Source organism: Myodes glareolus, chromosome 12, assembly GCF_982192425.1.
Source record: "Myodes glareolus chromosome 12, mMyoGla1.1, whole genome shotgun sequence".
Taxonomy (NCBI): domain Eukaryota; kingdom Metazoa; phylum Chordata; class Mammalia; order Rodentia; family Cricetidae; genus Myodes; species Myodes glareolus.
This window is the reverse complement of record NC_142037.1, coordinates 29,161,154-29,221,502: the sequence shown is the minus strand read 5'-3', so window position 1 is coordinate 29,221,502 and position 60,349 is coordinate 29,161,154. Positions and strand designations below refer to the sequence as shown.

The following is a 60,349-nucleotide window of genomic DNA, read 5'->3' as shown; positions in this document are numbered from 1 at the left end:
GGCCAGTTTGGGCTACTCAGCAAATTCCAGGGTAGTCTTGGCTACACAGTGAGACCCTATATCAAAATAATAAGAGATGGGAGCTGGAGGGATGGCTTAGCAGTGAAGAACAGATACTTCTCTTCCAGAGCACCTGAGTTCGGTTCCCAGGACCCACATTAGGTAACTCACATGTGTCTGTAACTCTAGGTTCAGGGGGATCCAGTGCCTCCAGACACCTCAGGTATCTGCAATTGCAATCACACCCTACACACACACACACACACACACACACACACACACACACACACACATTAAAAATTGTAAAAATAAGTTATAGGAACTAGAGAAATCTGTCAGTAAGAAGTTTGCTCTATACACATGAAGACCTGAATTCAGATTTCTCAGCATGCACAGAATATGCCAGGCACTGTGGCAAATAACTATGATCCCAGAGCTTGGGATGTAACAACAGAACTTGTTTGGCAGGCTGGCCACCCTATCTGAACTGGTGACCTTCCTGCTCAGTGAGAGACCCTGTCTCAGAAAATAAGGTAGAAAGTGACTGAGGAAAATACCAGTAATGACTGCCAGCACCCACACACAAATGCACACATGTGCATGTTCACCTGAATGCACAGGAACATGTACACACATATATACCATACACAGGAGGGAGAGAGGCATGAAGAGTGTGTTAGAAACATTAAAAGTCTGGGGACATATTCTTGGTCATCTACTCTTGCACCCCTAGAAGGGTCCTGCAGGAGAGTCAGCAGACATAAGTCTGGACAGAGACTAAGGTAGACACTGAGATATGGCTGGTTCTTAGTGAGGTTATCCTAAAAGTGGTCAGAGTAGGTCCTTCAGGAGGGGACTTACAGGTGTATGTTATCAACACTTGGAACCATGAACAAACAAATGAAGGGAAGAATGCCTGCTCTGGGGACTTGGGGAGAGCTAGCTATACAACAGGAAAGGGAGAGCCCAGGCAGATACACGAACTGAGCACAGCAAGGCGAGACTCTTCTGGGCCCTGAGTTTAACAATATGGTCTCTTTCCCTAGGGATTTAGTCAAGGGGAAAGAAGACAAAAAGGCTAAACCAAGGTGAGAGTGATGAGCGCTTGAAGTCTGGGGTGCTGGGCTAAACAGAGATGCGGTAACTCTTCTGGTGGTCAGGCGTAGAGAGAAAGTTCTGCGGATGGAGCACAAACAGTTTAAAAAGCCTGAGGTTATACAGGAGAGAAACAGGACAAGATAGAGTGCCAGGGATCCTCCTGCCTTCCTATTTCCTCTGCCCCTGCCACACTCAGCCCTGGCGCCTATGAAGCTATCACCATGGGTGTTAGGAAGACATATGTCCACGTGGCTGAGAGCATGAGCTCAGTGTTCTGAGTTCATATCCTTGCTCTGCCGCCTACTGGCACCTAGAATAGTGCCAAGCATACGGTGGAACATAAATGAGGGAGTGAGTCAAAGGCAGAGTACTGGCTGTGAAACCCAGCAAACAGATCATGCGGAGCTGCAGTGTCCTCCCTGTAAAACGGAGACAATGGGGACTCACAGAACTGCTGAGAGGATGGACAACAATGTGAAGTCCTTATATCAACTGGTGCCTCAATGGACTGGAGATGCGCCCCTGCCCCAGAGGGAGAGAACCAGACAGTAGCATTCCCCCGACCCACGACAACATCATTTCTCAGCACGGCATGAGAACCACTTTCTTCCAACCATCTGGAGCAGAGGCTGAGCATGTAAAGGCATCCAAGGAGACAACTTGGCCTCACTGAAAGCCAACTTAAAGGATCTTTAGAGAGAGACCTGTAGGACCCCTACTTGCTACTGGTTCCTCAAGGGGAAGCCAATTCAACCAAAATGTCAACACGTGATGAGAGCCGAAGACATCATGGGGAGGCTTCATAGTGGAGGGGAACACTTTGCAGCTGAATATATGACTCCATGGCACAGGAAGACCTAAAGTCCTTTGATGGGGCGATAAACAGACTTCTGACACTGGGCACCAGCATTCCTCTTGGAGTCAAACTGTTTCGCATGAGTCTCTTGGTGCTAGAGAGTTATACTGGAGAAGCCTTGCATCGGTAACACTTAATATGAATAAGGGATAAAGTAGAGGGTAGAGGAAGAGAAATGGATGGTAAGGTTGGGCAAGAAAGGAATGGGAAGGTGAGATGTGAGCTTTATCCTGGTGATGCATTCCTCGCCCTCCCTGCTAATGTGTTCATAGCCCTCACTGTCGCCTCCTTGCTTGGACTCTCACTGGGGTGGATCACCAAGCCTGCTCTCTCAGCTCAGCGATGTTGGTCAAATCCACATCACCTTTCCGCCACTGTTGCTCTATTTTAGCAACCCACCACCGGGTGCTCCCTGACGAGTGTCTGTCTATATTTCTCCCCCCAAAGTCACGAACCAGCCTACAGAACATCACCAAAATGAACACTCCCATGAAGCATGTTAGTGAGAAGCAGCAGACTGCAAGGACAAGAAGAATGTAGAGGCTGCAAAGCGAAGCTTCCCGGCGTCCAGTCTGAGTCACCCTGCGATGAGCTGTCTGTGAGCCGGGCAAGTGCCTTAATCTCTCTTTGCCTTGCATGTTTCTCCTGTGAAATGGGAGTGATGATAAGAATGCCCAGAACAGGTGCAAAGTATGTGTGTGGAGCACCCCTGGAATTAGGGATAAAAATCATAATTGTATTGACAGATCTATGGTAGTCAAAGTCTTGAGCATACAGCCTGTGAAGAGGGTTCTTTTTTCTGGAAATGTTGCTGGAAGAGCTACATTATCACATCGGGAAAAGGAAACCATGATCCCCACCTCACAGCGAACAAGGCTGTCACACCAGATGGACTGAATTCCTCGTATAAAAAGCAATACAACAAAGACGGCAGAGAAAAAAACAGTATAGTTTATGACCTATACTAAACAGAGAAAAGTATTTTTTCAAATATTAAAACAACAGCATCCACAAAACAATTGTGCAGCATGTACAAGAAATTGACACATTTTAGATACATTGCATTCAATATAATCAATGTTGGACATAATATGCTAAAATTAAGACTGTCTACTCATCAAACGGCATTATTAAAAAAATAAAAATTGGGGGAGGTGAAGATGGCTCAGCAATTAGGAGCGCTGGCTGCTTTTGTAGAGGACCCAGGTTCAGTTCCTAGCACCCATGATGTGGTTCACAACCATCCGTGATTCCAGTTCCAAGGGATCCACCACCCTCTTCTGTCCTCCACAGACATCCGATACACACATGGCGCACAGACATACATGCAGGCAAGCAATCATAGGCATAAAATAAGCAAATCTAAAAATTTTGAAAGAATCCTGTATGACCCGTAGAATGAGAGAAGTGATTTGGAAAATGAATATCCCAGAAGTCTTTCATCAAGATTACATGAATAATTCCTACAAGCCTATGCTTCCAAAAGACATTTGTTCAATAGGGAAACAAACAGGAGACTGTGTCGTCTCCTTAAAAGGACATTCCACAGAAAACAAGCCTGTGGGAAGGTGATGAAATCCCTTGGTCAGCAGGGAAATGCAAGTGAAAGCCAAAATAGGGTTTAGCTTCATGCCAATCATGGTGGCTAAAATTATAAAGGAAATATTAAGAACTGAGACCTAGAAATCTCATATACGGGTGTAAAAATGCATGTGTCCGTGACACTGTGCTACACTATTCTCCAGTACTTCCACGCTGCATGTGTAGCCCACATTCAAAATAGACACATAGTCACCAAAAGCTGTAAGAATGTCTGTAGCTGCGCCGTCCGCAAGAGCCAGAAGAGGCTACATGGGGAAACGTACTTCCAGGAGCTGCTAGAGCAATGGTTCTCAACCCGTGGGTCACGACTCCTTCGGGGGTTGCAGATCAGATGTCCTGCATGTCAGCTATTTACATTTCGATTCCTAACAGTAGCAAAACTATGGTTACGACGTGCAATGAGCTAATTTTATGGTTGGGGTCACCACAACATGAGGAACTGTGTCCAAGTGTCGCAGCGTTATGAAGGCAGAGAACCGCTGTACCATGGAGCAATGAAAATGAGCGGATATAACCATGCATAGCAACGTGGATAATTTTCATGTGCATAGTGCTGCAGGACAAGAGGCTGGGCTTGCCCGAGTACATGCTTAGTGATTATGTTCTTGCCAAGCAAGGAGGACAGCAGGTCTGAGAGTCACTGGGAGCACACGTCAGGGAGGAGAGTGAGCCTGGGACAAGGAGACCGGCTTCACTGAGGGAGGGACTGAGGTGGTGCCAACATAAGCAATGCTTCAGCCACATCTCAAGGAGAGGCTGGGACTTTGCCACACAGAGAAGAAAGAGTGATGCTTGTGGTTGAGGAGTGAACAACGGGTTGAAAGGCCCTGAGGTTGCTAAGAAGCTTGGAGAAGGTGTTGTTGTTGTGATGGTCCAGGCGGGAGAGAGGAAGGGCAGAGAGAGCCAAGCAGTGGGAAGGGCAGGCGGGCACAGGTATGAGCCGGGAATAATTTAGGAACGGGATCTGAAATAGCCCAGATGAAGGGAGGGCATTACACAGACACTATGCAGATAAAATTTGCTTTTGCAATCTCCCCCCCTCCCCCCTGGGAGCAAAAAAAAAAAAAAAAAAGATGTAGAAAGTGAAAAGAAGAAGGAGAGAGAGAAAAAGAAAGACGAGGAGTGGAGCGTGGGTTTCAAACATGGCACATATGTTAATGTTACTTGGGTACTGAAACCAGTCTACACCTCCATCCTTCAGGTGAAAATTCATTTCCAACTGAAGAGAACAATTTAAAAACATGGGTGCGAAACAATGAGCACATGAATCTGTTGTCTAAAGGGCCCCAACAGAATGTTTGCCTCGGCGAGCAGCCTTCGGGGGAGCTCAGCCAGCAGATCCCAGCTCCAGCAAAGAGCTGTACTGTTTTAACTACGTGATTTGCAATGAGGGGGAAAAATTCCTTGCTTATCTAATGCATGCTTCTGAAGCTGCCTGGCTGGCAGGTGCTTAAGAGTATAGAACAGATGTCCGTCTGATGCACCAAAAGTCCTGCATGTGCTCTGAAAGCACATATGCACTCATTCTCTGCTAGAACGGTGGAGAAAATTCCCAGGAAAACAACGGAGGCTTCGCACTTTTGCCTTGCTGACGTCTCTCTTCAAGTTGTGAAGCCTGTGTTGGTGACTGCCCAGGGACTTGTGCTCACCAGCACTGGGGGCTTGCTAACAAAATCTACTTTGTCTCCTCCAAGGAAGACGAGGGTCGAGGGTCTCTCTCTCTCTCTCTCTCTCTCTCTTTCTCCCTCCCTCCCTCCCTCCTTCCTTTTCTCTCTCTCCCTCCCTCCTTCCTTTTCTCTCTCTCCCTCCCTCCTTCTCTCTCTCTCTCCCTCCCTCCTTCTCTCTCTCTCTCTGTCTCTCCCCATGTGGTGTATGGACAGGTGAGTGTGGGTTCCCTCACCTACACCCTCCATTGCAGTGTATGGATGTTTGGGTGTAGGTGTCCTCACCCATAATAGCAGGTTTGGAGGTCAAAGGCTAAAATCACTGTCTCATCTCATTTATCTCTACACCTTAATTTTTTTTTTTTATCAAGATCTCTCACTGAACCCCAAGCTCACCATTTTGGCTAGATTAGTCATCTACCAAACCCCAGGACCTTTCTGCTCTTTCTACACAGGAGAACATGATGGAAACAGAGGAGGCACATGGACATCCCACAGTTGGGTCAGTGGGACTGGCCGTTTTATCCTTCTCCCCATACCTCACCCCAGCCAGTTTCTGGATAACTTTTAAAAACCCTGAGACAGGATGTTTCATGGTGTCACATCACTGGAAGCCTGTTCCTGCAATACAAGATGCTGGCTTCCTTCTCTTACTCTCCCTGTCTATGAACCTTCAAGAAAACTTTCTAAGCACACCCTCCTGCTGCTCTGAGTTTCATCATTTGAATCTGTGAGGTAAGAACCCAGAGGCTACTGACTCCGGAAGGTGTTAAGTGCATCTGAGGAAGGTGTTAAGTGCATCCTAACTCCTAACTCCTGAGTTAAGTTCCAACAGAGACAAAAGAGAACACTTGCATTGAATTCAAAGGCATTCCACTCTTCAGATTCCTTTCATTTGTATATAGTTTGTTTCCAAAATCTATGTATCAGAGGTCTGCACCCTGTGTTAGAGTGTTGGGAGGTGGTAAAACCTTCAAAAGGCAGTTAAACCTTAGCGCTTCACTCCCGGAGAGAGTTAGGAGTAGGTTAGTTACCAGGAGAACTGGTTGTTACAGGGCAAACCTGGCACCCTCTCTCTCTTCGTTCCTCTGTGTGAAGGTGACTTCTCCTTGTGAACATTTTCCTCCTGGCTCCTCTGCTCTCCTGCATTATGGGGGTGGGAGCAAGACAGAAGAAAAGAAAGACTGTCTCATGAATGACCCAGCCTCCAGTGTTTGGTTATAACAACAGAAAATGGTCTAAGGCATGCCTGAAGACACAGTATCACTCTGGACTCGTGGTATGTAATGTAGGAAAGAAGAATTTGCTTCATGGAACTTTTGTCCCCATCAGAGAGGTATCCCCAAGATTGGCCCAGCAGCACTGATGGTCTACCGGAGGCCTTCCGTCTGGGTTGCAGAGAGGGTTCTTGGTGACACTGGTTGAACAACATCTGTGGCTGTCTCAGTCCTACTGTTCTCCACTGAGCTCTTTGGAGATCGTATGAGTGCTTCTGTAGCTTGGACAGGCGTTCCTGCTCAGGATTTCCCTTCCATTATTAATCCCCACATTCGTGGAATTGGGGTAGAGAGCTTTCTGTTCTTCTACTTTCTCATTGACTTGTCTGTAGGCAGGTTCTCCCCAAACCACCCAGGCTGATCTTGAGCTCCCAACCTGCTTCCTCAGCTTCCCGGTGCTGGGATCACAGACCTGTGCCACCACCCCCGACTCAGAGACGGCACCAGTCCCTTCTTACCTGGGGCTGAGGGCCAAGATGACTTGAGACACAGAGGCAGATCCAGGAAAAATGGAACACATAATTATGCAGATACAGATTTTGTATCTTAGGTGAGATTCCTGGTTGTTTAAATCGTGTCTCAGTAAAATGTCTCAAGTTGGGTTTCTAGCACCTCTTGCGATCATCTTATGAGATATAAAAGCACACAGAAAGAAGGTTCTAACATCTAAGATTAGCTTAGATTGTGTCCCCATCTGCTTTGGTCCTGTAATTGTGTGAGAAGGGACGGCCCTTGGAATCTGTCTGAAGTGTGAAAACACGTCACGATGGCTCTACTTTGGAGACCTATAGTCTGCCAGTTTGGCTGTTTGCTATTGTTATGTGGCCTGATCCTAGAAAGTCCAATCCTGGGGCTCTGCTTTGGGGGGTTAAATAAGGAGAGGCTGGGCTGGGAAGAGCTGGACGTGGTGTTTTTCCAAGGCTGCCCTGCGGTGGTGAGACTGGCTTGGAACCCTCTAGTGCTACAGTTTAGTATGTTTCATCTTCTCCAGATTGCAGGATAAAATTTAACCCCATTTAGAGCTAGGAAAAGGGGGGAACCAAATAAAACCTTTAAAGAGATGAGTGGGTGGGCCACACTCACCCCAGAGTGGCTTTTAATGCTGTAAAATCATAAACTTCCGATGATTTTGAGGGGTTTTCATGTTTGCTTGTTTTTTGTGACTGTTGGCTAATTTGGGGGCTTGGACTTTGTAGATGACAACATTGTGTTGTAATGTCAAAGGTCAGACATATCTGGGCCCATTCAGATTAATGGATATCTCAAAGTAAAGCCACTTAGACCCGTCTCTGGAGCAGCCTTTGGGTCTAACCACGTGGTGATCTGCCCCACCCCAGGACTCTGGTCTGTCACTGGGTGGAACTCCTCCTCTGTGAAGCATAACCCTAAGCTAAAGTACCCCCACCCCCTTTTTATCTGTAACTGTTCCAGGCTGAGGCATTGGGTTTATTAACAACAGAAAACAGAAGGAGATGATTACCTCTGTCTCAGAGTCTGGTTCAGCATCGCCCAGGAGCTTGCTGGAAGCTCCAAGTCTGATTTTCCAGAGGCCACAGGGGGTCTCCCACCCATGGAGGCTCAAGAAGCACCCCCATCAGGGTGTCTACAGGCACTGGAAAAATCCTGGAGACAAAATGACGATCTCGCTGTCGGGTTGAGCTTCATGGAAAAGGTGGGGGTCTTAGAAGATGTGGAAGTATAGAGAGAAAAACCTCTGCCCTTCACAAAGAAGCTGAGGAGGCCAGAGCAACTCAGGGGGGCACGAGAGAGGAATAACCATATTCTGCATCCCCCATTTTCCTGAGAGATGGAACACACATTTGCTTTTCGATGTGTTGTTGCTTTCACATGTGGGTGTCTGCCTGGGCAGTCACTGAAGGATGCTTTGGTTCACACTACTCAGTTCCCACTCAACCAAGGAAACAAGCTACCTGCTTCCTGAGAAAGTCTGGAGGTACCCATTGGTTGGGCTGGATTCAGGCATGAATGCAATCCTTTTGCTACCCTGGACTGTGTGGCTCTGGAAAGGTCAGGGGGAAGCAGTGGGCATTTATTTGCCTCTTCCGTGGAACATCAGTGACTTTTGTCTCACCAGCTGTTATGTGTCCCTCTGGAACAGACATTTGCAAGCTCTCTCATTTTGCTAGTCTAGAATGAAAACCACCGAGGAGTACTTTTAAAATACCTCCATGAACAGAAATGACAGTTCTGGGAGAATAAGGCAAATGGATTTCCTAGAGTTCATGGTCAGCTTGGGCTGCAGGGTGAATTCCAAGACAATCTGGACTACAAAGTAGGACCTTGTTTCAAAACAACAGCAACAACGACAACCGATCACTCTAATGCCTGACTTGTGATTTAATGGAAAATTGAAATGATAGTAGACTGTAATAAAATCATATGCATTTGAATATATAAACACGTGAGAAGTCTGCTCACCGTGGCTTCTGCTTCCAGTGAGTTAGCACTTTGGCAGCTGGGGACCTGCTGACCCTGGAGGAACACCCTTCACTGACTCAGTCAATTTCTGGACATAGTAAGCCAGTTACCGAGAAACCAAACTAACTTTTCATTTGCAAACCACCCACACTCCAACCACCCCTATGCCACTGTGCATCTGTCCTGACCATCCAAGACCAGGGACCATTCAACTGGTGGCAGTCCCCAAGCCCCAGAGCCTGTTGACAGGATCCACACTAGCAGAATCTGAACAAGCATATCGCCTTCCCAATTTCTCCCCATAGAAACCATAGTGACGGCTCTGGCCCCAATTTCCTTCCCTCCCTGTGTCTCATGAGCTACTCCAGTGACATTATGCCAAGCCTCCTCCTGTAGATTGCAATAACAAAGACTCTTTCAAGGGCAGTCATTGATCTGGTAGCCTCACTATAATCTCCAATTCTCTAATATGTTTTTACATGTTCATTTATTTATTTATACAATTTTTGTTCATGTGTGTGTGTGTGTGTGTGTGTGTGTGTGTGTGTACATGGAGGCAGGAAGGTGACTGACATCAGGTGTCCCCTCAATTGCTTGCCTTCTTATATCTTTGAGACAGGGTCTCTTTCTGGTTAGCCAGAAAAACCCAGGGATCTTCTTATCTCTACCTTTCCAGTGCTGGCATTAGAGGTGTCCTTCACTGTGTCCACTCTCTGAAATACAGCTTTTATGTGGGTTCTGGGGATCGAACTCAGGTCCTTATACTTGTGTGTTGACCACTTTACTTACTGAGCACTCTTCTGAGCTTTAAGTATAGTTTGCTTTTAATTTGTAGTTTGTTTTTAGACAGGGTCTCACGATATAGTCCTAGCTGGCCTGGAACTCACTATGGTAACCAGGTTAGCCTTGAACTCAGAGATTTGCCTGCCTTTGTTTCTGAAGTTCTTGGGTTAAAGGCATGCACCTCTGCCCATGGTCATGTAGTAGATATGTTTTTAAACAGCCAGAATTAAATCATAGACTATAAGGAGATAGTTATTGAGCCCATTTATAATCAATAACACTGAACAAGAAAAAACTGTGATAACTATTCCTATTTGTCAACTTGGCTACATCTAGAATTAAAAACTCCAAAATGGCTGGACATATCAGTAAGGAAGTTTTGCTTAATTGAATCATTCGAAGTGGGAAGACCACTTCTAATTCAAATCTTTGAGGTGGGAAGACATATCTTTAATCTGGAGCAATGGTTCTCAATCTTCCTGATTCTGTGACCTTTTAATACAGTTCCTCATGTTGTGGTGACCCCCAAGCCATAAAATTATTTTTGTTGCTACTTCATAACTATAATTTTACTACTGCTATGAATCATAATGTGGACATTTTTGGAGATAAAGGTTTGCCATGGGATCAAGACCCACAGGTCGAGAAACACCGATCTACATCTTTTGTGGGAAAACCTACCTCTAATTTAACCACTCCTTCTGCTGGTAACCTATGTAAAAGACATGAAAGAAGGAAGTTTTTGCTTGTTGCCTGCTTGCCCTTGCCTTGCTAACTCACTTATTTCTTTGTGCCTTAGAGCCTATGTCTTCGGAAATACCAAAGACCAGCTAAGACATTCAGCCTTGTGGGTTGAGCAACTACTGGATTCTTGGACCTTCCATTCATATCTATAAATTCTGTTTTTCTAGATACCCCTGTCTAAAGCAGAGATCAACACGAAAGAGGCAGAGAGACAGCTGGGCAAAGGGATGAAACCTAGTGTTTACTAAAAGAACCCAATGATTTACATAACAGGGAAAAGAGGAAACTCCTTGAATCTGAGGAGAGGTAAGATACCAATGTGACATATAGATTGGAGAGGAAATAAACAAGCTGGGTGTTCTTGCAGGTCATCCAGGCCTGAAGTCAGCGTGATGTCAAAACAGTTGCTGGTTGTGGCACAGGAAACCACCGAAGCAGCATCTCTGAGACCAGAATCCCATCACAGCTGGCCTCAGAGCGTCCTGCGGGATGTTGGAAAGCCTTCAGCACCTGGGTCAGTCCCCGTGTGTGTGACCTGTTCTGGTGTCCTCCTGCTCTCACGTCTACCAACATGTCCTCTGAAGAGTGTCAAATGTCCCTGTAAATACAACACTAACCCAGATAATCTGGCTCTGAACATCTGGGCCGCACTGATGAAGAATCTTACCAGTGTTCTTCAAACGGACTACTATGGCTGGTCCTGAAGATCACTGCTGTGTCCTGGCTGCTGTGTCCTGGCTGCTGTGTCCTGGCTGGGATGTGTTAGATACACACAAAAATACAAGTGTAAGGTGTCCCTGCTGAGAGTGGTTTCCTATAGTGGTCTGGGTGAGAAATGTCCCCGATAGTCTAGGGTATTTCAATACTTGGTCCCCATTTTTTTGTCATGTTTGGGAGGTTTGAGTAGTACAGCCTTCCCGGAGGAAGTTCAATACTGCGCAGGCATTGATATTAAAAGCCTTATGCCATTTCTAGTTAGTCCCCTCTGTTTCCTGCTTGTAATGTAATGAGAGCTTGTATGAGCTCTCATTTTCCTGTGCCAGCCACAGTCCTGCTGCTTCTGCTGCTGACCGCCATGATTCCTAACCACAGTGGGTTCCTTTTTTTAAATTTCAATTTACCTATTTAAATGTGTATGGGTGTTTTTCCTACATGTATGTCTGGTGCCCTTGGAGGCCAGAAGAGAGTGTTGGATCCCTTAGGACTGCAGTTATAGAGAGTTTTAAGCTACCAGGTGGGTGCTTGGAATTGAACTTGGGCTTTGTGGAAGAGCCACAAGTGCTCGTGACACCTGAGCTAGCGCTATGATGCCTTACCCATGGTTTAAATGGGAAATATGAGAAAGTATATTATAGCAAAGAATCTGTATTTGAATATGTAACTTATTGGACAGTACGTTAATTATGTCTTCTACTTTCCATAGTGTGAACTTTGACAATTGGGGACCTACTGTCTCTGGAAGGACTGCCCTTCATAGGGTCGGTTATCTTCTAGAGACAGTAAGCCAGCGGGGGAAGAGTCCCTCAAACCCCTAGGGTCTGACCTGGTGAATGGAAGGGGGGAACCCAAGGGGACGAGAACGTCTCTCAATCTTTGTCACTTGCCAGCTGTGTAGCTATGGTCTATTTACTCTCTGTGCTAGTTCTGTGATCTGTAACTTTGGAATCCGACGTCTAGCTATCAGGTGTTTATAAAGAAGAGAAAATGGCACACAAAGGTCTTATTTAGTTCAATGCCTGGTATTTAGTAAATAATGTATTAAATCATTAGTAATTTAGACCATTATCTGAGCTGTGTATGTTCAAACTTCCCACCAGAAGGCGCCAAACACCAGCCTGGGACGTGAACTTTCTAGAAATCACAGTTTGTAAAACACAAGCTCAAAATCCTAAAGCACACTTTTGTGCATGGAGGACCTGGCTGACTTCCACTTCCGGCTTCTTCATCCTTATCCTACACCACAACAAACAAACAAGCCAACTTCAAGGCTGATCATTTCAATTAAAGTAATCCTGGAATTGGGGAGAAGGCTTGGTGTTTTAAGAGTGCACACTGCTCTTTCAGGGTGCCAGAGTTCTGTTCCCAGAAGCTCTCAATCACCTGTAACCCCAACTCTAGGGTATCCTATGCTGACTTCTGCCCTTCATGGGCATCTGAACACAGACAACAGCACACACAGACATACATGCATGCAAATGAAAAATAAATTTTAAGATACTAACAAGATTCTTACTGGTGTGCAGCCTGCATGCATTTGTGTTGTTGGCCATTGCTTTAAAGCAGAGGAGAGAGAGAGAGAGGGCAGAGCTACAGGGTCCTCCCCTTCCACAGCAGGCAGCCAAGAGTGCCAAACATGGTATTCAGCTGATGGAGGCCGCTTTCCTCTAACATTTGACACGTGTGAGCTCTTTTACATAATGGCAGCAAACGTGTGCTCATGAAAAGTCTTCTGATCTTGAAAGTTCCACATGATATCTGCATTTTAGACTTGCGCTTAGCAGATCTATACACTTCCATGGCACGTTTTTATCTGTTAATAATTGTGTTCTCTCTCTGAAAATCAGTTTCAAGAACTCCTGGTTGCTGAGAAGGTTCCGACTCCATGAACTCAGGGCTGCCTGTTTTCTGTCTAGCCCACATTCAGGAATATTTTACACTTGGGGTTTGCTCCCTCAGCAAACTGATTCTAACTTTTGTATTTAAATAGTAGATTTGAAATAAGCGGTGATAACATGCTGAAGGTAAAGATGAAGAGAGTTTGGTGAGATGGCTGGGACATGAAGAGAACTTAGTGCTTATTTCTGCTTACGAATGTTGTGATATTCTATATAGGAAACCATAAAGACCCAACAAGGGCAACAACAAAAGCAGTGTGTTAGAACCAATAAGTCACCAAAGTTACGGGATCTAAGATCAACACCCCAAACTTCAGATTATTGCATTGGATGATATGCAAAGAAAATGAATCAAGCGTCATTCAGAACAGAATCACAAAGAATAAAGTAAGAGAGAAGCTAACCAATGAGACATAAACTTGCTCCCTGGAAGCTAAGGTGTATTCTTGAAAGAAATACAGAAGATGTGCATGGGTGAGACAATGCCTATTTCTATGGGGCTGAAGCCTGTTGGTAAGATGTCAACACTGCTCATGGAAACCTAAAGATTAAATTAGATCTCTACGAAAAATCTAATAACGTATGTTTCAGAAATTTAAAAAAAAAGTCCACCCCCAAATCCATAGAGAACCTCAGGGACCCAAATAGACAATCGTATAACCAAGTTGAAGATTTCACTTTGCCTGATATCAACAGTCACTGCAAAGACAGTTATCAAAACAATGTGGATACAGAGAGGCTGGGGTTCCCAGAAAGAAATATCTCTGCGTTGGTCGGTGATTTCACAAATGTCCCAAGACCATTGGGACATTTGGGGGGAAAAAAAAAGAAGAAAAAGACTTTGTCTTCAGTCAATGGTGTAGGGCAATAGGATATCTACATGTGAAGAATGAAACTGGACACATCCACACCCACAATTTAATTCAGAGCGACTTAAGGACCTAAATATATTATCTAAGACTAGAGAACTCTTACAAGAAAACATCATGCACATGGCAAAGAAATGATTTATTATCACACAAAAACCAGCCAACAAACAAGCAGACAGACCAAAAGTTAGATGGTGTAAAAATGCAAAAATGATATTCACCAACAGAGTACAGTAGCAATCCACAGGGAGAAAATATTTTCTGTATATCTTACAAGGGGTTAATATCCAGGATGGATAAATAATTGCAACCCAGGAATATTCATCAGACATTTCTATCTGAGCTCTTAGGACCTAGAGGCAGAGAACTGCAAATTTGGGAACAGTCTGGGCCACATAGAGAAACCGTTCTCCCTTTTTTTTTTTGGTTTTGTTTGGTTTTGAGACAGAGTCTCACTGTGTAGTCCTAGCGGTCCTGAAACTCACTCTGTATACCAGGCTAGCCCTGATCACTGAGATCTGCCAGCCTCTGCCTCTGGAGTACTGGAATTAAAGGTGTGAGCCACAACACATAACAAGACCTTCTTTCAAGAAAAACCAAAAGCAAGCTTGTACAAAGCCCTGGCTTTAATACCTAGCATTACATAATGTTGGACCTGTGATTCCAGCATGTGGAACTTGGAGACAGGAGACTGAATTCAGGGCCATTCTTGGCTACCCAAGCCAGCCTAGGCTGCAACTAGTTCAAAGCCAGTTTGTGGTACCATAGCAAGACCTTGTCTCACAAACCAAGAATTGGTGATACAGGCCAGTGATAAAGTGCTTGCTTACCATGTAAAACCATGGGTTTATATGTGTGGGTTTAAACACCACACACACACACACACACACACACACAGAGAGAGAGAGAGAGAGAGAGAGAGAGAGAGAGAGAGAGAGAGAGGGAGAGGGAGAGGGAGAGGGAGAGGGACAGGGAGAGGGAGGGAGAGTTAAGATCACACAAAAGTATATAATGTTATACTTTCATACTAAGTAAGATTTTCAAAAGTCTTTTTATTTGAGATTCTCCTTCTCCAAGGAGAAAATGATCAGATATTTTAGTGTATAGAAGACTCAGTTCCATAGGTATTTAAATATCAGTGCAGAGGCTGAGAGTATAGCTGGGCCATGCTTAATATGCACAAGGCTCTGGGTTTGTTCCCCACCATCCCAACACAAATTAAAATTCCCAGACAGATATCATGCGATTACAATTCACAATTTGGCTCATTCAGACAAATTCTCCCTTTTATTTCTCTCAGCTGGGGAGTTTTTCGTAAAGCGGTGCCGACCACTTAGCGAATTCTGTTTTGGCATATATCTCTTAAGTCTTTTCTGTACTTGTGGTGTCTTTGGAGTTCTTTGTCTTATTCATTAATGTTCATTGTAACTTCGAGAAACCATCAAATCAGGAGCTGCGCTGAATTTGAAAGACTTTCCGGCTGTGTTTGCTAATTCCCTGGGGAGACGAGATGGCCTGTCTGTTCTCTGAGCCTTTCTGGACCATTGCCTCAGCTCTGCCGGGGCTGTAATTAGTCTTCACATCTGCTATTACACGGGTTGGCTTGTGGTTAGAGGTTTCACAAATTAACACAAACTTTTTTTTTAAGTTGAAGGGTTCTTAATTAGTTTAAAAATAGCTCTTGACACTCCTCATGACCAGCGGTTTATGGATTACACAATGTGTTCTCTTCTAAGGGTGGGCTTCAGATGGGACTGCGAGCTTGCCAAGAGGCCACCTGCAGGACAGCGACTTGAGAAAGGGCATGGTTGGGTCCATATCTTTCTCTGTCTCTATTGGTAACTGTGTGTGGGGTGGGGGTGGGGGTTCCATCCTCACAGCTTGGGGTGGGGGTAGGAGTGGTGAAGTGGGGGCGGGGGTGGTTGTAGGTGAAGCAGAAGGTCCACATGCGGTGTAAAGCAATCAGAGGACACAGTGTGTTGATGGAACTAGAAAAGATCAGGGAAGTAACCCAGACCCAGAAAGACAAATATTTTATGCTCTCATTTCTAAGCGGACATTAGCTGTTAAGTAAAGGACAATCATGCTGCAATTCACAGGCTCAGAGAGGCCAAGGAACAAGGAGGGCTCAAGCTGTAATGTCCTCTCGGCAAAAGGTTCACTGTGAAGAGGAACCTTTTCACAGAGTAAATTGATAGCCTTTTTTCACCATTAAAAGATCCTAGGGTTTGATTGCAGTTAACTGAGATGCTCTGCCAGCAACTCTTGGCAAAGCAAGGTCTCTCAGAAACACACATCTGGCTTTGAATACTTTGAATCAGGACTCAGATAGCCATGGTTGAAGGGTGCTGTCTGTCATTAATACTACAAACGCAAGGCCCAGTCTGCCCAAAGACCGTTAAGCAAGGTACTGCTCACTGCATACTCCAGGGTATCAAGTTGAAAAATCCACATCGGAAGAGCCTCAAACTCATAATCCAACTAATTGAAAGATTCAATTATAAATTGTCTTCTTCTGTGCAAATTCCACATAACTTGTAATATTAAATGTTTATTTTGTCTGTTCAACAAACAAACAAACAAACTAGATTAAGAGCCTTCCAGGACAGGCTCCAAAGCTACAGAGAAATCCTGTCTCAAAAAAAAAAAAAGGAGTATCATTTTGATTGTATTAAATGTGCCCATAAAGGCCACACAAAACAAGCTTAGGTAGACCACATATTAATTCCATATTTCCTGTTGTCTTAAGCATTCTTTCTGTGTACATGAACATTCATAAGTCTTGGGTTTCTTCAGTGAGAATGTTTCCATCAGACCAGAACAGGAGATGGGTGCTATCAGTTGGCGCACTATTTGCTGAATTTGCACGGAGACCTGGGTTTGATCTCCAGAAACTGAGTGTGTTGGCATTATAGTAATACTGGCATAAAAGAGCTGAAAAACAGCCCAGTACCTTCTATTTTTTGAAGTAGTTTGTGAATAATTGGCATTGATCCTTTCTAAAAAATGTTTGTTATAATTAAGAAGAATCTACCTGGCCAGTAATAAGTAAGCAAGTAGTAATTAAGAATTACTAATTTAATCTCTTGTTGCGGGTCTAACCAAACTGTCTTGGGCCATCTTTGATAATTTAAGTCTTTCTAAGAATTTGGTCTTGCCATCTAACTCGCCTAATTTACCAGCAGAGAGCTAGAATGAGACATTGTAGGAGTTGGGGGGAGCAGAGGTGAGTCCTTCAGGTACATATGTGAGGTGAGTAGGTGATATTCGTGACAAGTTGATTCTTTCTCTATTCTTCATCGACTGCTACAGAAAACAGATATTCAATGACACCCTTGATTTAGAATATGGGAAACATTGCTTGGGACCATGGTGATAAGAAATTGTTCCACTTGCGGTAGGAGAGAAAAATGGGATTCAAGTTCAAAAACAGTCTGACTAAGTAGGAATTTATAGCCAAAGGAAAGAATGGGGACCAGAGGATGAGAAAGAAAAGGGAACATTAGATGTGATAGGATTCTAGATGAACCAACCAATAGATTCTTCCTGAGGATGGGTGGTGCTGTCCAATATGACCAGAGGATGGTAGAGGGTGAGGAACTCAATCAGATCTCAGGAGAAGGCTGATACCCATGGTGGATGGAAGACTGTGTCAAATTTACTTAGCTAGTATCTTAGTTGAGGTTCCTATCGCTGTGACAAAACACCATAACCCAAAGCAACTTGGGAAGAAAAGGGTTTATTTCACCATACAGATTACAAGTTCACCGCTAAGGGAAGCCAGGGCCAGGAACCTGGACGCAGGAACTGGAGCAGAAGCTATGGAGGGGTGCTGCTTACTGGTTTGCTTCCCATGATTTGCTCAGCCTGTTTTCTTATGACACCCAGGACCGCCAGCCCAGGGGTGGCACCACCCACAGTGGCTATTGCCAAGTCCAGCCATTCATGAAAGGTTGGGCAGTTGTGCCTTCCTAGATCAAGACCCCATCAAAATGGATCTACCAGCCTGCTCCAGACCATGTGTGATGTGGAGTCGAACTTTCCATGTTTGCTATTGAATAACTAACCAACAAATGCCACAACTTGCATCGGTGCTTCTGGTCTCACTATGTAACACAGGCTGACCTTGAACTCACAGCCTTCTGGGTGCTAGGCTGCATGCTAATTTTGATGCATCTGTTTCCTTTAAACTTTTAAAATACAAATTCTGGAAAACTTTCTTATTACATAAGAGTTGAAAAAGGAGTATAATAAACATTTTAAGCCCTTCACCCAAACTAAACAATTGCCAATAATTTGTTTGCTCTCTCCTTTACTGTGTAATTGTTTATGCATACATGCATACATTATATGTATTTGCAAATACATTTTTAAAAAACTAGAAGTAAACAACAGACCCTGAGATGGCTCATCTTTTAACTTTTCCAGCATGCACCTCTGGAGAAAAGGGACAGTATTTTGAGTAATCACATTAAACTTAATCTAAGAAAATCAAGATTAACTCAGTAATATCAGTTGGTATGCAATCCGTGGTTATACTTCCCCAAAACGTCTCTTCTATGACTCTATCTATCTGCCTGTCTGTCTGTCTGTCTGTTTATCCATCATCTATCTATCTACAAGGTCTTTTATAGCCCACACTGGCCTCTCAAATGCTCCTCCTGCTGCTACCTCTCAAGTACTGGGATTATAGATATGTAATGTGTCTTCATTAGGGTTTCTATTGCTATGATAAAAAAACACCGTGACCAGTAACACCTTAAGGAGGAAAGGGTTTATTGAACTTATACTTTTGCATCACAGTCCATCATGGAAGGAAATCAGTGCAGAGAATCAAGGCAGGAATCTGGAGGCAGGAACTGAATCTGGAGGCAAAAGTTATGTAGGAATGCTGCTTCCTGGCTTGCTCAGTTTGCTTCCTTTTGGAGGTGGTTGGGGTTTTGAGACAAGGTTTCTCTGTTTAACAACCATGGCTGTCCTGGAACTAGCTCTTGTAGACCAGGCTGGCCTTGAACTCACAGAAATCTGCCTGTCTCTGCCTGTCTCTGTGCTGGGATTAAAGTCATGCACCACCATCACCTGGTTTCAGTTTGCTTTCTTTTATACCCCAGGAGCACCCATCCAGAGTTGGCACTGCCTACAGTGGGCTGCCCCTTCTACATCGATCATCAATCATGAAAATACCCCTACATGCTTGCCTACATGCCAATCTTATGAAAGCATTTTTCTCCATGGAAGTTCCCTTTGCTCAGATGATTCTAGCCTATGTTAGGTAGACCAGAAAAGAAAAAACAAAACAAAAATCAGGATATGCCACCACATCCGGATCTTTTTATAGCATTTAAAATCAGGTTATATGCATTTAATTCACTTACTTTTAGATGGTGTCTTTCTGTGTTGCCTGGACTAGCCTCGAGAAATATCCCTGCCTCAGTTTCCCAGGTTCTGGCACTACAGATGGGAACCATAACAAAGGCTTATGACCTTCACTTCTACTTTTGTTTAACAAGGTACTGAGTGTTCAGAGAGTCTAAGCTGATTGTTGGAGAAAACTCCACTTCATGGATGTACCCAAAGGAGTCCTCACACTTAGATTCTGATTCAACACTACCCGGGTGAAAAGGTTCTGCCAGTGTGTCACATCAAGAGTCCAGAAATTCTGGGCATCATCCTGTTATCTCTTGGTTGTAGGGAGGATCATCAGATATCCCCACTTGAAGTTTCCTTTCCCTTTAGAATGTCTTAGTCATCCATGGATGATCTTCATAGACACATCAGAAAAAGAAGAGGGCAGAGAAAGCAAAGGACGATGAAGGGTTAGAAAAGCAAGTGAAGGAGAGCTGGCTGTAAGGTGTGTCACATACGTTGAGCCTTACTTAAACAGTGTGGGGGAAATAAGGCAGGTGGAGTATGGAGGTTTGTGCCAGAGCCAAGAACAGACCAATGTGGCTTCACTAAGGACTGAACACTGACCCTGATTCAAGTTCAATGGGAATATATGACCCCAACACTAATCGTGGAATTAGCATTGTTGACATTCCCACCTAGTCAATTTTCTTACTTTTTAATTAGGCTTATATTTTAGATGTGTCTCTTTATTTTAATTATAGCCAATTATATGTAATTACATATTCTTAGCTCATTTCATCATGGCCACAAGCAGAAAAACACTTCGCTAACATGGTGTTTCAACTCTCCTGATGTTTCCCTCCCTCTCCTATTCAAATACCAATGTGTCTGAGGAAGTGGCATTTATCCACACTTACAACATGTTTCCCACTTGTAACAGGACCCTGCAGTACATGTTCTTACTCTCTGCTCCTTTGGACAGGTGGTATATGTCATCATGACACCGGGTAGACTTTTGTGACTGTATAAAGCAGTGGACGGCCGTGGGGGGATATTAAGTGGTGTCTGAATTATGTCATAAAGGGCACAGGTTGTCCAGTTTGCTTGGGAAATGCTCACTTTTAATACCTTTATCTTCCCTGAGTTCAGTCCAACTATCCAGAGGCCGCCACCAGCAGAATGACAGAGATACCAACCAGCTTCCAAGAAGGGCACCGGCAAGGGAGGGGAGGGAAGAAAAGAGGAGGAGGAGAGGAAGAGGGAAGATAGGAGAGGAAAAGAGCCTTGAGGAAGGGAAGGGGGGTAAGAAAAGGAATGGAAGTCCTGAGTCAGTCTGCCAACCCCATCAACTCCATTCGCTAACTGATGCGAAATGTGGTTTAGACCATCACGTTTTCAGTATTTTTTGAGGCATATTCTCATGATGATGGCCACATTGGCCTTGACTTCAGCAGCTGCCCGACCTCGGCCTCCTTAGTGCTGAGATTAGAGATGTATGCCACCACACTCACCTCGGGATGATGTGTCATCCAGCAGCACCAGTGACCCCATTCCTCCCGCTTCATTTCTTTCTTCTCAGGCTCCAGCATCCTGTTGGGTTTGGTTCCCAAAACCAAGTAGCTTAGTATCTGGGACACAGGAACCAGACACAGGAATATGGCTAGGAGAATGTGACATAAGAAACACAGGCCCATCCGTCCTCTCATGGCCCCCAGAATTTTCTTCTGTTGCTGGGGGCAGTGAGCCCTCAAGGCTTAGTTAGGCCAGGCTGTCTCCTGATATATTCACTCAGTGTATCAACAGATAAAGGGCTGTGCAAAATAAATATAACTAGACATCAATGGAATGGTAAAGGCTTGGGCTTGGCCTCAAGTGCTCTGGGTACCACATTGCTGGGATTTGCTTTGGGAAGGCCAGCACCATCCTTCAAGCTTCACTAGCTGGAAACAATGCCTTCTTTCTCCAGGCCAGTGAGAGTTGTGTGTGAGAGTACATTTGAAGACGCGCACTCTGCAACCCAGAGAGTGACTGCAGGAGCTTATGAGAGTCACTGTCATTAAGTGACCCATCTGCTCTAGCTTGCTCACCAGCGAGGGGTAGTGGAACAACACCACCTTTCCCTCTCCACTTCAAAGCACTGCCAATATTATCTGCAGTGACATCGAAAGTCACTCAGAGTGGGAGAAGAGAGCAGGGTGGGCCAGGATAAGTGCTTCTTCTGCTCAGTTAGGTCTTCTGCTGCTGTAAAAGACACCATGGCTGCAGTCACTCTTAGGAAGGAAAACATTTAGTTAAGATGGTGGCTTACAGTTTTAGAGGTTTAGTCCATTACCATCATGACAGGGAGCATGGCGTCTGAGAGTATGGCAATGCGCAGGCAGGCATGGCCCTGGAGAATTCTTGATCCAAAATCAACAGGAAATGAACAGAGTCAATGGGAGTGGCTTGAACTTATATGAGACCTCAAAGTCCACCTCCACAGTGACAGCTTTTTCCAACAAGGTCGTACCTCCTTCAACAAAGCCGCACCTCCTAATAGTATCAACTCCCTTTGTGGGCCATTTTCTTTTAACTTACTATAATAAGTAACAATAGGAACTCTATTTAACAATTCCATCTTGACTGCCTGATACAGGCACTAGGCTGGGTACTGCACATACTGTGATCCAGAAATAGTCCTCTCACTCCGAGAACTTACTGTCCTATGGGAAGCTATGGACACGTGGCAGTTCTCTTTCCATGAGTTTTGGTAAGATAGCAAAATCAGGGAGTAGCTAGAGGGAGCCCAGCACCTATAGGGTGGCAATAGAGAATGCAGATCGTTGAATCTTCATTTGATTATTTGTGTCTGGATTTTGAATTTGGACAGCTAATTGGAAAGCTATTAAGAGCCAAATACCAGTTTCCTCATTTGAAAAGATGAAAACAGCCAGTTACAGTCCTGTGGCTACTAGGGCTTCCATGAAGAATTGTCAAGAAGCAGAAGGCCTAAACAGCAAAAATTATTTTTTTTTCACAATTTTAGAGGCCAGAAGTCCAAGATTGGGAATCTACAGAATTATTTTTCTCTGAAATCTCTCTTTAGCTTATAGATGACCATTTGATTCTTGTCTTTACACAGTGATCCTGCTGTGTGACTCTTTGTCCCAGTCTTTTCTTATTAGGTTTTGTGCTGGCTCAAGGTATGTCAGCTTGATAAACTAGAGAGGAGAGAGCCTCAGCTGAGAAAATGCCTCTATAAGAGCAGGTCAGTCTGTAGGTGTTTTCTTAATTAGCAATTGACATACAGCCCATTCGGGTGAGGCCACCCCTGGACTGGTATTCCTGGGTTGTATAACAAAGCAAGCTGAGCAAACCAGTAAGTGGCACTCCTCTATGGTCTCTGCATCAGTTCTGGCCTCCAGGTCTGTGCTCTGTGTGAGTTCCTGCCCTCATTGCTTTTGATGATGAACTGCTATAGGGAACTGAGTGAAATAAACCCTTTCTTCCCCAAGTTACTTTTGATTGTGGTGTTTAATCACAGCAATAGTAACCCTAACTAAAACATGTATCATGCATGCACTATGCCAGAAACATAGACAATGCATTTGTATCTCTGTCAGAATTCACTGACTAGCAACAAACTCATAAGGTATAAGTGGGTTCAATGAAAGCAATTTGTCATACAATCCCATCTACCTTGGTGCAAATGCAAGGTAAATCGGATCTTAATTATTAATATTAGCTCTCATCTCATCTAGCTCATGGGAAATATATTTATTTATCTATATGCATATATAGGCTACAGAATAAATATAAGTTTAAGAGGGGACAGCAGAGTTCCAGACGTGGGCCGAAGAAGATTATTCATAAGACAATGAACCAGAGCAGTGCCCGGAGGGAGCTGCTGCTGGAGCTGCTGCAGTCAGGGTTTGAGTGTGAAGCTACAGGGTTCAGCCATAAAGTAAAAGACAAACAAGCCAGGGGCTGCAAACAGGTTAGGTCCTGATGAGTAACCATGTGGATGGCTAGGCAGTGGAGTAGACCGCATCAATAGCACGGGATGCAGCAGAACCAAAGCTTCAGAGACAGCCATGGAGCCCACTACTTGCTGATCTTTGACCCACACCAAGTATCTGACGACAGGTCACTGGTGTGGGGTCATTAGTGTGGAGTCATTATATCAGAGCGCTATGTCTCCATTACCTTATGGGATCCAGATGAGGGAGTTTTATACCCTTTCCTTGGTCTGGTGTATCTGCTAAGTTCTTGGGCCTTGATTCTGCAGTATAATTTAAAAAAGTTTATGTGCCCTTAAAGTCCCAATTTATCCCCAATAAACTTATAATATGTCTTCCTTTTTATTCCCAGGAACAGGTCATTTGCCAGTCTGTGCTGATGGGTGGAGCCCAGCAGATGTGCAGTTGCTGAGCCCACTCAGCTGCTGCAGTCAGCCTTCTCCTCCAAATGAAATCCAAAGTAAAGTGTAAAATAAAGTCATCTAGTACAAAGGACAGCATGGAAAAACAGTGGAAACCCCAATGTAGAGTACCTTAGAGTAGGGGATAACCTGATATCAATGTAGGGACAGGAGTCATGTTTTAATTGATTACTTCTGAAAGATCATTGTATCCAACTGTAATCATATTTCGAGGTATAGAAGTTATAGCAGCAGCACATGAGTGGGGAGGTATAAAATTCAGTCCTTCACACCAGCCTTGTGAGGTAGTAATACATGTAAAACATCATATAAAGCATGATGTTGGGAACACAGTGACGTTCAATAATGTGAAGCATTACTATCCCATGGTGCTGTAGAGTTCACAAATGTGGCACCCTTAGTCACAGGAGGAATTGGGAGACAGTGACATTTAAGACAGGATCTGAAGGGTGACAGGAACCAATAGGTCAAAAGGTAAAGAGGAAAAGATGGACTGAAAAGGTGGTTCAGTGTTTAAGAACACTTTCTGTTCTTGCAGAGGACCTGAGCTCTGTACCCACATGGTAGTTTACACTGTGACTCCAGTTGCAGGAAATTCAGTGTCCTCTTCTGGATTCCCCAGGAATTACGCATACATAGTGCACAAGCATGTTTTCAGGCAAAACTCCAGTACACATAAATAGATGACAAGATATTGGGAGAAAGATGAGGATATACTTGGCAGAAAGAATACAGAGAGTCATTAAGACACTCCCAAGTTATCCAGGGAGCTTGGTGACTTGCAAATTTTGATTCAGTAGCTTTGGGTCATCTAGTAAAGTTTCCAGGAAATGTTACTGTTGCTGGTTCCTGTTTTTAACATTTAGTACCAAGGTTCTAGCTAGTGCCAAAACCTCAGGGGGAAACTCCAAGCTTTTTAAAAGCATAAAAATTGAAGGTCAGTAAGGAATGAGGACTTCTTCAAAGGTAATGAATAGGAGAGAGGAGATACGATATTCTGATGGATGCCTAAAGAGCTATCCCAGAGGAACATGGGTTAAGTACAGAAAGAGATTAATAATAAAAGTCTCCAGGCTATAAAAATCCAGGCCCTGATTGATTGACTGCTGGATTCTATCAGAACTTTAAAAAGCCAATGCCAATGTTTTTCAAACTGTCCCATGAAAAATAAAAGTGAAGAACAGCACCAGACTCATTTTACAAAACCAGCATTAGCTGGGCAGTGGTGGTGCACACCTTTAATCCCAGTGCTTGGGAGGCAGAGGCAGGCAGATCTTGGTGAGTGTGAGACTAGCCTGTCTATTAAACGAGTTTCCAGGACAGCCAAGACTGTTAAATGGAGAAACCCCATCTAGAAAAACCACAAAAGAATCCACCATCAACAACAAGATCCAGTATTACCCTGATATCAAAACTGGTCAAAGACACACACAAAAAGCAAATTATACACCAACCTCCTTGATGAACCTGGATATAAAAATTTTCAGTAAATTACTGGTTAACTAAATCAACCTCATATAAAAGAAATCATCCATCGTGATCAAGTTGGCTTCATTCTAGGCATGTAAGGGTGGTTCAACACAATGAAATTAATAAATAAAACTCATAAGCAGATTCAGGGACAAAGGTCAATGGTAATATCAATAGGTCTCTGAAAAGGTCTCTGACAAAGTCCATCGTTCCTTCGAGATAAAAACTCTGAGGAAACTAGGACTAGAAGAAATATACTTCAAAAAATAAAGGCTACAAAGCTAACATTATAATAAAGATCAAGCATTTCTCCTAAAATAAATAAGCAATGATTAATTTCTCCACATTTACTCAACACAGTGCTTGAAGTCTTAGCTAGAGCAACAAGAGAAAGAAACCAATGGAATATAAATAGGATATAGCTAGCAAAATGAACCCTATTTACAGATATGATCCTATGTGTAAGACATCCTATAGAATCCACCAGAAAATCCTTAGAACTGATATATGCTTTCAGCTAAATAGCAGCAAGAGAAATCAAAGTACAAATCCCAGTTGCCCTCCTACATACCTGTGGTGAACTTGCCAAGAAAGGAACCAGGAAAACAATCTCATACACAACAGCTTCATAAAAATACATGTAGCCAAAGGAAAAAAAAGTCTCTGTTTCTATATTTCTTCTATATTGGAAATATAGAAGAATCTGAAGAAGAGCCCAGAAGGGGGAAAGATCTCCTACACTCATGGATGTCTTCATGGAGAAAAATGAAATCAGGAAAAGGTGGGGGGAAGTTTGAAGATGATAAGTATTGGCAGGTCTTACTGGAATGGACTTTAATAACAAGGAAGTAATCAGAAGAACTGATGAATGGTATTGTATGGATCTAAAAAGCTTCTTTGCAGCAAAGGAACAGCAGCAGCACAGTGAAGGGACAGCTTGCTGAAGGCAGAGAAATCTTTGCCGGTATATATCTGGTAGAGGACTAATATCTAGATTACAAAACTCAAGAGACAAACTACCAAGCGCCCAAGCAATCCAGCTAATAAATGGACTAATAAAATGACGAAGAACAAATGGTCAATAAACATATGCAGATGTGTTCAACATCCTCAGCCATCAGGGAAATGCAAATTAAATAAACATCGAGATTGCAACTCATTGCAGTCAGAATGGCTATTATTAAGAAAACAACAAATGCAGTCTTGGGCAACAGCTCAGTCAATAAAGTGCTCGCCATGAAAGTATGAGGACCTGAGTTTGATCCCCTAGAACACATATAAGAATGCTGGCTGTGGAGGAGGTAAGAAAGCTTAGCCAATAAAGGTACTTGCCACCAAGCTTGACCATCTGAGTTAGGACCCCAGAACCCATCCAAATAAAAGTACAAACTCCTACAAGCTGGCCCCTGATCTCTACATGCATGGTCCACACACACACACACACACTAAAACCATCCTGGGTACAGCACCACATACTTGTAATTCCAGTGTTAGGGATGTGGAGACAGGAGAATCTTGGGGCTTGTTGACTAGCCAATTGAGCCGAGTCAATGATCTCCAAGGTGAGCCAGACACCCTGTCTCAAAAAAAGGTGGAGATTGATTGAGAAAACCACCCATTGTTGACCACTGGACTCTACATGCACATATACAAACATGCACCTTCATGAACACACACACACACACACACACACACACACACACACACACACACACATGTTCTCTCAACAAATGCTTTTGAGGATGGAGAAGAAGAGCTCTCATATTTATAGTGGGGATATAAATTAGTCCAAGCACAATGAAAAACAGTATGGGGGAGCTCCTCAAAATGTGAACAGTAAGATCACCAGTAGGTTCAATAGCTAAGGATGCTTGTTAACAAAGCCTGATTACTTGAATTCAATCCCCAGAACCCTCAGTGTGAAAGGAGGAATTCTATTGGTGGGTTCTTTTTAAGTTAAGTTTACTTTAGATGTCTTGTGGGTCATGACACATGCATGGAGGTTAGAAGACAACCCATACAACTTATAGGAAGTAGTTTCCTCCTTTCCAATCCTGGATATTATCCAAAGAGCGTTCAATCAATATAACACAGACATGTTATAAGAGGTCCTTGCACATCAATGTTTATTGTAACACTGTTTACAATAGCTGAAATAGGAATCAGCCATTCCTGTATGGATAAAGAAAAATATGACAAACATAATGCAGCTTTATTCAGATGTACAGAAGATATTCATGTTTTCAGGAGACTGGATGGACTTTTGATTACGTTAGAAATAAATCATACTCAGAAACACAAATATCATGTTTTCGTTTTTGTGGTTCCTAGGATAACATTTTGCTGATTATACACCCATACCATTTCTAATCTTAAGAATAGGGATGGTAATAATAGTAGCACCTGTATTACAATGAAAAAATCCTTTGAAATTTTTAATTTTATTTTTAAAAAATCTACTTTATGTGTATGAGTGTTTTACCTGAATGTGTGTAGTGCACTTTGTACTTCCCTGTTGCCTTCAGAGGTTGGAAGAGGGCACTGGATTTCCTGGAACTAGAGCTAAGAATGGTTGTGAGCTACCGTGTGGGTGCTTGGAACTGAACCTGAGTCTTCTGGAAGAGCAGTGACTACTCTTAATCTCTGGGACATCTCTCCAGTGCCCCTTATTTTTATGGTGTGTGTGTGTGTGTGTGTGTGTGTGTGTGTGTGTGTGTGCAGGTGTGTTTGACTGTGTGGGCCTGTGCATTTCTTGATTTCCCTCCACTTTATTTGCTACAATGGTCAGTCCGTGAGACCTCAGGAACCTCTTGTCTCTGCCCTCCTTACCCCAGCACTGAGATTTTAGACTTAGGTCTTTGCTTTTGTGTGTATTCTGGCTATCTGAACTCAGGTCTTCACACTTGCTCTTTACGCATTGTGATGATTTGAATAAGAATGGCCCCATAGGTTCATATATTTGAATGCTTAGGAAACAACACTATTTGAAAGGATTAGAAGGTATGGTCTTGTTGGTGGAAGTGTGTCATTGGGTATGGGTTTTGGGGTTTCAAATGCTCAAGTCAGACTAGTGACTCTTTCTTCCTGCTGCCTGCAGATTCAGATGTAGAATTCTCAATTCTTTCTCCAACATCTTGTCTGTCTGAGTGCCATTATGCTTCCCGCCATGTTGATAATGGACTAAACCAATGAAACTGCAAACAAGTACCAATTAAATGTTTTCTTATTTATACGTGTTCCTGTGATAATGGTGTCTCTTCACAGCAATAAAATACTGACAAAGACACCCATTGAACTATCTTAATAGTCCTTCAGTAAATTCTTTGTATACATTATAAATTCCATCAGCTTCTTGGCTTATCAGAATCCTCCAAGACCGTTATTTCTTTTCTGTTTGGACTGTAGTAATAATTGACTACATCATTGGACCACTTCAATAGAAGCAGATCCCATTGTCTTTGCATTCTACTGCCATCTACTGCTCATGTAGCGAAGTGTTCTTCTCTGTTTGCTCAAGCTTTATTCCTAACTACTGAAGTTTGTTTGTCTCAGCGCTCATAAACTTTTTATTCTTTGAGCTTCAAATCACAGTCGATGTAATTTTCTAATAGTTTCAGGTATTTCATTATAACATCCCAGAAGATGCTGATTTTTCCCCTTGGGGGGCGCAGTTCATGATATTATAGAACACGGAACATTTTTTAAACTAGATACAACACTTGCATTTTCGAGAGAGCCAGAAGGATCATAGACTCCTTGGGAAATTACTGTCTTTTAATGTACACTAAATTGTATACTACGTTCTTCCTTGAACATCTTACCCTTCAAAGGTCTACTTTCATGTTTTCTCTCATAAAACTTTCCACTATTTTCTAGATTGGAAGTAAATTCTCCATCCCACAGTTGGTAGTTATTATGATGAGCTACATAAGGAAGGAAAATAAAAATTCAGTTCGAAAAATGGCTTTACGATACTTTCCCTCATCTTCCCTTAGCCTTCATCCTTCCCTCATCCTTCCCTTAGACTGTTTTTCTTTTGCAGATAAATTGTAATCCCAGGGGATAATTTACGAAGGTTTTAAGGAAGACAAGAACAAAAGCAGAAACAAGCGCTGTGAAACCTGGTCAGGCTCACTTTGCATAGTCTGAAGTTGGCTAACTCGCAGTTCTTAGATCCTGCCTGGTGAGAATTTCCAAAGCTAATAACTCAAACGTAATTCGTATCCTGAAATAAAATGTCAGCTTAAAGAAGAGAGACGGGAAGCAAGAATGAGGAAATTACATGAGTAAAACTGTCATTGCAGCGTTTGTGAGAAGTTCAGCTAGACTGTACTTAACTGGGACTCTGTGAGGTGGTGATCAATACATCAATGTCTTGGAAATCACAGAAAGGTCTAGGCTTTGCTATAGATTAGCTGAGTTCACTAGAGTTTTATCACAACACGACGGTTAATCGGTTCCTCTCTGTGGTCTCCTTTTAGGTATTCATACACTTTTCTTGTTTAACGTCATAGCATTCTCAGAGTCTGAGACTTAGGCCGTGTCCCTTCAAGACACCCCAGCCTTCTTCTAAATCACCATCACTGCTTCAATCCCAAACTTGACATCTCTTCATGAGAATAGCCACCAGTTACAGCAAACGGCCAGAAGAGCCGTCAGGAGGGCAGCAGTCAGCTACGTCTTCTATTCCTGCTTTCTCCGATAAGAAATATTTTTGAGAGCAAAGACTGTGTGGACAGAAGGTGGAAATTTTTCCCTTGTAGGAACATAAAGTCACTGTTTCTGACTGTGTTCCACCGGATTTAACAACGGACCAACTTCCGGTCCGTTCCCTATGTCTTCCGAGTCTTGAGTCGTCCTCTACTTCTGCCCGGAGTTACTGCCCGGTAGCTACTTCCGCCAGAAGTCCCTAGCGGCTCGGGTTCGGATGCTGCCCGACGCCGGGTTCTCCTCCGCAGCCTGCCCGTCAGAGGTCGGTGGCAGCGGCTTTTACAGGGTCTGCCGCGAGGCCTCCCCTGCGGCCGATCTCCGGCCAGTAGTGGAGAAGAGACGCCAGGGAGCGGGGCCAGGGCGGTGCGTACCCCGCAGGCCTTGCCGCACCCGCCCAACCGGGGCGGGGCTCGACTTCTCTGGCCCGCCCATTAGGGTCGCCTAAACCAGGGTGGGTTAGCCGCCTCTCACCTGCGGGAGTCGTCATCTCCCAGGCTGCTGCCACCCGGGGACCATGGAGTTCGCGGAGCTGATTAAGACCCCACGGGTGGACAATGTGGTGTTGCACCGGCCTTTCTACCCCGCCGTGGAGGGGACCCTGTGTCTGACGGGCCACCACCTGATCCTATCCTCCCGGCAGGACAACACGGAGGAACTCTGGCTCCTCCATTCAAATATCGACGCCATTGATAAACGGTGAGCGTCCACCACACCCAGGTCCGTGAGTAGCTGGGACAGATGCTTCCAGGTGTTTTTCTGGCATCCTCGCCCAGCCAGCCAATTGAACTTTCTGAGGCCTACATCTGAAAGCCATCTGCACTGGCTACCTGGCTTTTGCTATACCCGGGCTAAAGTCTCAGGGGTATCATCACAGTGGGCGTTTTGAACACCACTTGGGCCTATTTTTAGTGTTCTCCTTAATTTTTCCCCCATCACATTCCTTGAATGTCCCTTGCCATTTCTCGAAACATTGGTTGTCAATCTCACTTCACGAAGTTGTGGCTGAATACAATTTAAAGCGCTCCCTCCTCCAAAAAGTAGACATGGCTTGCCCTTTGCAGCCTAGGCCTGTCTTGAGCTCCCGACTCTCCAACCCTAATCTCCCAAGTAAGTGCTGGAATTACCGTTGTGTGTGTGTGTGCCACCATGCTTTGCCGTGGTTGAGTACATTGTCTTTATTTTCTATTTTATTACCTCAAAAAAAATTTAAAGTTCTGTGAGGTGGCACACACCAGTAATAGCACTGGGAAGGCCGAGGCAGGTGGATGACAAATTTGATAGCCACCTCACGCATGTATGGAAGAGCCTCTCAATAACAACAAAAGTTCAGTTGGCCATATTTCTTATTTCTTTTTCTGGATTACTGCTTATCTGCTACTGAGGGTAATCATCAGCCCTCAATATTATTCAGTTTTACTTCTGAGAAGAAAAAGGCTGTCCCTTAAGGAAAGTATGTAATTCATGTGTATTTTCTCACTTCGCACTATTTTACTTATGTGTATATGTATCAGTGTTTGGGTATGTACACATGAGCGCAGGTGCCCCAGGACGCAAGAAGGTGTTGACTCTCATGGAACTGGGGTTACAGGCAGTTGTGAGCCACCGTGTGTGAGTTCTGGTGACAGAGCGTGGATCTAGAAGAACACAGAGTGCTCTTCAGTGCAGAACTGTCTTCAGTTCCCCATTCCGTATTTCTCATCTGTGCAGGAGAGTGTCTCAGAGTCAAACATTTCTACACACCTTCACCTGCACTTAAATTCTCTCTTTGCTGGGCAGTGGTGGCGCACACCTTTAATCCCAACACTGGGGAGGCAGAGACAGAAAGATTTCTGTGAGTTCGAGGTTAGCCTGGCCTCCAGAGCGAGTTCCAGGAAGACTCCAAAACTACAGAGAAACCCTGTCTCGAAAAACTAAAAAACAACTCTGCTTTCTCAGTTTCCCTGTGAGATCTGTGTACTTCAGGCAGGAGAAGGCAAATTGATTAACCGGCTCACTATGAAGAATGTATGAATGACAACATGCTTTGTATTGCTCTACTGCATATTTTGGATGTTAAGATTTCTACAAGCATTGTGCCTTAATTGCAGTCTGGTGATAGCGTGTCCAGCAGTTTGGGTTATCCATCCATATCAGCAGCAGGCTACTAGACTCCTCAGTTCATCTTTAGCACATAAACTTACTCAGTGCTCTCTTGTGCTGCATGATAAAGGCTAAATTTCTGATGCTCTGTGATCTGGTTCTAACCTGTTATCCTCTCTGGTTTTCTTACCATTCTTGCAGGTTCGTGGGCTCTCTGGGTACCATCATCATAAAATGTAAAGATTTCCGAATTATTCAGTTGGATATTCCTGGGATGGAGGAATGTTTAAATATAGCCAGTTCCATTGAGGTAAGTGTTTTGCAGGCAAAGATCTGATGGAAAAAAGGCTGTATTCTGCTTTCATGCAGCCTTGTGTTTCTTCAGTCAGATGTTTGATCATGACCCCATGTCTGCTGATGTAGGAAAAGCCCTACCTGATTGGTGTCCCACAAGAACAATGGGACCTCTTGTGTTTCCTGCACTTTTAGTGTTACTTTCTACAGAATTCCTAATCCCATCAATTGTTTAGAAGTTTGTGGAATTTCATGATAGAATTTCCATGAGTTCATATTGATCAAATAATAAATAGAAGCTATTTCATCTGAGTATGTATGAATTCTTTAAAACAACAACAACAACCCAGGAATCGTGTTTATTATATAAATCTTGATGCTTTCTGTGATGAAGACAGTTTGTGAACTGTTGTTCTGTTTCAGTGGATTTCTTGAAGGAACAACCTATGTGGAGTTTTAAGCCAATGAAATAAGTACAGTTAGTTGGATTGTGGACACGGTACAGTGAGCGGGTGTGATCTTTCTGAGTGTAGTGTGTCTTTGAAATAGAGAAAACCCTTGAACTCTAAGCAGCGCTATTAATACTGTGATTGTTGTAATAGTGTTGTTCCTGTAAGCATGCGGTGCGGCCATGGGTGAAGTGCTTATCGCTCGCAGTTAGTCTCCTATTATACGATGAGTATATCATTACCTGTCTTTCAGGGATGTTATACGATTACATTCGTGGGTATATGTAAATTCTTAGTACTTGGTAAGTGGTAGCTGCCATTGGAGGGCCCTTCTGTGAGAATGGTTTGATGCTGAGACTTTGTGGTAGAAATGGCCACATCACATAAAGTTGACTGTCTTCACCATTTCTCAGCTTACCATTCAGCTGTGTGTCAGGAGTATATTCACAGTGTTGTGTAACAGACTAAAGCAAGTGCCTCTCACCAACAGTTGTCATCTGTGACTTATATATGAAGGTATGTATTTGCTTTCATCAGTTCATTTAAGATGTATTTGGTTTTGCTTATAAGAAAGTTTTGAACATTGGTTCTGGCCAAACTTGAGATAATTTGCTTGGATAGTTTAAGCTCTCAATTGAAGATTTCACACTCCTTTATCACCTTCTGACTATTTTGGTATACACCCCAATTTTAAATCACCACCACTAAATTATACCAACTGACTCTGTGTTTAATTCTAGGTAATTACAGAGTCTAGTTGACTTTATTTCCTTCCACAGTTACTCTGTGTAACTGAATTATTTGGCTTTATATCTTTTTTAAAAAGTGGGTTTAGCTATTTAAAAGGAGGGGAAAAGTCTTAAATCTATCATCACAAGAAGTAGAGGATCAGGTGATGTGTTGCTAAGGGAATGGCACACAAATCTTTCTGCTTTTGGAAATTCTACTTGAGGAAAAGAGAGAGTGGATTGAATAGTCTGCCATGTATAGTTGTCAATTGGAAATATGGTCTTGACTTGGCTGTACTCCCCACTGTGAATAAGAAAACAAACTGAAATAATGGTTTACCATTTAGACAAAGGAATGTCTTAGGCTCGCGTTGGTTGAGTGTGCCCTGTGTAGATAAGGAAAGGACAATGCCTGCCTAGCCAACTGGCAGATCCTTTAAGGAAGGAGGAAGTGAGCGAGAATGTGGCTTCTGCATATGTATGCCTTGTAAGAACTCAGTTTTTTTTTAATGTGTCACACTGTTGTTGACCTGTTAAATGCCTTATCTCCATGAAGACTCCTAATGAGCCTGTGAAATTTCCTCCATTGCATAAGGCATAGGGAGGCTATGTGACTTAACCACTGTATAGCTGGGATTGGAGCTTAAGGCTTTTCTGATACTTGGCAGCTGGCCAGAGTTGAGTATTCCTTTTTTTATAGTGACAAGCAGGCATAGATTTCAAATGACTTACAGTGTCTAATTAGCTACTGGATATTTAGCTCAGACTCTAGTAACTAACCTAAGGCTTTTTGTTCTCTGGTATCCAGAAATTCTTGGACATTTTTATTGAGCTTTGGACATTCTTAAATTGTGTCAACAGGCATGATTTCATTAGACACAGACTGTTCTGTTGCTTGTTTCATTCAGGCAACACTTGTTGAGTGTGGTTGTGTGTCAGGTGTCTTAGATGCTGCAGTGTAGATGCTAGCTACAATCAGACTGTAACTCCATGTAGAGATATGGCATTGAAGACCTGTATTGGGTTCCATCATTACCAGGTCCTATGTACTAAATGCTGCTTCATTAGAATGATTTCAGTTGTAGAATCTTTATCTTTCTGTCTTCTAGGCATTGTCCACTCTGGACTCAGTTACCCTGATGTACCCCTTCTTCTACCGACCTATGTTTGAGGTGATTGAAGATGGCTGGCATTCCTTCCTTCCTGAACAAGAGTTTGAGCTCTATTCCTCTGCTGTAAGTTAACATTTGGACATTGTGGGCTCTAAGAGTTAACCCAACACCTTATTTTACTTGAGAAAGTGATCCTTTCCCTTTGAAGGCTAGTGAGGTGGGGTTGGGTTATTGATGCCTAACTTTAGAGCATGCACTAGCTGTTGGTTTAGCCTTTTTCATCCTGAGATGGACATTTTGCCCATGTGTTGGTATAATTTCTGTAGCTGCAATACTTTTTCTTCCAATTGATTAACATAGACCAGGCATTTTTAAAATTACCTGTATAAATATTGCTTAAAAATAAAAGTAAAGCATCATTTTGCTTAAAGCCAGTCCTGGCATACTATGAGTTAATTGGTAGATGTCCCCTGCGTAACAACTTAATGTATACTAGGTTTTGAGCCACTCCTCAAAAGTGTATTGAGCCCACGTATGCCTGAGATGGCACTGGAGAAGCACCGAGCTTGTGTGCTGTAACGCCTGGCCTAGTCTCCAAGTCCAGCTTGCTAGAAACAGATTTTCTCTTTTGTCCATTTGAATTCTTCTGTTGTACTTCTATAAATGGTCACTTGGAATCAAGAAATAGATTAGGGTGCCATGGAATTTGAAGAGTGAAGGTGTCCATGGTGGCAGAGGGAAGTAGAAAAGGAGTTTTATGTCTTGTATATAAGTACCGTTGAATATGGTGAAAATAGAGTTTGGCCTAGAGCTTGTCTGAGAGATCTGTGTGACAGATGAAAAGTTGGCAGGGGTCATACTGCATGTTATGAAAAGCATGGGGTGAGGGAAAGCCAAAGACTCCTGGACAGAGTGTCTAAAGGAGAAGGGAGCCAGAGTTTGAGTCTGCCGAGGAGGGGGAGAGGTCCAGTGTGAGGAGCAGCAGTCTGGGTCTGTGCTCCTAGCTCACTGCTCCTCCTGGGATAGGAAGCAGTCTGGGTCTGTGCTCCTAGCTCACTGCTCCTCCTGGGATAGGAAGCAGTCTGGGTCTGTGCTCCTAGCTCACTGCTCCTCCTGGGATAGGAAGCAGTCTGGGTCTGTGCTCCTAGCTCACTGCTCCTCCTGGGATAGGAAGCAGTCTGGGTCTGTGCTCCTAGCTCACTGCTCTTCCTGGGATAGGAAGAAAACAGCTGGCATAGATGCTTTGCAAGGTCAGGAGCCATGGGCTGTTTATTCTCATTCAGTATTCCTGGCACATGACCAGCCAGTGATAGGGATTCCAGCATTTGGGAGGCAGAAGTGGGTGAATTTTAGTGAGTCGAGGCAAGCCTGGTCTACAAAGCAAGTTCCAGAACAGCCAGGACTGTTACACAGAGAAACCCTGTCTCAAAAAACAAAACAAAAAATAAAAGAATGTAAGAATGTGTATTTATAGAACGGGACAAAGAGTGACCGGATCTTATGTTGATCATTAGAAAGCCTTTGTGGGATGGGTGTTGGTGGCGTATGTCTTTAAGCCCATCTTTTGGGAAGCAGAGGTAGGTGGATCTCTGTGAGTTCTAGGCCAACCTGGTTTACAGAGTGAGTTCCAGGACAGTCAGAGCTGTTACACATATCAACTCCATCTCAAAAAACAAACAAAAAAGTTGTGAAGGACAGGCATATGTCTTAATCTGTAATCTTTGGAAGACTGGGGGTTTATTTTTGTTTTGTTGTTTTAAGCTTGTTTTGTTTGCTAACCATAAAATTCTCTATTTATTATTAGTACTAGCCACTTGTGATTTTCCAGTTATGCCCCATCCCTGTGATATTAAAAGAACAGAGTATTTAAAATAGCTATAAAGAGACCCCATTAGTCTCACCTAGTGGCTTTGTCTAGAGGTCAGGGTGAGTGTGGCATTGGATCGTAGCTCACACCGTAGCTCACACCGTGACAGAGACCATGTTCCCTTGAGGGGAAAAGCCAGAGGGAGGAGCCTAAGGTGATCAGAGAGAAGAGAGCAGTGAGTAGGAGCAGGCTTAAGAAGAAGAACCTTGATGTGCATGTAACCCAGATCTCTGGCTGAGTTGCATGCAGGCTGGAAACAAAGTGAACATGGAGCTGAGCCAGCATGCAACACAGGTGTTTGAGTTCACAAAGCTAGCCAAGGTCTAAGTGCCTGCTAGAAACAAAAGTTGCCTCCTGCACCAAGCATGTCTGCATTCACCAGGCAACCAAAATTGAGTCAGAAATGTCACCTCTTCGGACAGAGGAAAGAGTCAACAGGCACTCACCCTGAGATGACCCAGATGTTTGAATGCTCGTACAAAGGTTTTAAAGCAGTGGTTAAAACTGCTTAAGGACATAAGAGAAAGTGACCACAAAGTGGAAACAGCAATACGATAACCCAGTGGGAGCTGAGAGACAGCTCAGTAATTTAGAGTGCTTGTGCTCTTCCAGAGGACCTGAGTACGGGCCTAACATCCACATGGAGCAACTCTCAACCAACAGTAACTCAAGCACTAGGAAATCCATGACCTCTTCCAGCCTCCACAGGCATATGCACACAGTGCGCGCACACACACACCAAATAAAATAAAAATTCTAGCAAAAAGTTTGAAAATTGAAGAAAGTAATTAAAATTTGTATGCATTTGATCTTTAAATAAAAAGTTTATGTTAAGTTTCACATTTTAACTTAATTTTCTGTTAATTTTAAGCCAGGGTTGATATGTTGGACCAACTTGAATTTATAGGCACACATTAAAATTTGCACATGTCATTTTGGTTTTTTTTAGCTGTAAAATATAACTTTTATATTTTTCATGAGTTTTTGGTTCTGCTGTTTGATGGTTTCCTGTCGTGTGCTTCCAGGGCTTAGAAATGATTCAAGACATGTAAGAGCTCTCCAGGAGTGTGTCCTTGTTGTCTTAAGGAAGATAGGCCTTTCTCACTACATTCTTCCTTTTCTAAATAGCAGAAGGAACAAAGGATTTGCTATGGCTAACATCTCTACTCCAGTAGAACATTCTAGAATGTCAGAGTCTGTTTTTATTGTGTTAAGGTGACTGTTACTTGAGCAGTATCCAGAAAGAGTTGAATGGGCTGATGTTGGCCACTGTAACCACAGACATACTTGGCATATGTAACTGTCTTGTGAATTGAGAGTGTAAGCTGTGCTCTCTGAATCACAGTTAAACTGACAGAGGAGCTTCAGGTACAGTAGGTGTTAGCCTGCCACAGGGAAGCTCTTTCTAGGGATGCTGATCACTAGCCATACCAGAAGCTAATGGAACCCACCTAAAGACTGGAGGTTTTTTTTTCCCTCCACAGTACTTGAGTGTTAGGTAGATGTCCAGATTTCCTGCTGAATGGCTTCCCTGGAAATCATCTCCAAAGCCTTTAAAACTTAGATGCTTTATGACACTGAGCTGCTTGCTTTGCTTTGAAGTGCTGTGTGTTTTCCAGACCAGTGAATGGAGACTGAGTTATGTCAACAAGGAATTTGCTGTCTGTCCTTCCTACCCACCAATTGTCATTGTGCCCAAGTCCGTCGATGATGAAGCTCTTCGGAAGGTGGCAGCCTTTCGACATGGGGGGCGCTTCCCAGTACTGAGCTATTACCATAAAAAGAACGGCATGGTGAGTATAGGGAGCACTGCTCCGCTGACAGACGTGGCCTGCATGGGGAGGTTCTTTACTTGGGAATATTCCCTTTTCTCTGCGCCTTTTGGCTGAAATCATTGGCCAGGTCATTCCCACTAGTGCATCCCTCATGTGAACTGCAGGCCTCCGGGAGTGGGATGCTTTCCTGAGGACACTGAATTCTTTCAGTACTGCTCAGCTCCAGGAAGGCTGGCTTTATCTTCAGAGCACAGTGTGAAGGAAACTATGTTTATTTAATGTTGCTGCAATGTTCATAAGACACAAGAGTGCATTTTCTAGAATCCTGTTTTGTTTTAATGCTTATTGCAATTATTCCTACCAAATTTCCATGTGAAAGGTGAGTTGAGCAGACGCTGACTCACAAGAGAAAGAATGACGCATGCCATTTACTCAGGCCTTAGGGATTGGGAAATTAGGGATTGCAGAGACCAGTGAGATCTTGGGTCCCTGAGCTCTGACTGGGACAGCCAAGGGATGAAGAAAGAATGGGTGCACATGTAGAAAGTCTGGGGTTGGGTAGGCTGTGTGTAGTCTGATGGAGTGCCACCAACTGTGCTGCAGCTGGAGCCTCAGCTTGTGTATTGTGTACAGCATGTGGGATAGCTAGTTTGGGTGAGAGGTCTCCGTCAGCCAGCAGTCTCAGGCTGTACGCATCCAGGAGAAGGAAGCTGCACTTGTAGTTTTGAATACACTGGCAACATTTACACTTGAACTAGAGGACAACTGTGCATCTCTCTGACCTGACCTGGGGCATGGCTTTGTCACTTCCCCATGGGGTCTGTGGCATTGGTCTTTGACACATGGCCTGCTCACATTAACACGACACTTCTGTCAGGGCTTCCTCACAGGGGATGTAGCAGTCTAGAGCTTGCTGGGCGTGAGCTTTCCAAATTACTTTCTGCTCTCCTCCACCTCTTTACTTTTTTGAGACAGGGTCTCACTAGTCTCCCATGTAGTTCTGGCTGTCCTGGAACTCTCTGTAGGCCAGACTGACCTCAAACTCACAGAGATCCACCTGCATCTGCCTCCCAAGTGCCGGGATTAAAGGCATGTGTCACCATGTCTGGCACTTTCTCTCCTTTTGCTTTTCATTAAACTTTGCTTCTCATATGCAGCCCATATTAAACTAGACAGTTAGAGCTACCTTCCATTGTTCTTTTCCACAGGAATAAAGAGGGCATCAGTGTGACAGAGTTTTAAAATTTTGCAGTGTTGTCAGTAGGCCACCTGTCCTGCCAGCAGTGGCACCACCTGTCCTGCCAGCAGTGGCACCACCTGTCCTGCCAGCAGTGGCACCACCTGTCCTGCCAGCAGTGGCACCACCTGTCCTGCCAGCAGTGGCACCACCTGTCCTGCCAGCAGTGGCATTGCTCCTTCAGTGTTTGTAGTACGGTGTTTTAACAACTGGTACTAAATGTAGTGTTGTCCCCTGGTGACAGCAGTATAAAATATTTACTGTTTATTCTGAGCCGGACAGTAGTGTCTGCCCAGGGTGACAGGATTCACAAACTCCTACAGTTCTAAACAAAAGAAAAGGCTCAAGTAATGGATGTAGTGCGTCTGTGGGAGTCTCAGGTACATAGATGCAACAAAGCAGGAAAAGTCCTTTTGTGGTTCCAGATATTACAGCTTCAGCTTTAGGGCTTAGAGATCAGAGACTAGCCAAGCCTAATGGAGCATTCTGCAAGGTTTTGGCTCAGATAGAGAAATGGACAATTATGAGAAACAACTTAGAAAGAAGGAAAAATGTGTTTTGACTCACAGAGTTCTGTGTTTCAGTCCTCATTCTGCTGGCTCCACTGCTTTGGGCTTGAGATGAGGTAGAACCTGTGGTGGTGGGAACGTGAGGAAAAGGGGCTATTGACCTCAGCAGAGAGAGACAGGAAGGAGGGGCCAGGGGCAAAGAATGTCCCCTTAACACATCCCCAGTGACCTGTGCACTCCAGACAGGTCTCACGTCTGAGAATTTCCTTCATTTCCCAAAATTTAACCACAGACTGGCCACAGGTCATGTTGAGCTATTTCAGAGTAGTAAGAGCATTAAATGATGGTTTCCTGAAACAGCACCAAACTATTGCCCAGAAAGAGATTGGTTTAATAGGTACTGATTGCTCAGGAAGAGATTGGTTTAATAGGTACTGATTTCTTGAGAAAAGCTTAGAAAGCAAACCTTTCTAAATGTCTAGATAGGTGGTAGTCTTTGGAGACAGGCAGTCTCAGAATACTGAGAAGGATGGTAGAGGGGCAGTAGAGGACAAATAATTAGGCAGCTTTCAGAACACTGGAAATGATTCCCCCAACAAGGGTGTATATAAACTTTCTATTTTGTGTTCTCTGTAATTCTTGCCAGAGCCAGCTCCGTGTATATGGAGTTGACGTCTACTCTTTCCTCCAAGACTCAGTAGTGGTAGTCTATCAGATAAGCTGATAGAGATGCAAAGGGGGAGGAGCATGTGGATTTTATCCTGTGTGGGGACATGAGACGAAGAACTGAAAGGCAGAATGAGAAAATCAGAAAGAGAGGTGTGGGCTTTTGGGTTGCATGTAGAGAAGGAAGTGGGCAGTTGGTTGGGTAAAGAAGAACATGCATACAGTCAACCAAGCTGGTTGTCACACAGATGAAGTCTCCCTGCTGACAGCCTTCTGTGGTCCTCTGCATGTGTCAGACCCCAGTGTTTTCCTCCAGGCTGAATGGACAGAGGGAACATCAGAAAATCTCTGCCTGCTTCCTCTGTTGCTAATGACATATGGATGCTTCTTTTTGTAAAGGGGAGGCTTTTCAGAGCCATTCCTGGGTCTGCCGAGGTCTGCAGTTTATTTGAGGTGTGGGATATTTTATTCTCCCACAAAGACTTAGTTTATTGGCTTAGGCTGTTATCATCTTTGTTATGGGGCCAGATCTACTGCAAGTCAGTTCATGGACTAAATGAAGTACAGCGTGTGATCGTTAAGAGGTGATGAGTTCATTATGTTTGCAATAGCAGGAAAATAATTGTATTAAAATGCAAGGCTTGTCTTTGTTTTACAGGTGTTAAGGCATGCAGTGCATTTGTGTATGGCCTGCTCATCAGCGTCCTTGGCAGAGTGCCACAGATTGTTTGCCAGAGAACCCTGATCCAGCTCCTTCTCGGAAGCTTCAGTAACTGCTATTGAGCTGTTGCCATGTGTGTTTCTAGGTGATTATGCGAAGTGGTCAGCCTCTGACTGGCACAAATGGGCGAAGGTGCAAGGAAGATGAGAAGCTGATAAATGCCACCCTCAGGGCAGGAAAGCGTGGTTACATCATTGACACAAGATCACTAAATGTGGCCCAGCAAGCTAGAGCCAAAGGAGGAGGCTTTGAACAGGAAGCCCACTATCCCCAGTGGAGGCGGATTCACAAGTCCATTGAGAGGTAAAGAGGTCAGGGTGGTGGGGACTCTCTGTGCTGATTGTAGAGGGGGGATCCTGTACTTGTTCAAAACAGAGATCAGGGCTACTCCACATAATTGAGGGTCTGGAATAGGCTGAACAACCTGCTCTGGGCTTCCCTGCCCCATCTACTTTACTAAAGTTTAGTGAATGAAAATGTATGTGTTTGTCAATGCAGAACAGCTCTCATCTCAAAGGGAATAAGAGTGAGTTTATTCTTGAGCCAAATGCAGTGACCCTGACCCAGAAACACAAATTTGGGTTGCCCCAAACAACTTGTTCTGGTGTGGAAGCGGCTTCAGGAAGTTTTCATAGTCACAGGATGAAAGACATAAAGTAAGGCATTTTCCAGATACAGTGGTAGGAACATCAGATAGATGGGGCACAGCAAGCTAGGACTCTCTGCTAGCAGGTCTTAGGTGCTGTCTGACAACATAACATTCTTAGCTTGCTGCTAGTGGACGGTACTACACTCCAAAGTTTTACCAGTGGTTGAAAGGCTAGGTCAGACAGCTGGACAGCTACTAAAGGGACAGAAATAGTCAAACATGCAGACTGAATCTGCACCATTCCAACTCCACAATCTCGAAGTTCATATCAGTCAGCCTTGTGCTCTTCAACATAGGTGTGACTACTTTCTGCAAACTAGTTCACACTGCTTTGTGTGATGTGTGATTTTGATTCAGCTGCAGATTAAGAAATGATGAGGCAACATATCCATCATCTTGCCTTCTTGCCGGTGGCAGAACTATTCGTGTGCCCTCTTGTCAGCAGTTTTCAGTGGTCCTGTTGCTGTTGCACCTGTGGGCTGTAGAACTAGCCTCCTGGTTTCATGACTTGCAATCCTGAAAGAATAAGCCAGGAGGCTGAAGAAAAGTGTTTTTTTTAAGCCAGGAGAGAAAGAAAGGAAGGTTCCTAATGGGTTGTAGCACGACTGTGGCAGTATTGGGACTTTTGGGAAATCACGAGACAAAAGCCAGAGATCCATGGATTTAGTTCTTTGTTACGTGCTTTCCTGGGAGGAGGGTGGCTGGGCTGCCTCCGTTCTTGGCACATGAGTTTTAGCACTGTCTTTTCTCCTATTGCTGGCAGCAGTGTGCCAGTAGATTTTGTAAGGGAGATATAGAGTCTGTAGATTGATTTGGGTAGGAAGATACTCTAACCATTTTCCCAGCCATGAGCATGAGATCTCTTTCCACTGATTTGTGTCCACATTAATTTCTTGAGCATTTTCTAGCTTTTAGTGTACAAATCTTTTACAGTCTTGAGTAAATTCACTAAAGTATTTTATTCTTTTTGTTGTTTCCATGAATGAGATTTTTCTTTCTGTCTGTCCGTCTGACAGAATTTCTCTGTGTAGCCCTGGATGTCCTGGAACTCTCTGTAGACCAGGCTGACCTCGAACTCACAGAGATCCACTTGCCTCTGCCTCCCAAGTACTGGGATTAAAGGCGTGCACCACCATCACTAAATAGCTTTGATATTAGAGTTGGGCTAGTAGGTAACACAGTGCTCTCTTCAGGCTTTTGGAAGACTGGACAGGACTAGTATTTAGTTCTTTGAAGTGTTTGTATCTTGGGAGGCCTTCAGGACATGAGCTTTTCTTTGATGGTAGATTTTTTTGCTTTTTGTTACTGGTTCATTTTTTGTTGTTGTTGTTTTTGTTAACTCATTAGTCTGTTCACATTTTCCGTTTTTTTCATGACTTAGTCTTGGCAGGTGCTCTTTTCCCAGGACTGCACTCATTTTTAGGGTATAATTGCTCATAGAAGTTCACAACCCTTCTTTTTACTTTTTCCTCTTGAGACAGAATCTCATTATGTAGCCCTGACTGACTTGAACTCATTATGTAGACCAAACTAGCCTCAAACTCACAAAGCCCCATCTGCCTCTGCCTCTGCCTCTGGGGTGCCTGGATTAAAGGCCATGTCACCACACATGCCCCTATGATCCTTTCTACTCCTATGGTATCAGTAGCAGTGTCCCTTCTTGCATTTCTCATTAGATTTGCTTGAGTTCTCTCTTTTTTATTTAGTTTAGCTAAAGAGTTTTCAGTTTCATCCAACGTGTGTGTCTGTGTGTGTGTGTAAAGCAATTGAATACAAGTTTTAGGTATATTAAGCAATGAGCTCCACCCCAGCTTTCATTGAATCTTGTAAGATAAGAAAAAAATCTCATGCTGGGTAAGCACAGATGAGTCTCACTAGATAGCAATCTTTTTTCATTCAGCCCTGAGCTTTTATAGCATCAACTGCTGCCAGACTGGCAGAGCAGATTTGCTCCATATAATTACATCTTCCTACATTAGAAGGTTTAGAGGTTTAGTCTCTCCTGTAGCCACCTGTTCCCTCCTTGTGTTCCCTCCACCTGCTTGCTTCTCCTCAAAGGAGTGCTTTACAGGTTCTTCAGGGGGGTGGCACTAGGATTTGGGTCTGGCCTTGGGTGTGATTGCTGAGACCTAGATGTGTGATCTAGATCATTCAGCAGCTATAGTGTCAAGGTGTCAGTTGCCCTACATCCTGGGATCAGGCAGTCCCAGAATGCAGTGTCCTGGCCTCTGCCCTCCAGGTAACCCAGCGTGTGAACTGGGTCTCCTCTGTTGAGCAGGAATGTTTTTTTCACAAGACACTGAAGCTGTGGGGGTCGCCGTTCCAACGCCATCCACCTCCCACGAGTTTCATATTTCCTAGGGGTTAAAACACAAGATGCACACACAGATACAGAGTTCGAGTCATCCTCAAGAAGAGAATGCCCCATTTATTCAACTTAATCCAGGGTTAAATACTTTTGGCCCCAGTAAAGAAAAACTCCTCCCACCCAGAGGGGGCTGAGGAAACTTGTGCCTGTGAGAGCTTCTCCGCAGGCAGGTGGTCGAGTGTGCAAGGCAGTGTCAGACAGGGTAGATGGGCCTTGGCGCCTGAACTTCTTTCAGGCAGGTTGAGAAATTACCATTTTAAAGTAATATAGACCCCCTCAGGCTATTGTACCAGGCTGTAGCAGAAGCAAGCACGGAACTTAGCAGGAAGCTTAGCTGGTTAGCGTAAATATTACTTGCATCCTGTGTTTAGGCCTCAAGGAACAGGGAGGACAGGGCCTCACGTGAAGCATCTTTGCAGTGGAACTAAAAGTCTTTTTCAGTCCTTAATCCTCAGGTTACTGCACAGCCGTGCAAGTGTTCTGAACTGTCTTGCCACTGAACATATTTGGATTTGTTTTCTTTGTCATTCTGTCTTATCTGTCCATTTTTCTTTCTGTAACTTTCTCTTTCTTGTTTTTAAAAGATATCATGTTCTTCAGGAGAGCTTAATCAAGCTCGTGGAAGCATGTAATGAACAAACCCACAACATGGATCGATGGCTTGGCAAGCTGGAAGCCTCCAACTGGCTGACACACATCAAGGAAATTCTGACCACTGCCTGCCTGGCGGCCCAGTGCATTGACAGGTAGCATGTGTTCTGCCTACCTGGGTGGGACTCAAACTGATGACATCGTTCTTATCCAGACTGTGCATAGAGTGCGTTAAAGTCCATTCCCACTTCATAGCCTCCTGGTGGCTCTATCAATACCGTGTGTGCTTACAGTTACTGGTGAGGGTGTGTGGGTCTGATATGGAATGACCATGTCTGTTGAGTGAATGTAATTAGTGCCCATGTGCCTGCCTGTGATGACAGAGACGTATCACAGGTCTACTTTTTCTGTGAAATTCTCCAATTATAAATTTGCTGTGAAAAAGAAGGAAAGGAAGTTTTCTTGGCAGACTCAGTGGAACAATCCTGTCGCACAGTGTCATTGTCCTCTATCCTGTGCTGGGTTTCTTATTCTGAACTGCTTGGTCTAGATAGTTAACGCTGGTCTCAGCTAGGACTCCTGCTGGTGGTTATGCAGTTTGCCTAAATATTTCAGTATTCACTCTAATTAAAGGCTCCTAACCCTTGAGACCAGAGGCAGAAAAATGAGCAGAGGCAGGAGGATTGTAGAAATTGTTGCAGAGCCTTTTAAAGAAGGGGATTCCCACTGAAACCGTAGGTAGGTGTCAACTTTGTCACCTCCCTGGGTGGCACTTGGAAATGTTAACTTGTTCCTTGCCTCCAAATTAGGGGAGTACCTTTTTCATTTTTTCAAGGCTAGAGAGAAGTTGTAGTGAGTTGCGTAAGATCCTGTGCTTCATTAGTAAATAGAGACTTTGTTTGGGCTTAGGTTATGACTTAGCCAATTAAATAGGAAGTTAAAGACCAAGGTTTTGTGATAAGAAGACAACAGCTCAGAAGGTTGAGTGGCTGACATGGACATTTCTGTTTCTTTTAGCTCAAGTCTACCAAGTTACTCCTTATATCATGAGTTCAGTGTCAGGTATCCCAGGCTAGCCTAGAGCTTCTTTTGGAGCTGAAGATGACCTTACATTCTGATCCTCTTCGCTTCCACCTATCAAGTCCTGGGACTACAGGAGTATACCACCACAGCCAGTTTATGTGGCGCTGAGTATAGAAACAGGGCCTTTGATGTGCTAGGCAAGCTGAGCCTCACCCCCCCTGGCTTTACCTCCATGTCTACCTTCCCAGCAATAGTAACAGAACAGTGAGTGGAGGGGACTCCAGGAGCAGCTGTCTTTATTTCTCCAAGGGGCTGGGTTTTTACTGTGTTTGGGTTCCTTTTTCTGATATGTTGGGATTTATACCTCAATAAAAAATTGGCTTTATAATTAATTGATCAAAATGCAGAAATAAACCTTAAATTAAGCTTAGAATAAACAGCACTCATAATTCAGAGATACATTCAATATGTATGAAAGGCACAAAGTATCTATCTGCTCATACTCTTTAGCATAATTATTAGATTTTATTCTAGGAATAGGGTTGTATAACCAACCATTGATAGAGTCTGTTGTTTGCACAGTAAGAGCTCAACATAATCCCATAGGCAAGTACATCAACATGGTATCATAAAATGTATAGAACTAAATAGATTATAATTTAATCACTTAATGGAATATTATATAGGCATTACTAAGTAGTTCTAAACATGGCATAAAATATAGTTAATGATTACAATAAAAGTGAAAATAGTGGGAAATTATCTTTCATTATTGCTGTATAACATATACATGGGAAAATAATTGGCATTAGACAGAAACATGAAATGTCCTTCCCAAATTTTCTTTACTGTGGTCTCAATTAAAAGGGTGGAAGAACTGGCAGGGAGGGGCACACCTTTAATCCCAGCACTTAGGTGGTATAGGAGGTCCGTCTGTTTGTGTGTTGCTTTTCTTGGTTAATGAATGAAGAAACTGCCTTGGCCTGTTGATAGGGCAGAACTTAGGTAGGCGGGGAGATGGAACTGAATGTGGGGAGAAAGAAGGGAGGAGACAGAGAGCTGCCATGGAGCTGCCAGAGTCAGATATGCTGAATCTTTGCTGGTAAGCCACTGCCGCAATATACAGATTAATAGAAATGGGTTAAATTAATATGTAAGAGTTAGCCAATAAGAAATTGGAGTTAAAGCCGGGCGGTGGTGGCGCACGCCTTTAATCCCAGCACTCGGGAGGCAGAGGCAGGCGAATCCCTGTGAGTTCGAGGCCAGCCTGGTCTACAAGAGCTAGTTCCAGGACAGGCTCCAAAAAAACTACAGAGAAACCCTGTCTCGAAAAATCAAAAAAAAAAAAAAAAAAAAGAAAAAGAAAGAAAGAAATTGGAGTTAATGGGCCAAGCTGTGTTTTAATTAATATAGTTTTTGTGTTGTTATTTTGGGGCTAAGTGGCTGGGAACAAATAAGCAGCCTTCCTGTTACACTCAGGAGGCAGAGAAGGTGGGTTTCTGTGAGTTTGAGGCCAAACTGATCTACAGAACAAGTTTCAGGACAGGCTCCAAAGCTACCAAAAAACCCTATCTCGAAAACCCAAACAAAAACAAAGGTGGAAGAAGCAGAGTGTGTGGCTCATTTAGGTATCTCTTTAGGATAAAGGGGTCCCAAGCACCCAGTAACTCTTATAGGCAGCAGTGTCATTGCCAAGCTTATGGGCTGACAGTTGTATGTTTTTGCTTTTTTTCCCATGTCTTTGTAGCTCAGGGTATGGTTTAGGACTTGTTTCTTGGATCCATCGCAGTTGGCAAAGGCTGACAGGAGAAAGCTGAATTCAGGGCTGGAAAGGTCATTTTTATGTGTTTATAGGTTTGATGGGAAAGGTTTTTCTCAGCCACTAAAGCAGGAAAGGCAAGTACCGACTGTGACAGGACTTTTGTGTTTGTCCAGGGTTGGAAGGCCAGCTGGAAGGGGCTGGGGTGTGTTGACTTAGGAGGACTCTTACTGTGTGAAGTTTGGGAGTCACTGTGGTCTCCTGTTTAGAGACTCCATCTGTCCGGTGTCTCGTTTAGACTCCACATCCTACTGACCATGCAGGGCATGAGACTGAAACACTTTATTCATGGAATGTTCATTGTTAAGGAGTTTCCCCTCTGTGCTCTGGGTTTTCCTCTCAGGGAGGGAGCATCAGTATTGGTTCATGGGACAGAAGGGACCGATTCCACGCTGCAGGTGACTTCCCTGGCCCAGATCATCCTAGAACCAAGAAGCAGGACCATCCGTGGCTTTGAGGCCCTGATAGAGAGAGAGTGGCTGCAGGTGAGAAAGCTGCTGGATAAGAGGAGTGCCACCATTGAGATTCTAACATTATGAATGAAATTTTGAGTATTTAAAAATTTTAAATTGTATGTTTAATTTTCTGTGGGTCAGTTAATCCACCTTCAAACAAATAAGTGTTTAGAATCATTACTATCTTTCAGTTTCTCAATCCTCCATGCTGTTGGTTGGACTTGACCTGTGTGCATGTAAGCGGGATCCGCCCCTGAGCTGCAACCCCATCCCAACACCTCTAATACTTCATTCACTACCATGGCTGTGCAGGTTGAGCATCCCTAGTGTGAAAATCGCAAATGCCCCAAATGCTGCCTCCTGGCCTCCTGTGATTGCTGCAGTAGAAATGCAGGTGCAGAATGAGACTGCACAAATCACCCTTGGGCTGTGTGGATGGGCATGTGCTGTGATACTTAGGTTCCAACCCCAAAATAGCTCGTGTGCACCTTCATGAAAACCCCTGATGCCCAGTGCACCTCTGGTCCCTTGTGTTTCAGACAAGGGTTCCTCAGCATGTGCTTTGTTACCAACAAGGAAAATAGAAAGAATATAAAACATAGACCGTCTCCCAGAAGCTGGGTCTGGATACAGATAAACTTGTGGGGGAGCAGGGGGAGGAGGCTGTGACCACAAGACAGAACTTGAGCACATTCTGCCTTTTGTCCATCCTCCTACACACTTGCTCTAAGATCAGTGAAATAATCATACTTTAATGAGGTGTTTGAGACCTAATTTTCTTTCACACACTAAGTTGATCCATTCCCTTCATGTCCTGTCTTTGTGGTTAGAGTCTCTTACCCCTGTTCATGTATTTCTCCATATAATTTCAGCATAATGCTACGTAATGAATGTTAACAAACAGGCCTTGGACTGTGGTTTGGAGTCCAGTCCATGGATTTTATCAATTTGTCATTAAGCTCTACCTTGCATTTAGTGTCTGAAGGGCATTTGCAGTACCCGTGTTCATAAATTCAGTACATAGCTTCACTAAGGGTTTGGAAATTGTATTTTTTTTCCTTAGTTGCAGAAACTAGTCATTTGAAACCAAAATCTCATCTAGACAGGAGCTACCTTGATTTTGATTTTGTGATATTCCAGCAGATAGAAATGTCACTGTGAGTGTGTGAGTCGTTTTCCCAGGTGTGATCAGGGCAGGACCCTCACATTTCCATCTTCTCTGCTAGGCCGGTCACCCGTTCCAACAGCGCTGTGCACAGTCAGCTTATTGCAACAGCAAGCAGAAGTGGGAGGCGCCTGTGTTCCTTCTCTTCTTGGACTGCGTGTGGCAGATCCTCCGGCAGTTCCCTTGCTCCTTTGAGTTTAACGAGCATTTTCTCATCATGCTCTTTGAGCATGCTTACGCCTCACAGTTCGGAACGTTCCTGGGCAATAATGAAAATGAAAGGTGGGTGAGCTCACACCACGTCACTTCCTCAAAGAGACTGGGATTTGGGTGGACATGAATGTCTGTGTATAAGAAGGTGAATCTGCAGTTAAGTACAAATTAAATTGCATCCTGTGGACCAAGTGTGTACAAGGTGAGAGGGACCCCACAGCTTTCTGCTGCTAGATTAAAAGTAGTTGATGCAATGCTTAAAAGCTTCGAGCAGATTAGCCAGCCATTTTCATGTTAACATCACATATATTTGCATATATTTGGAGGACATGTTATCATCTAACCAGGCATGCCCTCCATCCACTTCTGTAGTCCAGGAGAATGAGATCCAGAGAAATTAAGTGACCATCCAGAGACACACAGCTAGTAAGCCACCAAAAGTTTGGCCTCGGGCTGGAGAGGGCTCAGCAGTTAGATCACATACAGCTCTTGCAAAAGACCCAAATTGTGTTCCTAGCACTCTCATTATGACTCACAACTGCCTGCAGCTCCAACTCCAAGGGATCCATCTGATGCCTTCTGGGAGCAATTGCACTCATGTGAATCTATGTATGTATATGTACAACTATATATATATATCAACAGATGTATACCCAAAATTAAAAACTTTACGAATGAATCTTTTTACAAGTATAACCTCAATGCAGTTCTTCTGGTTCATGTTTAACCTGGAAACTGTCCCCAGGTCCTGAGTGATGGTGCTGTTCACAGCCCAGCTACTGCCGGGTTACAGAAGGGTGTGGGAGTTTACAGCAGATGCCCCTGACAAATACTTTCATTCTAAAGCATGTTGTTTCTCTACCAAGAGTCTTGTTTCTGTCACACAGGGAATAGTCCTCCTAAGAGGAGCACTAAAGGGTGGTTGATAGCCATTAATGACTTTAATGGTGATTTTCTTTCTTGAACAGATGTAAGTTGAAGCTACAGCAGAAAACCATGTCTTTGTGGTCGTGGGTCAATCGGCCCAGCGAGCTTAGTAAATTCACCAATCCACTCTTTGAAGCCAACAACCTAGTCATCTGGCCTTCTGTAGCTCCACAGAGTCTCCATCTGTGGGAAGGTAACTCCCCCACCCTGTGCAGAGATTCGTCCACTCCAGGCTGTGCCCAAGCCTGTCTAATGTCACATACCCCAGGAGTTGGTATTTGAAGATGGCTAACTGGTGACCCACCAGGTTGTGTGTGTGGGGGTGGGGGGGTCGATTACCGTTTCCTCAGTGTGCATGAGGCCTCTCTTCCATGGCAGCTGAGTAACCAGGAGATTAACAGGGATACTTTTGTAGGAGTTAGTAGGTAGCTGGGACATGAATGAATTGTAAGTTCCTCAGGGAAGGTTTCTGTCTGTTTCCATTCTTAAGCTGTTAACACAGTTAAACGAGTGTTAAATGATGACACACAGTCATTCCGGTAGGCTCTGTAAGCAGACACAAAATGCCACCAGTGAGAACTGCAGGTCCTGCTGTTCCTGTGGAGTAGCAGTTCCTCATGCATTTCTGAGTGTTTTCTAAAACAGGTTCTTATGTGTGCAATTTCTCAGACCACTGAACCTAATCTCCTTAAATACCAAAGCTTGTTTAAAAAAAATAATGATCTGAACTCATGTAAAGTATATTAGGTGTTCATTCCACTGGGACAGTGGAAGTACCATTCAACTTCGTAAGCATTTTGAAGACAGTAAGTGCATTTTCATGCATGTTTGCACTAAGCAGCATAGATAGAGGAAGGCCATTGGTTGGTACATTCAGCTAGGTTACTGTGAATGCCCATTGTTAACTCCTTCTAATGTGTTGTGCCCTCGGTAGTTCATGTATGGAAAATTATTTGCCCATTGTGTGATGCTTTCTCTGTCTGGTTTGCGTCTTGTTCCTCTTGGCATATCTGCCCGAGAGCATCCTCCTCCTCGGGCTAGGTGCCTCCCTTTGTAGAATTCAGGAAACTAAATGCTTCCAGCAATGTCTAGGTTCCCTGAGCAGGAGCCCTGTAATTTGAATCTGTGAAGGAGTTTGGCTGCCCTGAGAAGAACCTCTCTGCTTACTCTCTGGATTGTTGTAGACAACCACAGGTCCCAGAATCAGTAATTTCTTAATGAGGGATTGCCACTCTGCCTCCTTTTTAAAGATCTGGGGATGGTAAAGTAGCTCAGTGACAACCTGAGTCTGTTCCCAGGAATCATGTGGTGAAAACAGAGAATCTACCAGCTCTGACAGCTTGTCCTCTGATTTACACGCACACGCGCACACACATACACATACGTACACATGCACACATGCATACACGATACACATATGAACATACACATGCATATATCATCTAAATAAAATGTAATAAAAATGTTTGCTGTCTCTGAGGCAACTTACTTAAAAGACACTGCCATACTTAATCACTGAAATGTGAGGCCAAATGCCCAGTCTGGAGTTGGGTGGCCTGAAATATAATTATGATTTTATCAACACGCAGTGGGAATTTAGAGATGAAGTGGTGGAGCAAACACAGTTGTTGTTTGTTTATATCATAGAAGGCATTAATAGTGGCTTCTAATTGAAGAACAGTAGACCGAGTAGTTGTGAATTGACACGGCCGCATGAGCCAGCTTTCTCTTAAGCTGGCTCCATGTCTGTGGATTCCACATGTGCAGACAGAACCAGCTGTTCTATCTGAAAATTTCAAAAAGTTTGCTTTGTAGCAGGTTGGTTTCTTGTTCTTATTCCCTAAACAGCACAGTGTCATGAGTATTTAGTATTCACACCGAATTAGGAACAGACATGCTTGTATGCAGAGGTTAGAAGCAAATACTATCATTTGATATAACGGATTCAGTATCTAAGAGTATGATACCAAGGGGTGATTCTGGAACCAATCACCCGAGATGATGTCTGCCCTTTCAGTCCATAATAAGCCAGGGGCTGTTGTCTGAGGAGAGGAGCAGTTGCCTGTGGACTTGAAAGATTGAATAACAGTGGCAGACTGATGTGAGTCATGGATAGTTCAAGCTGAGGCTGACATAGCAGTCTGTGCCTCTGACATTATATCACCACTTTCCCAGTGCGGATGGTTCCACTCCTGCAGGCAGTCTCACAGAGCAGATAGGAATCTGTGATTGGAAAACAGGTGATTTATTTTATGAAAGTGGAGATCATGGCGCTATAACTTACCAGCTTATTTTCATGAGCGTGTGAGAACAGTGTTTTTGTTTGATAACCAGTGAGCATGGCCATGGCAACAGCAGTTCTTAGCTCTGTGTGGATTCTTTCAGTAACTGAAGAATCTGTGTACTTTAGAGCATCATGAAGCACAGAGTAAGCCAAGTGTGATGGTGCATGCCAGGAATCCTATCTGCTTGGAGGCTGAACAGGATTGTGGAGGATCGTGAGCTTCAGGCTAGCTTGGGCCATTTAGCAAGAACTTTTTCTCAAAACCAGGGAAGGGCTATAGCTCCATAGTAGCATATTAGCCTGGAACATGCAAGGTCCTGGGTTCAGTCTCTACTGCTGCAAACCAAAATCTATACAAATACATGTGTTGTAAAAAAATGAACAGTAGTGCATGGAGTTACCAGTGATAAATATTGCTCCTCTGAACATCTTACTCCATCTGTTTTCATTCCCGAATTCTACAGGAATTTTCCTACGTTGGAGCAGATCCTCCAAGTATCTGGATGAAGCATATGAAGAAATGGTTAATATCATCGAATATAACAAGGAGTTACAAGCCAAGGTCAATATCCTGAGGAGGCAGTTGGCTGAATTGGAAACAGATGATGGTCTACGAGAGAGTCCTTGAAGGATCTCCCCATCTGTCCCGAGGACCTATCTAGGCCTGAGTCCGTCTCTCCCTCCATTTGCCCTTCAGTTCACTGTACACAGTAGCCTTGAACTTGGCTGTAGATGTTGGATCCTGTAATGTTACGGCTTTCTCAACACTGCAAGATGGAGGTCTTCTAACACACACCAATATGGCCTGGTAGGCCCTTTGCCATGGGAGGAGGAGATGCTGTCACATCACTAACTGTATGACACCTATGCCCTATGCTGTCCTCTATCACCATGTTCTAAACAGTAGTCCAGTCTAGTTAACAGTCCATCTAAAATGTGGGCCAGGCTTATAGGCATTCAAATATAGAAGTGTTTTTTAAAACAGAAATGTTTGAGAAGCCAGAATTTTGTGTTTAATGTGTCATCCTGCCCCTACTCCCCACCCCCAGGTATAAAACGACCATTCTCCTTTAAAAACAGTTTTGGACTAGCAAAGCCTATTTTGTCAAGAAGGAAAAATTCAGAATAGTTATTTGTGATAAATCTTTCTATTAGGGCAACAGATATGGTCCTCTGATAATTTCATTAAGGAAGGGTAAATTTACAAGTAGACACTAAAAGTCTTGCCATAGAGAATTGAAGTAGGAATTCCTCACTGGTAGCTATCTGCCACTGTTGCATTGGCTTTTCAGGTTTTTGACCATACATACAAAATGTGCTTTGAGTGATGGATGTGAGTGAGACCGTAGCTTGAATAGAACGCACTTTATAGAACTATACAACATGTACAGAATCTATAAGACAGAGGTCTGAGTTCTTGCTGCACTGGTCGGTAACTGTGTGACTTATTTTACCTTTAAGTATTCTGAGTTGACTTGTGGCACAGCCAGACTTTCAAGTCAGCTTGAGCAACTTGTAAGTCTGTCTGCTGACTTGTTCTTTCTGTTAGGCAAATAGGGTTGCACTGGGGTGGGAAGCTGGGAAAGTGGCGCAGCTGTCTGAAGCCTTGCTGTATCAGAAGCAGTGGCGCAGCGACTGGCTGCCTTCAGCTCAGGGTGTGGCTGGAGGCAGCACCTCTCTAATCCCAGCACTTGGAAGGCTGAGGCCGGAGGACATTTTAAGTTTGAGGCTAGCTGAGCTGTATTGTGAGTTCCTGGCTAGCCTGCCCTACCAGGTGAGACTGTCTAAGAGACTCTAGCAGGATCTGTGGCCCCTGCTGAAGCATTGGAAAATGGCCACTGCTTTCTGTCTCCAGTTGTCCCGCCTCCTCTCCCTTTCTCCTTCCTTCCACCTGTGGCAGGTCAGGAACCAATCAGCAGTTCCGATTCTGCTGGTGACTTTGTCCACAGCCACCTCTGAGTTCAGCTCTGCTCTTTCCCTGCTCTTTGTCTCGCTGACGTGCGGAGCACAAGCGAGGCTCCTTGCTCTAGGCCTGTTTTATGCCAACTGTCCTTAGTTTTGAAGAAATTGCCCCATTTCTTGGGGCTGTTGAGTCACCGGCCCTGTCTGTCACTCCGCCACCACCCTACATGTTTTCTCCTATTTTTGGCTCAGCTACCTGTGAAGGAGTCCTCTACTTCTCAGCTGATGGACCCATGAAGGAAAGCATCTGGAGGGTTTTTCCTCTGTGATTTCTTGAAGTGATTCCCACTGCTATGGACCAGGCGTCTGTGCACAGAAACTTGGGGATTTTATTATGCTTAGCTAAGGAGATGTCTGCTGCCTCCCATCCTCCCCCGCGTGCCTGTCTCGCCGATGAACACTTGATATGCAACCAGAGTCATAACAATGGTATCCAGTACCTTTGCCTGTTTCCTTTTCCCATGAAATAGCACTCATCACTGTTTTTGACAAGCTTGTATTTTAGTATGGATTTATAAATAGAGATTATCCAAATATCAGCTTTGAAAGCAAATCTTGGTATCAGTCCACTTTCCAAGGATTATTTAATAATGCAAATGCTACAGTTTCCCTAAACTCGAGCACTAGCTCAAACACAGGTGTGTTATCACCATGAGTTGAGGGTTTTGAGGAGTCACGCCATCCACACCCTTCCCTTGGGTACAATGAATAAATACAGCAACTACACTCGGGAAACTGGTTCCGTGTTTTGCTGAGTTGCTTGAATGATCGTGGCCCTAAAACCTCCAGTGAAGAGGACGGAGGCACAATTCACAAGCAAATGCGACTGTGTAGGGTCCAGTAATAATCAAGTGAGACCTCAGGCTCCCGAGCACCCATGGTCTCTACTTACATCTGTGCGGGGACTTCATAGTGTAGGACACAGACTGAATGTGTCAGAGGTCATTACCCTCCTTTGTCAGCAATGCATGGATGTTTTGGTTTAAGCCAGTAATTTTTTTGAAAATCAGAAAACCAGAGTTACTTGATCATCTAAGAAACCTGAAACAACATTGTTGGCAAGACTTTACAGTGATGTCAGTAATTTTTTATTATATATTGTGAAGAGAAAAGCAAAAATAATGAAATCCAATAGATTTAGCATACATACTTTAAGGAAAAATTAGACTGTCAAAAGGCAAAGATTTAGAGTGATCTTTTCAACAAGTCTGAGAAGATGGTAGCAGACCGTTATTGAAAACTCCATAACCAGAGTCTGAAAACTTTGATGTTGAGGCCTGACATAGAGTTGGATCTTACTGCTGCATTTCATTTTGAAAAATGAGGTTTAGTGGGATTTTAACCTTTGATTTGGTCAGGATTTGGGTTTGTGTGAAGTCTATCATGGGAAAGATTTGACCAGAATCTAATCTCCCAATGTGAGAACTGGAGTAAGGCCTTTGTCCCCATCTCAGCTCTAGAGACCCTGGCCCCGGGAGGTATCTGGTTTGGAGATGGAGCTCTTGTCACTGATAGGCTTGCTTATCAGACGTCCATCTGAAGCTGAGCCTTTAAGGACTGTCCATTCATGCTAGTGACAGCTGCATGAGGGTGTGGACATTTTGCCTTAGAAAAGCTATTCCTGAGCAGGAAACGGGCTGAAACTAATCCCCACCCCACCTGTTCCTGGAAACCTTGGCCTTTATGGACAGATGATGTCATTGGACACATCTTGTACAGATTATAGCAAAGGTCCTCATTGTGTCTCAAGATGGCTTCTTTGCAATGTCAACACGAAGAAAGCGCTCCTTCAGAGCTGGGATTTGGAAGTCACTACCAGAGAGTGTTTCTGTGTTCTTTACCATTTTAACAGGAAACACGAAGACACTGATTTCTCATTTTGTACTTATTGGCAGATGGTACGATGAGCAAAATTGCCTTTCTACTGTAAGTTTCCAAGTTTTTATTTCTTCTAATAAATTTGGTTCTGCTTTCACTCTGTCTCATAACCCACTGCCCACAAGAGTTTCTTCCTTTGACCCACCATCCCGGAGGAAACTTGAGGTTGTAGAACTCGGCTGTAGACTTCTGAACTTGTCTAATAAGATGAACAGTCCTGCAGAGGCGCAAACTGTGCTTGTGGCGAGCAGTGAGGAAGCTCAGGGTAGGCACCACACTGCCCTCATGGAGCCAATGTTCAGAGCCTTTCTCTAGCCTCCTGCAAGTCCCTGATTGACTGCGACTGTAATAAGATGACATCGTGCAGCACTGCCTGCATTGGTTGGGCAGAGATTGGCTCCACTTTTGAATTGCACATCTTGGGAAAGGTGGGGTATTCCCACACGTGTATCTGGAACCCTGTTGCTTAGTCCTTAGAGGTTTGCTAGGTTTACAGTAGAAATAATTGTACTTGCACACTTAGCTTAATTTAGAAAAAGACTATTTCTTCCGTAGCTAAGCATTAGGACTGTACTTTGTGTACTGAATGTGACTGTATTGAGGCGCACTGTCATTCCTGTCTTACACAATAAACTTGCACTGTATGGCAATCGTGTTTACAATGTATGCTTTTCTGAAACCTGAGACCTCTGTGTGGAACAGTTTCTTATTATAAGTTTGTCTGCGTACATGAGAGTGCAACGCAATAGACTCTTAGGGGAAATCCTGAGTGTTTGTAAGTCTGCACAACATTTTACTACTGCCTATAGTGTTCACCTAGCAATGAGTTGATTTATGTCATGTAGCTGGAGCCAGTCCCCGAGTTGGTCTGTCACTGGTATAGCACGTCGAGAAGCAGTCTATTGAGTATAGCACTGGTTGGTATATGGTATTTTTGTGTCAGGTTCTCCTCTGCCTCAGAGGACTGTTACATAGATGCTGGTGTCAATTTCTAGACAATAGTAATAAAATTTGAGTATATGCAAATGCTGCTATATGGAATCTGATTTTACAATGTCTGAAATATTTGTGAGGTCTTTTGTGTTTCAGTTGAAATTACTATATTTCTATTATTATTGTTGTTAGCAATAGTAGTGGTGGTATGGGTATTTTGCCTTCGTCTGTGTCTGTACACTACATACATGCAGTCTCCCAGGAAGCCAGAAGAGAGCATGAGAGCCCCTGAGGCTTGAGGTGCCAACAGTTGTGAGCTGCCAAGTAGGTGCTGGTAATAGAGCTGGGTGCCATGTAGAGCCATTTCTCCATACATTATTTTAAAATTAAGATCTGCTAAACAGTACAACGATCTTTTCCATGCTGTCCTTCAGGAGTGAATTGAGAACACATTCCTGCAGTTTCTATCTGTGTGTGTGTGTGCACGCGCATTGTTACTACTGTTATTTTGCTAATATGCAAGTAAGTCTCCGATATGGTTTCCCTACTAGTAGCCTTTTCCCCTTTAGATTGTATGCTGTAAATACTAATTACTGAGTATGTATATTAATACGTAATTAAAGTCAAGGGAGGGAAGTAAAATGCCAGCTATTGAATGTAGAATAATGATGCGATGAGAAAATCATTACCATAATTGCTTTAGGTGGCATCATGATAACACTAACAAGTAAAGTTTGTGAACACAGGATATTGTGTGTATGTCTGCATTTGGATATGGTGTTGAGGGGCACATAAGGAGGACGCTGAGTTTCACCCAGTGTCTTCTTCATCACTCTCCACCCTATTTTTGGGACAGTCTCTCGTAGAACCTGACTCACCCATTTGACCAGCGAGCCCCAGGGTTCCTCCCATCTCTGCCACATCCACACTGTGTGTGTGAATATGGGTGTGTGTTGCTGTGCTTGGCTCATCATGCGGGTGCTGGAGATCTGAACTCTGGTCCTCAGGATTCCACAGCGCCCAGTTAGCCAACTGATCCATCTCCCCAGACTGTAACAGACTTTTCCATCCACAACTTTTTGCCGGTGTCTCACTTTAATCAAATAACTATCTGGAAAACTGATCCCAGGTTCTCATCTCTGACTCTACTGACCAGCACAGGCTGAAACAGAACTGCTGTAAGAAAGAACAATTTCCCTGTAGACTGTAGAGACGCAGTCAAGTGAAAGCTGGGGCAAATCTTTGACAAAGTAAGATATTCAGAGCAATCTGTGTGTCTGGGGTTGTCCAGAGGGCCATGTGCATGCCAAGTGGGAAAACGTGTGCTTAAAAAAGTCCCAAGACTTTTGAAGCTTTCACACAGGGGCAATCTCTTTCAGCTTGGTGCACACCTGACTAAGTGTTGGAGAATGCCAGTATAAAATTAATGTACAGGGGAAGAAGTGTCTTTGTATGTTGTTTGAAGTTATGTTTAATTCTCTTGGTATTCAAGGAAATCCTTTTCAAAATATTATTTACAGAAAAAATGAAGGAGCAGAGTTCAGTGACCACACATACGAAACACAGTCTTGGAGCTGGAAAGATGGCTCAGCAGTTAAGAGCACTGACTGCTTCCAGAGGACCTGGGTTCAATTCCCAGCACTCACGTGGGAGCTTGCTACTGTCTATAACTCCAGTTCCAGGGGACCTGACACCCTCACACAGACATACATACATACAGGCAAAACACTAATGCATATAAAATAAAAATAAATAAAAATTAAAAAAATAGAGTCATTGAAAAGGTAGTTTGGAAGAAGTAACATGGACTACCACAGCCACTGGTAGTAAGAATGGTTATTATTTTAAAGTAAATAACCTTTCACAGCCTTAAGTAACAATAAACACCAAGAAGACTGAGAATCTGGTTTCCATTATAACCAAATATCCCATGTTCAACAAAAAATGCATACGAAAAAATAAATTAGAGCTTATTCAAAAGAGCAAAGTACATTGAAAATTACTATACAGCAGGGAGTACGGGTATTAGACTTAGAAAACAAACAGCTTTCTTAAATGTGTTCCGAGGGTTAAAGGAGAACATTGACAAGGTACTAAATAAAATAATGTTTCAACAAAATGAAAATTAAAATATGGAAATTATAGAAAATGGAAATCTCAGAGCTGAGAAATGAACCTGAAATGAAAGACTTAATAGAAATGTTGAACAATATTTGACCTAGCAGAAAAGAAGGATCAGCAGAGCTGAAGAACAAATTATCCAGTGTGTGGACCAGAAAGAAAGAGAATGTGGGGATCCATCAAGAAGACAGAATATGGATAATGGGAGTCCCAGCAAGGAGCAGCAGAATTGGAAGGAAGAGCTGAGCACTCCACGTATTTGATGAAAGGCATAAGTATGCAAGAAACCGAGCAGCCTCCAATAGGATGACCTCCAAACCTGTGCTAAGACCTTTATGCTGAAACCGTGAAGTCCCCCCCCCCACACACGCATGCAGAAAGCAGTAAACCAAAAACTTACTATTGGTATTCAGTGAGAAATTATCACTAGCTTTTCACCAAAAGCCACAGAGCCCACAGATCAATGACATGATATTAAGAATCTGACGAAAATGAGGGAGAAATCCAGATATTCCTAGATAAAGGAAAACTGAGGAAACTTGTTACCAGTGGACATGCCCTACAAAAACACACCCAGCAAGTGTCAAGGCGTGCCAGGAAATAATGATTTGAACCCATATGGAGAAAA

The 60,349-nt window shown here is 43.7% G+C and overlaps 1 protein-coding gene across 1 annotated transcript; it reads left to right on the top strand.

Annotated features, from left to right (window-relative positions):
• Positions 1-30,037: 30,037 nt before the first annotated feature.
• Positions 30,038-57,317, top strand: Mtmr9 (myotubularin related protein 9). The gene is made up of 10 exons (XM_048421818.3): positions 30,038-30,592; positions 32,177-32,285; positions 34,556-34,681; positions 38,045-38,218; positions 41,419-41,636; positions 44,935-45,096; positions 48,127-48,268; positions 49,465-49,685; positions 50,585-50,736; positions 53,292-57,317. Exons 1-10 carry the CDS (start codon positions 30,411-30,413, stop codon positions 53,453-53,455), a joined length of 1,650 nt encoding a protein of 549 aa, XP_048277775.3. The 5' UTR covers positions 30,038-30,410; the 3' UTR covers positions 53,456-57,317.
• The last annotated feature ends 3,032 nt before the right edge of the window (positions 57,318-60,349 follow it).

Coding starts and splice junctions, on each gene's coding strand:
- Mtmr9 (XM_048421818.3), top strand. CDS start 30,411: ATGGAGTTCGCGGAGCTGATTAAGACCCCACGGGTGGACAATGTGGTG. Junction 32,286..34,555: donor ATATAGCCAGTTCCATTGAG/GTAAGTGTTTTG, acceptor TCTGTCTTCTAG/GCATTGTCCACTCTGGACTC. Junction 50,737..53,291: donor GAGTCTCCATCTGTGGGAAG/GTAACTCCCCCA, acceptor CGAATTCTACAG/GAATTTTCCTACGTTGGAGC.